This window comes from Carcharhinus amblyrhynchos, chromosome 6 (genome assembly GCF_965287045.1).
Source record: "Carcharhinus amblyrhynchos chromosome 6, sCarAmb.v2.hapA, whole genome shotgun sequence".
Lineage (NCBI taxonomy): Eukaryota > Metazoa > Chordata > Chondrichthyes > Carcharhiniformes > Carcharhinidae > Carcharhinus > Carcharhinus amblyrhynchos.
Window position 1 is genome coordinate 67,099,211 of NC_137329.1, and position 72,089 is coordinate 67,171,299.

General features: G+C 46.0%; 1 protein-coding gene across 1 annotated transcript; it reads right to left on the bottom strand.

Moving 5' to 3' along the window:
- Positions 1-24,911: 24,911 nt before the first annotated feature.
- On the bottom strand, positions 24,912-49,917 carry LOC145343980 (G protein-activated inward rectifier potassium channel 3-like). The gene is made up of 2 exons (XM_080190574.1): positions 48,969-49,917; positions 24,912-25,252 (listed from the first exon to the last, which is right to left on the bottom strand). Exons 1-2 carry the CDS (start codon positions 49,837-49,839, stop codon positions 24,912-24,914), a joined length of 1,212 nt encoding a protein of 403 aa, XP_080046700.1. The 5' UTR covers positions 49,840-49,917.
- Positions 49,918-72,089: the final 22,172 nt, after the last annotated feature.

Below are 72,089 nucleotides of genomic sequence, written 5' to 3' on the forward strand. Positions count from 1 at the left end.
TGGTTGGAGTGGGTGAAAGTTTGGAAACATTGCGGACTTCGTAAACATGCTTAGAGCGTCCGGATGAGGGCTTCGCCACAATGTGAAGAAAACGCTTGATGCCATTGAGAGAATGAATTGCTGATCTTGTCGAAGTAAGCACTTTGCCGCAATATCAGTTCAGTGGCAAAAAAAGCATGATTACTAAGAGAGAAAGAGTGGAAACTAATCTGGATTGACTCTAAATGCTGAATTTAACGGGATAGGCACTTGGTTGCAAGGTTACGTTGCTTGGAGAAAGGAGCATAGTTGGTATGGGTGACAATATGGAATCAGAATGGATTTAGTGAAAATGCTTCACACATCAAGATCAGGTCTCCGCTACAATGTGAATAACTTAGCAGAAAACTCTCTATGACCTTGAGAGAAGCATTGCAGACCTTGCTTTGGCGAATAATGTTTGGTTGGCATGGTTGAAAGTGAGGAAACATTGCAGATTTACGAGACGTTCTTTGAACATCGGGATGAGGTCTTCGCCACAATGTGAATAAGTTGGCAGAAACTCCTCTATGGCATTGAGAGAACGAATTTCCCAACGCATCGAGATATGCACTTGGGCGCAATATCAGTTCAGTGGCAAAAAAAGGTTAATTGCTGTGAGAGAAAAATTGGAAACTAATCTTGTTTGGCTACAAATGCTTAACTCAACGTGATAAGCACTTGGCAGGAATGTCGCTTGCTTTGGCGAATAATGGTTGGTTAGTACGGGTGAAATTTAGGAAACGTTGCGGTTTTCAAAAACTTGCTTCGATCATCGGGATGAGGTCTTCGCCTCAATATGAATAACTTGGCAGAAAACTCTCGATGCCACTGAGAGAATGAATTGCTCAACTCTTCGAGATCAGCACTTTGTCACAATATGGCTTCATTGGCAAAAAAAAGTAGAATTACTATGAGAGAACGGTTGGAAACTAATCTAGATTGACTCTAAATTCTTAACTCAATGGGATAGGCACTTGGCGGCAAGATCACATTGCATGGCGAACAAAGCTTCATTGGTCTGGATGAAAGTTTGGAAACATTTTGGATTCAGTGAAAGTGCACATCGATATGAGGTCTTTGGATAACTTGGCAGAACACTCTCTATTGAAAGAATCATTGTAAACTAATTGAGATATGCGGAAACGTCTCAGCTCCTCGAGAAAAGCTGTTTGCCACAAAACCAGTTGAGTGGCGAAAAATGTTCTATTCGTATGAGAGAAAGACTGGAATCTAATCTGGATTGACTCCAAATGCTAAACTCTAAAAGCCTCTGGCTCTGATCTTCAGGTCGTCATTGGTCTCTGGTGTAGTCCCGGAGGATTGGAGGATAGCGAATGTTGTCCCATTGTTTAAGAAGGGGAACAGAGACTTTGCCGGGAATTATAGACCGGTGAGTCTTACTTCTGTTGTGGGCAAGGTTTTAGAAAAAATTGTTAGGGATAGGATTTACAGTTATCTGGAGTGTAATGAATTGATTAGAAATAGTCAGCATGGTTTTGTAGCGGGTAGGTCGTGCCTTACTAACCTTATTGAGTTTTTTGAGAAGGTGACCAAAGAGGTGGATGGGGGCAAGGCAGTTGACGTGTTATATATGGATTTTAGTAAGGCGTTCGATAAGGTTCACCATGGTAGGCTTCTGCAGAAAATGCAGATGTATGGGATTGTGGGTAATCTAAGAAGTTGGATCAGGAATTGGCTATCAGATAGGAGACAGAGGGTGGTGGTTGATGGTAAATATTCATCATGGAGTTCGGTTACGAGTGGTGTGCCTCAGGGATCTGTTCTGGGGCCACTGTTGTTTGTAATCTTTATTAATGATCTGGATGAGGGTATAGTTGGGTGGATTAGTAAATTTGCTGATGACACCAAAGTCGGAGGTGTGGTAGATTGTGAGGAAGGGTGTCATAGTCTGCAGGGAGACTTAGATAGGTTGCAGAGCTGGGCCGAGAGGTGGCGGATGGAATTTAATGCGGAGAAGTGTGAGGTAATTCACTTTGGTAGGAGCAACAGATGTGTCGAGTATAGGGCTAACGGGAGGACTTTGAATAGTGTGGATGAACAGAGGGATCTAGGTGTATGTGTACATAGATCCCTGAAAGTTGGGAATCAAGTAGATAAGGTTGTTAAGAAGGCGTACGGTGTCTTGGCGTTTATTGGTAGGGGGATTGAATTTAGGAGTTGCAGTGTCATGTTGCAACTGTACACTACTCTGGTGCGGCCGCACTTGGAGTACTGTGTGCAGTTCTGGTCCCCACATTACAAGAAGGATGTGGAGGCTTTGGAGAGGGTGCAGAGGAGGTTTACTAGGATGTTGCCTGGTATGGTGGGGAGGTCCTATGAGGAGAGACTGAGGGATTTAGGGTTGTTTTCGTTGGAAAGAAGGCGGCTAAGAGGGGATCTTATTGAAACATATAAGATGATTAGAGGTTTAGATAGGGTGGACAGCGATAGCCTTTTTCCTCGGATGGAGAAAGCTAGCACGAGGGGGCATGGCTTTAAATTAAGGGGGGGTAGCTACAGGACGGATGTCAGGGGTAGGTTCTTTACCCAGCGGGTGGTGAGGGATTGGAATGCCCTGCCTGCTGCAGTTGTAAATGCACCTAGTTTGGGGGCGTTTAAGAGATCTGTGGATAGGTTTATGGACGAAAAGGGATTGGTATAGGCTAGTGGGTCATTGTTTTTGTAACTGGTCGGCGCAACATCGTGGACCGAAGGGCCTGTTCTGCGCTGTAATGTTCTATGTTCTATGTTCTATGTTCAACGGGATAAGCTCTTGGCGGCAATGTCAGCTTGCTTTGGCCAATAAAATGTGGTTGGAGTGGGTGAAAGTTTGGAAACATTGCGGATTTCATAAACTTGCTTAGAGCGTCCGGAGGAGGTCTTCGCCACAATGTGAAGAACGTAGCAGAAAACGCTCGATGCCATTGAGAGAATGAATTGCTCATCCCGTCGAAATAAGCACTTTTCTGCAATATCAGTTCAGTGGCAAATAAAGTATAATTACTATGAGAGAAAGAGTGGAAACTAATCTGGATTGACTCTAAATGCTGAATATAATGGGATAGACACTTGGTGGCAAGATTACGTTGCTTGGAGAAACGAGCTTGGTTGGTATGGGTGAAAATATGGATCAGAGTGGATTTAGTGAAAATGCTCAACACATCAAGATCAGGTCTCCGCTACAATGTGAATAACTTGGCAGAAAACTCTCTATGGCCTTGAGAGAAGCATGGCAGACCTTGCTTTGGCGAATAATGCTTGGTTGGCACGGGTGAAATTTAGGAAACTTTGCGGATTTAGTAAACTTGCTTCGAGCATCGGAATGAGGTCTTCGCCACAATATGAATAACTTAGCATAAAACCCTCGATGCCACTGAGAGAATGAATTGCTCAACTCGTCGAGATTAGTACTTGGCCTCAATCTCAGTTCTGTTGCAAAAAAAGGATAATTAAAATGAGAGAAAGATTGGAAGCTAATCTGGTTTGACTCCAAATGCTTAACTCAACGGGATTAGCTCTTGGCGGCAATTTCAGCTTGCTTCGGCGAATAAAGTTTGGTTGGAATAGGTGAAAGTTTGGAAACATTGCGGATTTCGTAAACTTGCTTAGAGCGTCCGGATGAGGTCTTCGCCACAATGTGAAGAACGTAGCAGAAAACGCTCGATGCCATTGAGAGAATGAATTGCTCATCTCGTCGAGATAAGCACTTTGTCGCAATATCAGTTCAGTGGCAAAAAAAGTATAATTACTAAGAGAGAAAGAGTGGAAACTAACCTGGATTGACTCTAAATGCTAAATTTAACGGGATAGGCACTTGGTTGCAAGGTTACGTTGCTTGGAGAAAGGAGCATGGTTGGTATGGGTGAAAATATGGAATCAGAATGGATTTAGTGAAAATGCTCAACACATCAAGATCAGGTCTCCGCTACAATGTCAATAACTTAGCAGAAAACTCTCTATGACGTTGAGGGAAGCATGGCACACCTTGCTTTGGTGAATAATGTTTGGTTGGTATGGGTGAAAGTGAGGAAACATTGCAGATTTCCGAGTCGTGCTGAGAATATCGGGATGAGGACTTCGCCACAATGTGAATAAGTTGGCAGAAACTCCTCTATGGCATTGAGAGAACGAATTTCCCAACTCATCGAGATATGCACTTGGGCGCAATATCAGTTCAGTGGCAAAAAAAGGTTAATTACTGTGAGAGAAAAATTGGAAACTAATCTGGTTTGGCTACAAATGCTTAAGTCAACGGGATAAGCACTTGGCGGGAATGTCGCTTGCTTTGGTTGGTACGGGTGAAATTTAAGAAATATTGCGAATTTAGTAAACTTACTTTGAGCATCGGGATGAGGTCTTCTCCTCCATATGGATAACTTGGCAGAAAACTCTCGATGCCACTGAGAGAATGAATTGCTCAACTCTTCGAGATCAGCATTTTGTCACAATATGGCTTCATTGGCAAAAAAAGTAGAATTACTATGAGAGAACGATTGAAAACTAATCTAGATTGACTCTAAATTCTTAACTCAACGGGATAGGCACTTGGCGGCAAAATCACATTGCATGGCGAACAAAGCTTCATTGGTATGGATGAAAGTTTGGAAACATTTTGGATTGAGTGAAAGTGCACATCGATATGAGGTCTTTGAATAACTTGGTAGAACACTATTGAAAGAATCATTGTAAACTAACTGAGATATGCGCAAATGTCTCAGCTGCTCAAGATCAGCAGTTTGCCACAAAACCAGTTGAGTGGCGAAAAATGTTCAATTCGTATGAGAGAAAGATTGGAAGCTAACCTGGATTTACTCCAAATGCTTAACTCAACCGGATAAGCTCTTGGCGGCAATGTCAGCTTGCTTTGGTGAATAAAGATTGGTTGGTATGGGTGAAAGTTAAGAACCATTGCGGACTTAGTAAACTTGCTTAGCCCATCGGGATGAGGTCTTCGCCACAATATGAATAAATTGGCAGAAAACCCTCGATGCCATTGAGAGAATGAATTGCTCATCTCGTCGAGATAAGCACTTTGCCGCAATATCAGTTCAGTGGCAAAAAAGTATAATTACTATGAGAGAAAGAGTGGAAACTAATCTGGATTGACTCTAAATGCTGAATTTAACGTGATAGGCACTTGGTTGCAAGGTTACGTTGCTTGGAGAAAGGAGCATGGTTGGTATGGGTGAAAATATGGATTCAGAATGGATTTAGTGAAAATGCTTTACACATCAAGATCAGGTCTCCGCTACAATGTGAATAACTTAGCAGAAAACTCACTAAGACCGTGAGAGAAGCATTGCAGACCTTGCTTTGGCGAATAATGTTCGGTTGGTATGGTTGAAAGTGAGGAAACATTGCAGATTTACGAGACGTGCTTTGAACATCGGGATGAGGTCTTCGCCACAACGTGAATAAGTTGGCAGAAACTCCTCTGTAGCATTGAGAGAACGAATTTCCCAACTCATCGAGATATGCACTTGGGCGCAATATCAGTTCAGGGACAAAAAAGGTTAATTGCTGTGAGGGAAAAATTGGAAACTAATCTGGTTTGGCTACAAATGCTTAACTCAACAGGATAAGCACTTGGCAGGAATGTCGCTTGCTTTGGCGAATAATGGTTGGTTGGTACAGGTGAAATTTAGGGAACGTTGCGGATTTCGAAAACTTGCTTCGATCATCGGGATGAGGTCTTCGCCTCAATATGAATAACTTGGCAGAAAACTCTCGATGCCACTGAGAGAATGAATTGCTCAACTCGTCGAGATCAGCACTTTGTCACAATATGGCTTCATTGGCAAAAAAAGTAGAATTACTATGAGAGAATGATTGGAAACTAATCTAGATTGACTCTAAATTCTTAACTGAACGGGATAGGCACTTGGCGGCAAGATCACATTGCATGGCGATCAAAGCTTCATTGGTATGGATGAAAGTTTGGAAACATTTTGGATTGAGTGAAAGTGCACATCGATATGAGGTCTTTGAATAACTTGGCAGAACACTCTCTATTGAAAGAATCATTGTAAACTAACTGAGATATGCGCAAATGTCTCAGCTGCTCAAGATCAGCAGTTTGCCACAAAACCAGTTGAGTGGCGAAAAATGTTCAATTCGTATGGGAGAAAGATTGGAAGCTAACCTGGATTTACTCCAAATGCTTAACTCAACCGGATAAGCCCTTGGCGGCAATGTCAGCTTGCTTTGGTGAATAATGGTTGGTTGGTATGGGTGAAAGTTAGGAACAATTGCGGATTTAGTAAACTTGCTTAGCCCATCGGGATGAGGTCTTCGCCACAATATGAATAAATTGGCAGAAAACCTCGATGCCATTGAGAGAATGAATTGCTCATCTCGTCGAGATAAGCACTTTGCCGCAATATCAGTTCAGTGGCAAAAAAAGTATAATTACTAAGAGAGAAAGAGTGGAAACTAATCTGGATTGACTCTAAATGCTAAATTTAAAGGGATAGGCACTTTGTTGCAAGATTACGTTGCTTGGAGAAAGGAGCATGGTTGGTATGGGTGAAAATATGGATTCAGAATGGATTTAGTGGAAATGCTTAACACATCAAGATCAGGTCTCCGCTACAATGTGAATAACTTGGCAGAAAACTCTCTATGACCTTGAGAGAACCATTGCAGACCTTGCTTTGGCGAATAATGTTTGGTTGGTATGGTTGAAAGTGAGGAAACATTGCAGATTTACGAGACGTGCTTAGAACATCGGAATGAGGTCTTCACCACAATGTGAATAAGTTGGCAGAAACTCCTCTATGGCATTGAGAGAACGAATTTCCCAACTCATCGAGTTAAACACTTGACCCCAATATCAGTTCAGTGGCAAAAAAAGGTTAATTGCTGTGAGAGAAAGATTGGAAACTAATCTGGTTTGACTCCAAATGCTTAACTCAACGGGATAAGCTCTTGGCGGCAATGTCAGCTTTCTTTGGTGAATGTTGTTTGGTTGGAATGGGTGAAAGTTTGGAAACAATGCGGATTTCGTAAACTTGCTAAGAGCGTCCGGATGAAGTCTTCGCCACAATATGAAGAACTTAGCAGAAAACGCTCGATGCCATTGAGAGAATGAATCGCTCAACTCGTCGAGATGATCACTTTGCCGCAATATCAGTTCAGTGGCCAAACAAAACATAATTACGATGAGACAAAGATTGGAATCTATTCAGGATGGACCCTAAATGTTTAATTCAATGGGATAGGCACTTAGTGGCAAGATCACGTTGCCTGGTGAACAAAGCTTCATTGGTATGGATGAAAGTTTGAAAACATTTTGGATTCGGTGAAGATGCTCGGTACATCGATGCTTTGGCCTTTGAATAAGTTGGCACAACACTCTCTATTGACAGAATCATTGCAAACTAATTGAGAATTATGCAACTGTCTCAACTCCTCGAGATAAGCACTTCGCCACAATATCAGTTGAGTGGCGAAAAATGTTTAATTAATATGAGAGAAGGACTGGAAGCTACTCTGGATTGACTCCAAATCCAAAACTCGACGGGATAAGCACTTGACGGCAATGTCACCTTGCTTTGGCGAACTAAGGTTGGCCGGAATGGGTGAAAGTTAGGAAACATTGCGGATTTAGTAACCGTCGGCATGTGGGATGTGGTCTTCGCCTCAATATGAGTAACTCGGCAGAAAACCCTTGATGCCATTGAGAGAATGAATTGCTGAAACCGTCGAGATAAGCACTTTGTCACAATATCACTTCAGTGGCATGAAAAGTCTGATTACTATGAGAGAAAGATTGGAAACTAATCTGGATTGACTCTAAATGCTTAATTCAACGGGATAGGCAGTTGGTGGCAAGATTACGTTGCTTGGAGAACAGAGCTTGATTGGTATGGGTGAAAGTTTGGAATCAGAATGGATTTAGTGAAAATGCTCAACACATCAAGATGAGACCTCCGCTACAATGTGAAAACTCTCTATGACATTGAGAGAATCATTGCAAACCTTGCTTTGGTGAATAATGTTTGGTTTGTATAGGTGAAAGTTAGGAAACGTTGCAGGTTTAGTACACAGGCTGAGTGCATCGGGATGAGGTCTTCACCACAATGGGATAAGTCGGCGGAAACTCCTCTATGGCATTGAGAGAACAAATTTCCCAACTCATCGAGATATGCTCTTGGCCGCAATATCAGTTCAGTGGCAAAAAAAGGTTAATTACTGTGAGAGAAAGATTGGAAACTAATCTGGTTTGGCTACAAATGCTTAACTCAACGGGATAAGCACTTGGCGGGAATGTTGCTTGCTTTGGCGAATAATGGTTGGTTGGTACGGGTGAAATTTAGGAAACATTGCGGATTTAGTAAACTTGCTTTGAGCATCGGGATGACATCGTCGCCACAATATGAATAACTTGACTACTTGGCAGAAAACCATCGATGCCATTGAGAGAATGAATTGCTCATCACATCGAGATAAGCACTTTGCTGCAATATCAGTTCAGTGGCAAAAAAAGTATAATTACTATGAGAGAAAGAGTGGAAACTAATCTGGATTGACTCTAAATGCTGAATTTAATATGATAGGCACTTGGTTGCAAGATTACGTTGCTTGGAGAAAGGAGCTTGGTTGGTATGGGTGAAAATGTGGAATCAGAATGGATTTAGTGAAAATGCTTAACACATCAAGATCAGGTCTCCGCTACAATGTGAATAACTTGGCAGAAAACTCTCTATGACCTTGAGAGAACCATTGCAGGCCTTGCTTTGGCGAATAACGTTTGGTTGGTATGGGTGAAAGTGAGGAAACATTGCAGATTTACGAGACGTGCTTAGAACATCGGGATGAGGTCTTCGTCACAATGCGAATAAGTTGATGGAAACTCCTCTATGGCATTGAGAGAACAAATTTCCCAACTCATCGACATATGCACTAGGCCGCAATGTCAGTTCAGTGGCAAAAAAAGGTTACTTACTGTGAGAGAAAGATTGGTAACTAATCTGGTTTGGCTACAAATGCTTAACTCAACGGGATTAGCACTTGACGGGAATGTCGCTTGCTTTGGCGAATAATGGTTGGTTGGTACGGGTGAAATTTAGGAAACATTGCGGATTTAGTAAACTTGCTTCGAGCATCGGGATGAGGTCTTCGCCACAATATGAATAACTTGCCAGAAACCTGGATGCCGCTAAGAGAATGAATTGCTCAACTTGTCGAGATAAGCACTTTGCCACAATATTGCTTCAGTGGCAAAAAAAGTATAATTACTATGAGAGAAAGATTGGAAACTAATCTAGATTGACTCTAAATTCTTAACTCAATGGGATAGGCATTTGGCGGCAAGATCACATTGCTTGGCAAACAAAGCTTCTTTGGTATGGATGAAAGTTTGGTACGTTTGAAATGTTTAGTTAATATGAGAGAAGGACTGGAAGCTACTCTGGATTGACTCCAAATCCAAAACTCAACGGGATAAGCACTTGACGGCAATGTCACCTTGCTTTGGCGAACAAAGGTTGGTTGGAATGGGTGAAAGTTAGGAAACATTGCGGATTTAGTAACCTTCGGGATGTGGGATGTGGTCTTTGCCTCAATATGAATGACTTGGCAGAAAACCCTCGATGCCATTGAGAGAATGAATTGCTGAAATCGTCGAGATAAGCACTTTGCCGCAATATTTCTTCAGTGGCAAGAAAAGTCTGATTACTATGAGAGAAAGATTGGAAACTAACCTGGATTGACTCTAAATGCTTAATTCAACGGGATAGGTAGTTGGTGGCAAGATTACGTTGCTTGGAGAACAGGGCTTGATTGGAATGGGTGAAAGTTTGGAATCGGACTGTATTTAGTGAAAATGTTCAACACATCAAGATGAGACCTCCGCTACAATGTGAAAACTCTCTATGACATTGAAAGAATCATTGCAAACCTTGCTTTGGCGAATAATGTTTGGTTGGTATGGGTGAAAGTTAGGAAACATTGCAGGTTTAGTAGACAGGCTGAGTGCATCGGGACGAGGTCTTCACCACAATGGGATAAGTTGGCGGAAACTCCTCTATGGTATTGAGAGAACGAATGTTCCAACTCATCGAGATATGCAATTGGCCGCAATATCAGTTCAGTGGCAAAAAAAGGTTAATTACTGTGAGAGAAAGATTGGAAACTAGTCTGGTTTGGCTCCAAATGTTTAACTCATCGGGATAAGCACTTGGCGGGAATGTCGCTTGCTTTGACGAATAATGGTTGGTTGGTACGGGTGAAATTTAGGAAACATTGCGGATTTAGTAAACTTGCTTCGCCCATCGGGATGAGGTCTTCGCCACAATATGAATAACTTGGCAGAAAACCCTCGATGCCATTGAGAGAATGAATTGCTCATCACATCGAGATAAGCATTTTGCCGCAATATCAGTTCAGTGGCAAAAAAAGCATAATTACTATGAGAGAAAGAGTGGAAACTAATCTGGATTGACTCTGAATGCTGAATTTAACGGGATGGGCACTTGGTGGCAAGATTACGTTGCTTGGAGAAAGGAGCTTGGTTGGTATGGGTGAAAATATGGAATCAGAATGGATTTAGTGAAAATGCTTAACACATCAAGATCAGGTCTCTGCTACAATGTGAATAACTTGGCAGAAAACTCCCTATGACCTTGACAGAACCATTGCAAACCCTTCTTTGGCGAATAATATTTGGTTGGCATGGGTGAAGGTGAGGAAACATTGCAGATTTACGAGATGTGCTTCGAACATCGGGATGTTCACCACAATGTGAATAAGTTGGCAGAAACTCCTCTATGGCATTGAGAGAACGAATTTCCCAACTCATCGAGATATGCACTTGGGCGCAATATCAGTTCAGCGCCAAAAAAATGTCAATTACTGTGAGAGAAAAGTTGGAAACTGGTTTGGCTACAAATGCTTAACTCAACGGGATAAGCACTTGGCGGGAATGTCGCTTGCTTTGGCGAATAATGGTTGGTTAGTACGGGTGAAATTTAGGAAACATTGCGGCTTTAGTAAACTTGCTTCGATCATCGGGATGAGGTCTTCGCCTCAATATGAATAACTTGGCAGAAAACTCTCGATGCCACTGAGAGAATGAATTGCTCAACTTGTCGAGATCAGCTCTTTGCCACAATATGGCTTCAGTGGCAAAAAAAGTATAATTACTATGAGAGAACAATTGGAAACTAATCTAGATTTACTCTAAGTTCTTAACGGGATAGGCACTTGGCGGCAAGATCACATTGCTTGGCGAACAAAGCTTCATTCGTATGGATGAAAGTTTGGAAACATTTTGGATTGAGTGAAAGTGCACATCGATATGAGGTCTTTGAATAACTTGGCAGAACACTCTCTATTGAGAGAGTCATTGCAAACTAATTGAGATTTACGCAAATGTCTCAACTCCTCAAGATAAGCACTTTGCCGCAATAACAGTTGAGTGGCGAAAAATATTTAATTAATATGTGAGAAGGACTGGAAGCTACTCTGGATTGACTCCGAATCCAAAACTCAACGGGATAGGCACTTCATGACAACGTCACCTTCCTTTGGCGAACAAAGGTTGGTTGGAATGGGTGAAAGTTAGGAAACATTGCGGATTTAGTAACCTTCAGGATGTGGGATGTGGTCTTCGCCTCAATATGAGTAACTTGGCAGAAAACCCTCGATGCCATTGAGAGAATGAATTGCTGAACTCGTCGAGATAAGCGCTTTGCCGCAATATTACTTCATTGGCAAGAAAAGTCTGATTACTATGAGAGAAAGATTGGAAACTAATCTGGATTGGCTGCAAATGCTTAATTCCACGGGATAGGCAGTTGGTGGCAAGATTACGTTGCTTGGAGAACAGACCTTGATTGGTATGGGTGAAAGTTTGGAATCAGAATGGATTTAGTGAAAATGCGCAACACATCAAGATGAGACCTCTGCTACAATGTAAATAACTTGGCAGAAAACTCTCAATGACATTGAGAGAATCATTGCAATCTTTGCTTTTGCAAATGAAGTTTGGTTGGTATGGGTGAAAGTTAGGAAACGTTGCAGATTTAGTAGACAGGCTGAGTGCATCGGGATGAGGTCTTTGCCACAATGCGAATAACTTGTCAGAAACTCCTCTATGGCATTGAGAGAACGAATTGATCAAGTCATCGAGATAAACACTTGACTCCAATATCAGTTCAGTGGCAGAAAAAGGATAATTACTATGAGAGAAAGTTTGGAAACTAATCTGGTTTGACTCCAAATGCTTAACTCAACTCGACGGGATAAGCTCTTGGCGGCAATGTCAGCTTGCTTTGGCGAATAAAGTTTGGTTGGAATGGGTGAAAGTTTGGAAACATTGCGGATTTCGTAAACTTGCTTAGAGCGTCCGGATGAGATCTTCACCACAATATGAAGAACTTAGCAGAAAACGCTCGATTACACTGAGAGAATGAATTGCTCAACTCGTTGAGATAAGCACTTTGCCGCAATATCAGTTCAGTGGCCACAAAAAGCATAATTACGATGAGAGAAAATTGGAAACTAACCTGGATTGACCCTAAAAGTGTAATTCAACGGGCAAGGCACTTAGTGGCAAGATCACGTTGCCTGGAGAACAAAGCTTCATTGGTATGGATGAAAGTTTGGAAACATTTTCGGTTTAGCGAAAATGCTTGGCACATGAAGCCTTTGAATAACTTGGCAGAACACTCCCTATTGAGAGAAACATTGAAAACTAATTGAGATTTACGCAAATGTCTCAACTCCTCGAGATAAGCACTTTGCCGCAATATCATTTGAGTGGCGAAAAATGTTTAATTAATATGGGAGAAGGACTGGAAGCTACTCTGGATTGACTCCAAAGCTAAAACTCAACAGGATAAGCACTTGACGGCAATGTCACCTTGCTTTGGCGAACAATGGTTGGTTGGAATGCGTGAAAGTTAGGGAACATTGCGGATTTAGTAACCTTGCTTAGAGCAACGGGATGTGGTCTTTGCCTCAATATGAATAACTTGGCTGAAAACCCTCGATGCTATTGAGAGAATGAATTGCTCAACACTTCGAGATAAGCACTTTGCCGCAATATCAGTTCAGTGGCAAAGAAAAAGCATAATTACTATGAGAGACTGGTTGTGAACTAATCTGGATTGACTCCAAATGCTTAACTCAACGGGATAGGCAGTTGGTGGCAAGATTATTACGTTGCTTGGAGAACAGAGCTTGATTGGTATGGGTGAAAGTTTGGAATCAGAATGGAGTTAGCGAAAATGCTCAACACATCAAGATGAGACCTCCGATACAATGTGAATAACTTGGCAGAAGATTCTCCATGACATTGAGAGAATCATGGCAAACCTTGCTTTGGCGAATAAAGGTTCGTTGGCATCGGTGAAAGTTTGGAAACTTTGCAGATTTAGAGCATCGTGCATCGGGATGAGGTCTTCGCCACAATGCGAATAACTTGGCAGAAACTCCTCTGTGGCATTGAGAGAACCAATTGCTCAACTCATCGAGATAAGCACTTGGCCGCATTATCAGTTCAGTGGCAAAAAAAGGATAATTAAAATGAGAGAAAAATTGGAAACTAATCTGGATTGACTCTAAATGCTTAACTCAACGGGATAGGCACTTGTTGGCGAGATCACGTTGCTTGGTGAACAACGCTTCATTGGTATGGATGAAAGTTTCATTATAGATTATTATACATTATAGATTTCGTGAAAATGCTTGGCACATCGAGATGAGATCTTTGCCCCAGTATGAATAACTTGGCAGAACATTCTCTATTGAGAGAATCATTGTTATCTAATTGAGATATGCGCAAATGTCTCAACTCATCGAGATAAGCAGTTTGCCACAAAACCAGTTGAGTGGCGAAAAATGTTCAATTAGTATGAGAGAAAGATTGGAAGCTAATCTGGATTGACTCCAAATGCTTAACTGAACTCAATGGGATAAGCTCTTGGCGGCAATGTCACCTTGCTTTGGTGAATAAAGGTTAGTTGGAATGGGTGAAAGTTAGGAACCATTGCGGATTTAGTAAACTTGCATAGAGCATCGGGATGAGATTGTCGCCACAATATGAATAACTTGGCAGAAAACCCATGATGCCATTGAGAGAATGAATTGCTCAACTCGTCGAGATAAGTGCTTTGCCGCAATATCAATACAGTGGCAAGAAAAGTATAATTACTATGGGAGATAGAAGGAGCGATTGGTGGGGGAGGCTAAAGGGAGTGTTTGATGGGAGAGGGTAGAGGGAGTGTTTGATGGGAGAGGGTAGAGGGAGTGTTTGATGGGAGAGGGTAGCGCGAGTATTTGATGGGAGCATAGAGTGACTGGTTTGACAGAAGAAAGTAGAGGGAATGATTGATGGGAGAGGGGAGAGGGCGTGTTTGATTGGAGAGGGTGGATAACATTTAATGGGGGAGGGAAGAGGGAGTGGTTGACAGAAGAGGGTGGTGGGAGTGTGTGATGAGAGAGGGTAGAGGGAGGGCTTGTTGTGAGAGGGCAGAGGGAATGTTTGATGGAAAAGGGTTTGATGGAAAAGGCACATGTGCTCCATGCGCCTATCCAATAACCGCTTGAAAATTCCTAAAGTGTCTGACTCCACTATCACAGCAGGCAGTGTATTCCACACCCCAACCACTCTCTGAGTAAAGAATCTACCTCGGACATCCCTCCTATAACTAACTCCCTTATGACTTATGTAACTATGTGGAGTTTTCATGTTCTCCCTGTGTCTGCTTGTGTCTCTGGGTACTTTTAAGAACTTAAGAACTAGGAGCAGGAGTATGGAATTCAGCCCCTTGAGCTTGCTCCGCCATTCAATACAATCATGGCTGATGTCATCTCAGCTTTAACTCCACTTTCTTGCCCATTCTCAATAACCTTTCAACCATTACTAATGAAAAGTCTGACTACCTCTTTTAACTTACTCAATGACTCAGCATCCACCACACTCTAAGGTAGTGAAATCCATAGATTCACGACCTTTTGAGAAAAGTAGGCCCCGATCTTACCAATCGGAGGCTAAGGGCCGGATCCGGGCGTAATATGGATCCGAGCCTGGAATCCTCGTTTCTTGCCAGCTCCGATCTGATCTGACCCACACTGTGGGCGAGGCTTAGCACTGCTGGACCATTCAGATCTCTGGACTGCGCATGAGCAGTCCAAAAAAATTGGAGGCAGTGCGCCCGGGCGCTGGGCTGGAGCACGTGGCTCTAGCAGTTTGTGCCTTCTGAAAGATTCCTTCCTGCTGTGTATCCTGTGTCAGCGTACCCAGCTGGAACAATTCCAATAGAACATCAATAGTTCCCTTTGGAAGGCAGGTCTATGCCAGGCTGTATCCTGTTTTGGTGGTTTGACCTGATGGATCCACTATCAATATCTGATACAAGAAGCCTAAAAAAATTAATATGATGCTAGTTGATGTTTCCCTTCTGCCAGAAGCTGAAAGGAAAGCAAAACTGGGCAAACGTGTTCCCAAAGGAGCTAGAATGAAAGAGGAGTAATTTGAAGATGAATTTAAAGTTGACAATTATAGCAAATTCTGGAAGAAGAAGTAGTCTTCAAAATTTTGGATTTTAGAAACAACCATCACTGGAGTGCTTGACTGGTGTTGACATCAGTGGAACTTTGACAAATGCACATATTATTGTGATGTCATTAATAAGTTGTGTTTTTTATTTATGATCGACTCCATTTATTTTATTAAAATGTGTTTCTACAGGAAGGATACAGGGAATGAAAAAACAGATTCCTGTTTTTATTTCTATTATTACATGGCTTAAATGCAAGGAGAAAATGCTTTGGATGTTAATTAGATAATACCCATTGACATTAATTCTGTGCCCTCTGTTCCTGATTACATTTGTGTGGATTTGACTTGTGTATGTTTAGTTGTTTGTGTGATGTATCATTAAAACCAGTTGCAGGGGAAGAAGCAGAAAGCGGAGAGAGTGGCTCTCTGACACAGATCATCCTCGGGGGGCTGGGGGGCGGGGAGCTCAGATGGATCTCTGGTTGGGAGGACAGGGGGGTCTGCTGCCACTCTGCAGGCGATCCCTCCTCCCGGAGTGGATGTGCAGCCATGCCATCCCACCAAACCTTCAGGATCAAGCAGTTTCTCACTAAGAAGGTGAAGCAGAACTGGCTGATTCCACAGTGGATCTGCATGAAAACTGGCAACAAGATCAGGGACATCTCCAAGAGGAGACACTGGAGAAGGACCAAACTGGGCCTGCAAAGGGATACACCATCACTGGTATACTACCAGACACAGTCATCTCTCCCGCTGTCTTGCCCCTACAGGGAAGAGTAGTCTGTGAAGGATGGTCAAAGAACAAAGAAGAACAAAAACAGCCTGGGAAACAGCCCAACGAGCCCGCGCTGCCATTTTAACATTACCAGTCCCCCCCTCCACCCATGACCCTTATCTATGCTTATGGCATTCCACATTGAGGGAAAACTAATTTGGGGACAATTTATTACCTCCAAACAGCCTAATAGCACATCTTTGGGGTGTGGGAGGAAACCGGAGCACCCGGAGAAAACCCACGCAAGCGCGGGGAGAATGCGCAAACTCCCACAGACAGTGTCTGCACAGCAAACAGTGATAGTCACTGAGCTGTCATGTTGCGCAGCATCTGGTCCAGTTTAAGCGTACACTAATGACATGAAGTACTAGGCTACTCTCGAGACATCCAAGATCAGCCCTCGTACGACCCATCACGTGTATGCCCCTCGTTGGACAACAAGGCGGACTGACTTAAAACCTGTGAATTAAAACAGAAAAACATTAGTATCATTCCACATTCTTATACATTACCAGGGACGTCCCAATGCTAAAGAACCTTATTTAAAACAATTTCCGATATCCTTCCATCTCCAACCCACTGATGTGCCTGTCTAAGTTACTCTTAAACAACTCCAGCGTGCCTGCCTCCACCACCTTGCTTGGCAGAGCATTCCATACCCCCACTACCCTCTGTGTGAAAAACCTCCCTCTAATATCCGTGTTATACCTCTCGCCCCTCACCCTAAGCCTGTGGCCCCTCGTACTGTGCGTTTCTAACATAGGAAATAGCTTACCACTGTTTACTCTATCTATACCCTTCATAATCTTATACACCTCTATTAGATCTCCCCTCAGTCGCCGTCTTTCAAGGGAAAACAGCCACAATTTGCTCAATCTTTCCTCATAACCCAGTCCTTCCATACCAGGCAACATCCTGGTAAACCTCCTCTGCACTCTCTCCAGCATCTCCACGTCCTTCCGGTAGTAAGGCAACCAGAACTGGATGCAGTACTCCAAATGCAGCCTAACCAACGTTCTATACAACTGCAACATTAGACTCAGCTCTTATATTCTGTACCCCTTCCTATAAAGGCTAACATACCATAAGCTTTCTTCACAACCTTCTCCACTTGTACTGCCACCTTCAAAGACTTGTGCACTTGCACCCCCAGGTCTCGTTGCGATTCTATACTCTTTATAGGCTTACCCTTTATCATATAACTCCCCCTTACATTATTCCGGCCAAAATGCATCATCTCACATTTATCAGGATTAAACACCATTTGCCATATATCTGCCCAATATACCAGCCTATCAATATCCCGTTGTATTGCCAGACACTGCTCCTCACTGCCCGCCAATCCAGCCATCTTAGTGTCATCTGCAAATTTGCTGATCACACCACCTACTCCCTCTTCCAAGTCATTTATATATACTACAAAGAGAAGAGGAGGATGGGCTTCGGAGGTTCCCCTGCAAAATAGGAAACAGCTTCAGATTTTTATTCTGAAGGTCGCTTACAGCATGGATCTGGAACGGATCCGAAGACAATAAAGTGGGATTTGGCGGTAGATTTGGGCGCACGGTTCATTAAATCAATTTAAATACACGCTAATGCATTTAAATCATTGGGCCACCTGATTCGGGCATGGACCGGATTCGCGCCCAAATCGGGTGTCGGTAAAGTCATGATCTGCTCCAACTTGGGTGCAGATCGCGTTAAAGGCTTGACGCCCGAATTTATCGCGATTTCGCGCTCGAGAAAGGGCGTGAATTTTTGCTAAAATCGGGTCCGTAGTGTTTCCCCATTGCTGTTTTAAATCTGCTATGCTTTATCCTAAAACTAAGTCCCTTTGTTCTTGAAGTCTGGAGGTGTCCCCTCAGTCTGGACATTTCTCTTCTCCACTACCCGTCTAACCTCCTTCTCATACTGTCCACAGTCCTTCCCTACCCGGGGAGCTAAACCTCCTCGGTCTCATTCTCCTCATCTCTGTTCCCTCCCCCCCAACCTTTCTATTTTAAAGTCCCCCCAGTAGCCCTAGCCGGTCTTCCCGCCAAGACATTGGTCCCCCTGGGATTCAAGTGGCTTAGATTCAAGTGGTATAGATGTGATCGGCGCAACTTGTGGGCCGAAGGGCCTGTTTGTGCTGTAGTGTTCTATGTTCTATGTTCTATTGCCTCAGAAGAGAAAGCATCCACTCTATGTCTACTTTGTCAATACCTTTCATCATCTCATATTCCTCAATTAAATCTCCTCTCATTCTTGTAAGCTATAGAAAGTATAGGCATGAGCTGTTCAATCTCTCTACATAAGACAAGCCCCTCATTTCAGGAATCAATCTGATGAACCTCCTCTGAACTTCCTGTAATGCTACTGTATCCTTCCTCAAGTAAGGGGACCAAAACTGTACTTCAGGTGTGGTCCCACCACTGCCCTGTATTGTTGCAGGAACACTTCCTTACTTTCACACTCTATCCCTTCAGGTATAAATGCCAAAATTCCAAGAGGATTTCAGTTCAGGAGTATTTAAGTCTTGCTTCAATTACACAGGAGCTGCACCTGGAGCATTGCAAGCAGTTTTAGTTCCTCTACCTCAAAGGATATTATTGCTATAGCAGCTGTGCTTGTTCTGGGGATGGTGAGACTGTCTTATGAAGAAGGATTGCTCAAACTGGGCCCTCATTCTCTGGAGTTTCAAAAAGTGAGAAGTAATCTCATTGATACCTACAAAATACTTTAAGGGATAGCCAAAATAGATTCAGGTAAGATTTTTCCCTTGGGGAGTCTAGACCGGGGGCACAATTTTAAAATAATGGTGATACCACTAAGGATGGGGGATCTGTTTAGAGGAATATGGTGGGAAGGGGGGATGAGTCTGGGTAAGATGCTCTTTTGGAGAGTTGGTGCAGATGCAATGGGTCAAATAGCCTCTTCCTGCACTGTAGGGGTTCTATTGTTCTTGACCTATGAAGTCTATAAGATCCTTCATGATTTTGATACAGTTGATGTTTCCTCTTGTGGGTAAATCCGGAACTATGGGCACTATTTCAAATTTTGGATGTCGCCCCTGTAGGACAGAGATGAAGAGAATGTTTTTCTCTGAGGTGGTGTAACTTTGAAACTCAGAAGATGGTGAAGGTCACTGAATAAGCAAGCTGGTGGTGATGGAGACAAAGCTGTAATCTCATTTGGAAGAGTCATTCATAGAATCATAGAACCCTACAGTGCAGAAAGAGGCCCTTCAGCCCATCAAGTCTGCACCGAACACAATCCCACCCATATCACTACATATTTTACCCACTGATCCTCTAACCTACCCATCTCAGGACACCAAGGGACAATTTTTTTCAGGTATGGCCAATCAACCTAACCCGTACATCTTTGGATTGTGGGAGGAAACCGGAATACCTGGAGAAAACCCATGCAGACACAAGGAGAATGTGAAATCTCCACACTGACAGTGACCTGAGCTGGGAATTGAACCCAGGTCCCTGGAGCTGTGAAGCAGCAGCGCTAACCACTGTGTTACCGTGCCACCCCAGTCATTGGCTAACTGTGGGATATTGTCAAAGACAACGGGATCAGAGGTGTGTGATCTCTGCCAGGTGGTGGGGGTCTCTATTGCTGTTTGACCTTTGACCCACACTGATAGAGTCATTGAGGTTTACAGCATGGAAACAGGCCCTTCGGCCCAACTTGACCATGCCGCCTCTTTTTTACCACTAAGCTTGTCCCATTGCCCATGTTTGGCCCAATTGTACTTGCCTCTACTACTACCGCTGGCAGCTTGTTCCAGACACTTTGTGTGAAAAAGTTGTTCGAGACTCTTTTGTATCTCTCCCCTCTTACCTTAAACCAATGCCCTCTAGTTTTAGACTCCTCTAACTTTGGGAAAAGATATTGCCTATCTAATTGATAAATGCCCCTCATTATTTTATAGACCTCTATAATATCACCCTCAGCCTTTTACGCTCCAGAGAAAAAAAATCCCAAGCTATCCAGACTCTCCTTATAACTCAAACAATCAAGTCCTGGTAGCATCCAACTAAATCTTTTCTGCACTGTTTCTAGTTTAATAATATTCTTTCTATGACCAGAATGTACACAGTATTCCAAATGTGGCCTTACAATGTCTTGTATAACCTCAACAAGACATCCCAATTTCTGTATTCAATGTTCTGACCAATGAAACCGAGCAGGCCAAAAGCCTTCGTCACCACTCTGTCCATCTTTGACTCCACTCTCAAGGAGCTATGAACCTGCACTCCTAGATCTCTTTGTTCTGTAACTCTCCCAATGCCGTACCATTAATTGAGTAAGTCCTGCCCTGGTTCAATTTACCAAAATTGCATTTATCTAAAGTAAACTCCATCTGCATTTTATCAGCCCACTGGCCCAATTGATCAAGATTCTATTTCAATCCTGGATAATCCCCTTCACTTTCCCCTATGCCACCAATCTTGGTATCATATGCAAACTTACTAACTATGCCTCCTAAATTCTTATCCAAATCATTAATATAAATGACGAATAACAGTGGGCCCAGCACCAATCCCTGAGGCACACTGCTGGTCACAAGCCTCCAGTTTGAAAAACAACCCTCTACAACCATCCTCTGGCTTTTGTCATCAATAAGAAGTCTCACCAGGTTAAAGTCCAACAGGTTTATTTGGTAGCACAAGCCACTAGCTTTCAGGGTACTGCCCCTTCATCAGGTGAGTGGGATTTCAGTTCACAAACAGGGCATATAAAGACAGAAACTAAATTCACAGAATAATGATTGGAATGCGAGTCTTTACAGGTAATCAAGTCTTAAAGGTACAGACAATGTGAGAGGGTTAAGCACAGGTTAAAAAGATGTGTATTGTTTCCAGACAGGATAGTTAGTGAGATTTTGCAAACCCAGGCAAGTCGTGGGGGTTACAAATAGTGTGATGTGAACCCAAGATCCCGGTTGAGGCCATCCTCATGCATGCAGAACTTGGCCATCAGCCGCTGCTCAGCGACTCTGCATTGTCGTGTGTCGTGAAGGCCACCTTGGAGAACGCTTACCCGAAGATCAGAGGCCGAATGCTCTTGACCGCTGAAGTTCTTGCCAACAGGAAGAGAACACTCTTGCCTGGTGATTGTCGAGCGGTGTTCATTTATCCGTTGTCATAGAGTCTGCATGGTCTCCCCAGTGTATCATGCCTCGGGACATCCTTTCCTGCAGCGTAGACAATGTTGGCCGAGTTGCAAGTATGTGTACCGTGTACCTGGTGTGTTCTGTCATCAAGCCAATTTTGTATACACTTGGCTACCTCATCCTGGATCCTGTGAGATTTAACCTTATGCAACAACCTACCATGCAGTACCTTGTCAAAAGCCTTGCTAAAGTCCATATGACAACATCAACTGCAATGTCCTCATCTATCTTCTTGGTTACCCCTCTAAAAACTCAATCAAATTTGTGAGACATAATTTTCCACTCACAAAGCCATGCTGACTGTCCTTAATCAGTCCTTGCCTCTAAATGCCTGTAGATCCTATCTCTCAGAATACCTTCTAACAACTTACTCACTGTAGATGTTAGGCTCCCCAGCTTGTAGTTTCCAGGCTTTTTCCTGCAGCCCTTTTTAAAAAAAGGCAGTGCATTTTCTACCCTCCAATCTTCAGGCACCTCAATTGTGGCCATCGACAATTCAAATACCTCTACTCGGGGATCTGCAATTTCCTTCATGGCTTCTCGCAATGTCCTGGGATACACTTCATCAATGTTTAATATTATTAAACTTTCTAATTTAATAATATCCTTTCTATAATCGAGTGACCAGAACTGCACTCAGTATTCCAAAGGTGGTCTTACTAATATCTTGTACAACTTCAACAAGATGTCCCAACTCCTGTATTCAATGTTCTGGCCAATGAAACCAAACCAATGATGAAAAAGGTTTTATCCTGAATACACAATGATCCACCTGGAGGAGTCCCTATGGTCAGGATGGGAATGAGGACAATCTCAGTGCCTTCTCATGCGTTATCCTGTGGAGAATTGGGACTCATGTGACTGGCAGGCAAAGGGACATCGTGTCCATTATTCCCCACAGGATAAAACATTGATTGTGTCAAACACCCTTGTTAGTTTTCATCTCAGTATCACCCTGTCCTCACTTCAGTAATTGTTAGGTTTATTTATTTATTACATACAAACATAGAATCTAGAAGTAGGAATAGGTCATTCAGCTCTTCGAGCCTGCTTCATCATTCATTTCGATCATGGCGGATCATCAAATTAAATATCCTGATTTCCCCTTCCCCCAATATCCCTTGATCCCTTTAGCCCCAAGAGGTATGAAGTAGGGAAAGGGTTAATGGATTTTGTACCTAGAATATGTCTCAAACATAACCCGTCATCATGGCTGATCTGCTTTAGCTTATACTGCTCCTGGCATTAATATAAGTTATTTGTTTGTATATTACATGCTTTAACTCTCATTTTTATAAAGACATAGTTTAATGTGGCTGTTATTTTGTAGACTTTGCAAACCTTACCTACTTGTGTTAGCTGGACATCGTTACACAGATGGTAGTTTACGATACCGGCTTTTGACAGCTGCTGATAGCAGATCGCGATACCGGCTTTTAACAGGAAGAGTCCTGCTGAGACAGCCGCGATCACACAAGTAACTTCAAAGACAGGGATGCCGGTACTGCTGTAGAAAGGTTTTGAATCGTGACCGGATTAAGCCTGTGTCATGACTGCAGCTGCCAGCTGTAAATTGTGATTAAATCTGGGGCTGTATCACAACCAAGGAAGGAAGACCCGGAGTTCTGGCCAGAATGGGGAACTTGTGTCGTGATTGACGCTAAGATTCGTGATTTATAAATGCCCACTTGTGTTTGTGTTTTATGAGGAGTCTGGTAGTCCTTGCTTCTGCCAAAGCTCTTGAATAAATGCCAAAGCTTTGAAATAAAAATTTATTTTTTGACTCACTATATTTTGACTCACTAACAGTCTCAGAGGTATTATTTCACCTGCAACAAGCTGCATCTAATTTCTTCTTGAAATCCGACAATGTTTTGGCCTTAACCACATTCTGTTATGGTGAATTCCACACATTCACTACCCTCTATTGTGAACTTGTACGAATGAAGTAATGGCATGATGGGAAAATTGGTCAACTAGTTGGTACAAAGTAAGGAAAACTAACCAAGCTATTCCAAAATGCCTGACCCCTGTAAGACCTGATAAGGCTGACTCCACATAACCTAGGGCTGATAAGTTCGACAAAATAAGGTCAGGGATGAAAGAGTCACCGACCTTCTTCTGTTCTATCAAAGGACAAGATAAAAGTATGAATGATGAGACAAAGAGTTCTAGGAGGTCAGCAGGTTGTACCATGATTTATGACATTGCTTATGATGCTACTACTGATTGAATTCCTGAATAAGCTCTGGTCACGCAAACCGATAACGATTATGTATAAATACTGAACTGGTTCTTTATATGAGCGCGGACTTGAGAAGGAATTAGCAAGTCGTAACGACGGCTCTCTGAACTCAAGTTACTGCCATAACTGCATGCAGTCTTTCTTAAATAAAGACTAGTTATTTGGTCAGAACAAATTTTGTTGAGTCTCTCTATCACAGTCAAGAAGCAGACACCCACCACTCTCTTTTAAAACTTGCCCTTCGCACCGTAAACCTATGCCCCATAGTAATTGATTCTCCACCCTGGGAAAAAGCTTCTGGCTATCCTCTCTGTCCATGCCTCTTATAATCTTGTAGATTTCTATCAGGTTTCCCTCAAACCTTCATCGCTCCAGTGAGAACAAACTAAGTTTCTCCAACCTCTACTCATAGCTAATGCCCTCCATACCAGGCAACATCCTGGTAAATCATTTTTGTACCTTCTCCAAAGCCTCCACATCCTTCAGGTAGTGTGGTGACCAGAATTGAACACTATATTCCAAGTGCGGTCTAACTAAGGTTCTATAAAGCATCAACATGACTTGCCAATTTTTAAACACAATACCCTGGCCGATGAAGGCAAGCATGCTGTATGCCTTCTTGACTACCTTTTCCACCTGCATTGCCACTTACAGTGACATGTGTACCTATACACCCAGATCCCTTTGCTTATCAATACTCCCAAGAGTCATCACACTTTGGTGCCTGTTCAGGTACACTTAGAGAGAATTTAGCATGGCCAATGTACCTAATCAGCACATCTTTTGGATTGTGGCAGGAAACTGGAAAATCAAGAGGAAGCTCACGCAGACATGGGGAGAACATAAAAACTCCACAGAGACAGTAACCCAAGCCTGGAATTGAACCCTGGCTTTCAGTGTTGCGTGCAAGATTGGGCAGGAGCCTAGTGAGTTTCACCAAGATCCTGGCAAAGTTCACGAGTTCCTGATGAGTTTCCCATCCCTCTCTCACACCCTGACCCATATCTGTAACCCTCCCCAACTCCATGCCCCACAACCTGACCCCACACCTGCACCTTCCCTTTACCTGTCCTCCACACCATTAGTCCTCCCCCATACCTGCACCCCTCCCTCACACTCACGCCTCTCCCCCTCTCCCACATATCACTCCTTTTCCCAACCCCACATCCTCCCCTCCCTCACGCTCCTCTCTAGTTCAGAGTTTGGATTCACTCTTGGTGCCGGTGAGGTTTCCGTTGGGTTGCTGTTGCTCATTTCCGTTGTCACCCACAGGCTGAGAGTTCTCCTCAGTCTCCTTGTCTCCACTCTGCTGGTCCAAACGACTGGACACTGACCAGTAGAGATGAGCTTCAGCAGCTGCAGCCTCCTCAGCCAGCTGTCGCGCACTGCTAACCGGGGTGGCAACCTCAAAGGTTTGGTGAAAGGTGCCATAATCCACCTCGTAACGGCCATTCTCCAGTGACAGCACTGACATGAAACGATGGCCCCACTGAACCTCCTCGCCCAGATACGAGCTCCGAGCTTGGCATGTCATCCCTGGCACAGACAGAGACAAGAAGCAGAATGAATCCTGTAATGCACATAAATTAATAGATATACATTGACATTCACTTTTACACACACATTCACACACGATCACTCACACTGACACACAACACGCTGACACATATCTCACATTCACTGACACACTGATTTTTGCTTAGTCACCAGTGGGCTTACATTAACGCTGTGTCACAATTTGTTTTGTTGGGAATCAGCGTCATTCGATCAGTGTGAGGTTAAGAGTGACACACTGGTTAGCACTGCTGCCCTACAGCACCAGGGACTTGGGTTCATCTCCAGCCTTAAGGCTGCCTCGGTGGGGTTTGCATATTCTACCCGTGCTGGCGTGGGTTTCCTCTGGGTACTCTGGTTTCTTCCCACACTCCAAAGATGTGCAAGTTAGGTTGATCGGCCATGCTAAATTGCACCTTAGTGTCAGGGAGATTAGCAAGTTGGGGGGGGGGGTCATGATTTAGGGTAAGTGGCAGGAGCTTCAGAGGGATAGGAAAAAATACATTTTTCACAGAGTGGTGGGAATCTGGAATGCACTGTCTGGAGAGGGAGTGGAGACCAGAAATCTTACAACCTTTAAAAAATATTTGGATAAGCATATGAAATGTCATAACGTTCAAAGAAATGGGAAAAGTGCAGGAAAATGCTATTAGTGCGACTTTAGTGGTGGTAATTGTTGGTGCAGACACGATGGCTGAAGGGCCTTTTCTGCACTGTCTGTCTTGATGACACTGTGATTCTATGAGAGAGACAGGGACACAGATGAATAGAGACGGACATGCAGGTGTGTAGAAGACAATAGTGCAATTGATGTAATCTATATGGATTTCAGCAAAACCTTTGACAAGATCCCACATGGGACACTTGTAAAGAAGGCAAATGTACATGGGATACAGAGTAATTTGATAAAGTGGATTCAAAATTGGCTCAGATGTGTGAGACAGAGGGTGATGACAGAATGCTGCTTTAGTGACTGGAAGCCAGTGTCCAGAGGCATACCTCAGGCCCATTAGGCCCATTTTACTCATCATTTGTATAAACAACATAGATGACTATGTGGGGAAGAGGGGTAGGATTCGGAAATTTGTGGATGACACAAACATTGGCTAGATGGTTAACCGTGTGGTTGAGTGTTTTGGGCAGCAGGAAGATATAGATGGAATGGTCAAATGGACAGATAAGTAGCAAATGGATTTTAATCCTGAAAAGTGTGAGGATCGAGGGTGAGGCTGGGAGCGAGAGAGAGAGCAAGAGAGAGATAGGAAGGAGTAATTTTACAAGAAAGTATTCAGTGAACAGCATGACACTCGGAGGTTCTGTGAGGCAAAGGGATCTTGATGTGTTTGTCCATAGATCTATGACGACAGAAAGGCATATTAGTGGATGATGAGAAAGCTGTGCAGGGTTGTTGCCTCCATCAATCCCTCAATTAGATTACATCATAGATTACAAAAGCAGGGAAGTCATGTTGGAGTTGAATAGAACTTTGGTGAGATCACAGCTAGAGTACGGTGTGCAGTTCTAGTCACCGCATATAGGAAGGATAGAGATTGTGGAAGAGATTCACCAGAATGCTGCATGGGATGGAACATTTAAGTTATAAAAAGGGGTCGATAGGCTTGGGATGTTTTTGTTGGAGCAGGTAAGATTGAGGAACGACCTGATGAAGGTCTATAAGATTATGAGAGACATGGCAGAGTTGATAAGGAGCAACTGTTCCCCTCAGTTGAAAGGTCAGTCACGAGAGGACATAGATTCAAGCTGAGAAATGAAAGCGAGAGCGAGGGTGAAGCTGAGGGCAAGACAGGGGGCGAGACAGGGGGCAAGAGAGAGGGCGAGAGAGAGAGAGAGAGAGGCAGGAAGAGACAGAGAGGAGGTAGACTATGACAGAGACAGTGGCAGAGAGAGAGAGAGAGAGAGAGGGAGAGAGGGACAGAGGGGGTGGGAGAGAGAGAGAAAGAGAAAGAGAGATAGAGGGCGTAAGAGAGAGAGAGACACACAGAGGGGGAAAGCGGGTTAGAACATAGAACATAGAACATTACAGCGCAGAACAGGCCCTTCGGCCCACGATGTTGCGCCGACCAGTTAAAAAACAATGACCCTCTAACCTAAACCAATCCCTTTCCATCCATAAACCTATCCACGGATCTCTTAAACGCCCCCAAACTAGGCGCATTTACAACTGCAGCAGGCAGGGCATTCCAATCCCTCACCACCCTCTGGGTAAAGAACCTACCCCTGACATCCGTCCTATAACTACCCCCCCTTAATTTAAAGTCGTGCCCCCTCGTGCTAGCTTTCTCCATCCTAGGAAAAAGGAGAGAGAGGGGGTAGAGAGGGGAGAGAGTGGGAGAGAGAGAGGAGGAGACAGCGCAAGGGTGAGAGCGAGTGTGAGAGCCAGAGTGAGAGGGCAGGCGAGAGGGCAGGCGGGAGGGAGGGCAGGAGCGAGGGAGGGTGGGAGCAAGGGCTGGAGCAAGGGTAAGAGGGCAGAAGGGAAGGCGGGAGGGTGAAACCAAGGGTGAGACAGAGGATGAAAGAGCGAACGAGAGAGAGCAAAAGAGAGACAAACAGGGAGGAAGAGACAGTGGCAGAGAGAGAGGGAGAGAGGGACAGAGGGCATAAAAGAAAGAGAGAGAGAGAAAGAGAGAGAGAGACAGAGGGCGAACGAGAGAGAGACAGAAGTGGAGAGATGGGGAGGGGGGGGGAGAGAGAGAGGGCAAGAAGGCGGGCGAGAGGGCAGGCAAGAGGGTGGGTGGGCGAGAGGGCAGGACGGCAGATGGGAGGGAGAGCAGGAGGGAAGGTCAGAGGACGGGCGGGTGGGAGGGAGGGCGAGAGGGAGGGCATGTGAGAGGGAGGGCAGGGGCAAGGGCCCGGGCGAAAGCAAAGGCGAGAGGGAGGGCACGAGAGAGGCTGAGAGCGAAACCAAGACCGAGAGCGAGACAGAGCGAGGACAAGACCAAGAGCGAAAGTAAGAGCGAGGGTGAGACCCGAAGGCAAGATTGAGACGAAGGGCGAGACCTAGTGTGAGACAGAGAGAGACAAACAGGGAGGAAGAGTCAGATGTGAGGTAGAATCTAAGAGAGACAGCGGCAGAGAGAGTGAGAGAGTGAGAGAGAGAGAAAGAGGGACGGGGGGGAGAAAGCAAGACAGAAGGCGTAAGAGAGAGAGAGAAAGACAGAGGGTGATCAAAAGAGAGGCAGGGAGACAGAGGGGGGAGAGGGGGAAGAGAGAGAGGGGAGAGAGGCGAGAGATAGAGCGAGGGCGAGAGCCAGAACGAGAATGCAGGTGAGAGGGTGGGTGGAGGGAGGACGGGCGGGAGCGAGGGCTGTAATGAGGACTGGAGTGAGGGCGGGAGCGAGGGTGGGGAGGGAGGGTGAATGAGCGGGCGAGAGGGCAGGAGCGAGGGTGGGCGAGAGAGCAGGAGGGAAGGCAAGAGAGAGCAGGAGGGCGAGAGGGAGGGCAGGAGGGAGGGTGAGAGTGGAGGAAAGAGAAATGGAGGTTGAGAGAGAGAGACAGAGGGTGAGGGCAAAAGAGAGATAGACATATAGAGCGAGAAAAAGAGCTTGAGACAGAGGGTGAGAGAAAGAGAGAGTGAGACAGACAGAGGGTGAAAGAGAGAGAAAGCCGGCGAGAGACAGAGAGACAGAGCACGAGAGAGAGAGAAAAAGAGAGACAGTGGTCTAGAGAGAGAGAGAGATAGTGGGCGAGAGAGAGAGAGACTGTGGGAAAGACAGAGGCACAGACAGAAGGAGAGTGAGAGCCAATGGGAGAGGGAGAGACAAAGGGACAGAGACAGGCAGAGGGAGGGGAAAACAGGAGAGAGACAGAGAGACAGAGGACGACAGGGAGGCAGAGGGTTGAAGAGATAGAGGGCGAGAGAGAGAGATCAAGAGACAGAGAGGGCAAAAGAGTGTTGAAGACACAGATGGCGAGAAAAAGAGACTGAGACAGAGGGTGGGGAGAAAGAGAGAATGAGACAGAGGGCAGAAGAGAGAGAAAGCTGGCGAGAGAGAGAGAGAGAGACAGTGGGCGAGAGAGTGAGACAGAGAGTGAGAGAGAGAGAGAAGGCAAGACAGATAGAGAGAGGGCGAGAGAGAGAGAAAGAGGGTCAGAGGATGAGAGAAGGAGACAGTGTGTGAGGGAGAGAGAAGCAGAGGGCCAGACAAAAAGAGGAAGACAGAGGAAGAGACTGAGAGCGAGAGAGAAAGAGACAGAGGGTGAGAGAGAGAGAGACAGAGGGTGAGAGAGAAAGAGACAGAGGGTGAGAGAGAGAGAGACAGAGGGTGAGAGAGAGAGAGAGACAGAGGGTGAGAGAGAAAGAGACAGAAGGTGAGAGAGAGAGAGACAGAGGGCGAGAGGGAGAGAAGGAGAGAGGAAAGAGAGAGAGTGGGAGAGATGGCGAGAGAGAGAAAGAGGGCAAGAGAGAGACAGAGGGTGAGATAGGGAGAGAGAGAGAGTGAGAGAGAGAGAGACAGGGGGAGAGACAGAAGCACAGACAGAGGGATAGTGAGAGACAGTGGGAGAGGGAGAGACAGAGGGAGAAGGGGACAGGAGAGAGAGAGAGACAGACAGACAAAGAGACAGAGGGTGACAGAGAGACAGAAGGCGAGAGAGAGAGAGAGAGACAGAGGGTGACAGAGAGAGAAAGCCAGTGAGAGAGAGAGACAGAAGGCAAGAGGGTGAGACAGAAAACGAGAGAGAGAGAGAGAGAGACCGAGAGAGAGAGAGAGAGAGACAGAGGCACAGACAGAGAGAGAGCGAGAGAGACAGTGGGAGAGGGAGAGACAAAGGGACAGGGAGAGAAGAGGGGGAGGAAAACAGGAGAGAAAGAGAGAGAGAGAGGGACAGAGGGCAGCAGGGAGACGGAAGGCGAGACAGTGGGCGAGAGAGATGGACAGCAAAACAGACGGAGGGCGAGAGAGATAGAACATAGAACGTTACAGCGCAGAACCAACCAGTTAAAAAGCAATGACCCTCTAACCTAAACCAATCCCTTTCCATCCATAAACCTATCCACGGATCTCTTAAACGCCCCCAAACTAGGCGCATTTACAACTGCAGCAGGCAGGGCATTCCAATCCGTCACCACCCTCTGGGTAAAGAACTACCTCTGACATCCGTCCTATAACTACCACCCCTTAATTTAAAGCTATGCCCCCTCGTGCTAGCTTTCTCCATCCGAGGAAAAAGGCTATCACTGTCCACCCTATCTAAACCTCTAATCATCTTATATGTTTCAATAAGATCCCCTCTTAGCCGCCTTCTTTCTAACGAAAACAACCTCAAATCCCTCAGTCTCTCCTCATAGGACCTCCCCTCCATACCAGGCAACATCCTGGTAAACCTCCTCTGCACCCTCTCCAAAGCCTTCACATCCTTCCTATAATGTATATAGAGAGCGAGAGAGCAATAGAGAGACAGAGGGCAAGACAGAGATAGAGACAAGGGGGCGAGAAAAAGAGAGTGAGACAGAGGGCAAGAGAAAGAGAGAGTGAAACCAACAGAGGGCGGAAAAGGGAGAAAGCCGGCTTTGAGAAAGAGAGAGAGAGAGAGACAGAGAAAGTGAGACTGTGGGTGAGAGAGAGAGAGACAGTGAGTGATAGAGATAGTGAACGAGAGAGAGACAGAGGGTGATAGAGAGACAGAGAGTGAGAGAGACAGAGGATGAGAGAGATAGAGGGCGAGAGAGAGGTAGAGACACAGGTGGGAAAAAGAGAGTGAGACAGAGGGCAAGAGAAAGAGAGAGTAAGACAGACAGAGGGCGAGAAAGAGACAAAGAGAGGTACAGTGGGTGAGAGAACATGACAGTGGGTGAGAGAGAGAGAGACAGAGGGCCAGACAGAAAGAGAAAAGGAGAGGTGGAGACAGAGGGTGACAGGGAAACAGAGGATGACACAGAAAAGAGGGTGAGAGAGGAGCAAGGTATAGAGCGAGAGAGAGAGGGACAATGGGCGAGAGAGAGGGGGACAGAGAGCGAGCAGGACAGAGGGCGAGAGGGGACAGAGGGACAGAGGGGCAGAAGGCGAGAGGGACAGTGGGCGAGAGGGCGAGTGGGAGAGGGGACGAGAGGGACAGAGGGCAAGAGGGACAGAGGGCGAGAGGGACAGAGGGCGAGAGGGGACAATGGGCGTGAGGGCGAGAGGGACAGAAGGTGAGAAGGACAGAGGACGACAGGGACAATGGGCGAGAGGGACAGTGGGCGAGAGGGATAGTGGGCAAGAGGGACAGGGGATGAGAGGGTGAGAGGGTGAGAGGGTGAGGGACAGAGGGCGAGAGGGACAGAGGGCGACAGAGAAATAAAGTACGAGTGAAAGAGAGAGGCAGAGACAGAGAGAGAGAAAGACAGTGGATGGGAAAGTGAGATAGTGGCTGAGAGAGAGAGGAAGAAACAGAGGGCGAGAGAGAGAGAAAGTGACAGAGAGAGAAAGAGACAGAGGCACAGAGAGAGGGAGAGTGAGAGCAAGTGGGTGAGAGAAAGACAAAGAGGCAGGGAGAGACAGAGGGAGAGAGATAGAGAGACAGAGGGCGAGAGAGATGGAGGGTGAGAGAGATGGAGGGTTAGAGAGACAGAGGGCAAGAGAAAGATAGAGAGAGACAGAGGGCGAGAACAATAGCAAGAGAGCAAGAGGGAGGATGAGAGGGAGGGCAAGAGGGTGGGCAAGAGGCAGTGCAAGCAGGAGGGAGAGAGACCAGGCGAGAGGCCAGGGCAAGAGGGAGGGTGAGGGGGGGCAAGAGTGGAGGAAAGAGAGACGAAGGGCGAGAGGGACGAAGGCGAGAGAGATAAAGGATGAGAGAGATAGACACAGAGTGAGAAAGAGAGAGTAAGACAGACAGACGGTGAAAGAGAGAAAAAGCCAGTGAGAAAGAGAGAGACAGTGAGTGAGAGGAAGAGAAAGAGACAGAGGGCGAGAGAGAGAGAGAGAGAGAGAGACAGTGGGCTCGAGAGAGAGAGACAGTGGGTGAAAGAGGAAGAGAGGGTGAGGGAGAGGCAGAGGGGAAGAGAGGGAGAGAGAGGGTGAAAGTGAGAGAGGCAGAGGGCCAGGCAGAAAGAGAAAGGGAGGGGAAGAGACAGAGGGTGACAGGGACACAAAGGGCGACATGGAGACAGAGGGCGACACAGAGAAGAGGATGAGAGAGGAGAGAGGCACAGGGCAAGAGAGAGAGAGGGACAAAGGGTTAAAGGGAGAGGGACAGAGGGCTAGCATGACAGAGGGCAAAAGGGACAGTGGACAAGAGGGTGAGAGGGACAGAGGATGAGAGGGACAGAGAGGGTGAGGGACAGATGGCGAGAGGGACAGAGGGCAGGAGGAACAGAGAGGGTGAGAGTTAGAGGGCGAGAGGGACAGAGGGTGAGGGGGCGAGAAGATGGGAGGGTGAGAGGGACAGAGGACTAGAAGGACAGAGAATGAGAGGGATAGAGAGGTTGAGGGGCAGATGCAAGAGGGACAGAGGGCGGGAGGGGCCGAGGGCAGGAGGGACAGAGGGCAAAAAGAGGCAGAGAGACAAAGTGCGAGGGAAAGAGAGATTGAGAGAGACAGGGAGAGAGAGAGAGGCAGTGGATGAGAGAGATAGTGGGCGAGAGAGAGAGAAAGAGACAGAGGGCGAGAGAGAGAGAAAGAGACAGAGGGCGAGAGAGAGAGAGAGACAGAGAGGGCAAGAGAGAGAGAAAGAGACAGAGGACGAGAGAGAGAGAGAGACAGAGAGGGCGAGAGAGAGAGAAAGAGACAGAGGGCGAGAGAGAGAGAGACAGAGAGGGCGAGAGAGAGAGAAAGAGACAGAGGACGAGAGAGAGAGAGAGACAGAGAGGGCGAGAGAGAGAGAAAGAGACAGAGGACGAGAGAGAGAGAGAGACAGAGAGGGCGAGAGAGAGAGAAAGAGACAGAGGACGAGAGAGAGAGAGAGAGAGCCAGAGAGTGAAAGTGAGACACAGGGTGAGAGAGAGAGAGAGAGAGAGACAAATGGCGAGAGAGAGAGAGAGAGACAGAGGCACAGACGGAGGGAGAACAAGAGACAGTGGGAGAGGGGGAGACAAAGAGACAGGGAGAGACAGAGGGAGAGGAAAACAGGAGAGAGAGACAGAGACAGAGGGTGAGAGAAAGAGAAAGAGAAAGAGAGACAGAGAGCGAAAGAGACGGTGGGCGAGAGAAATGGAAGGCGAGAGAGATGGAGAGCGAGAGAGAGATAGAGACACAGAGGGCAAGAGAGAGATAGAGACACAGAGGGTGAGAAAAAGGGAGTGAGACAGAAGGCAAGAGAAAGAGAGAGTGAGACAGACAGAGGGCGGAAGAGAGAGAAAGCTGGCGAAAGAAAGAGAGAGAGAGAGACAGAGGGCGAGAGAGAGACACAAAGGGCGAGAGAGATAGAGAGCGACAGAGAGGTAGAGAAACAGAGTGCGAGAGAAAGCGAGAGTGTGAAAGACAGAGGGCGAGAGACAGAGAGAGAGAGAGAGACAGTGAGCGAGAGAAAGAGAAAGAAACAAAGGGCAAGAGAGAGAGAGACAGTGGGTGATAGAGACAGTGAGTGAGAGAAAGAGATAGAGGTGACAGAGAGACGGAGGGCAAGAGAGACGGAGGGTGAGAGAGATAAAGGGCGAGAGAGAGGTAGAGACACAGGTGGGAAAAAGAGAGTGAGACAGAGGGCAAGAGAAAGAGAGAGTAAGACAGACAGAGGGTGAGAAAGAGAGAAAGAGAGACAGAGGGTGAGAGAGAGAGAAAGAGAGATACAGTGGGTGAGAGAGCGAGACAGTGGGCAAGAGAGAGAGAGGCAGAGGGCCAGATGGAAAGAGAAAGGGACAGGTAGAGTCAGAGGTGACAGGGAGACAGAGGATGACACAGAAAACAGGGTGAGAGAGGAGCAGGGTATAGAGCGAGAGAGAGAGGGACAATGGGTGAGAGAGAGGGGGACAGAGGGCAAGAGGGACAGAGGGCGAGAGAGAGAGATAGAGAGGCAAAGTGCGAGTGAAAGAAAGAGAGAGACAGAGACAGAGAGAGAAAGACAGTGGACGCGAGAGTGAGATAGTGGCTGAGAGAGAGAGAAAGAAACAGAGGGCGAGAGAGAGAGAAAGTGACAGAGAGAGAAAGAGACAGAGGCACAGAGAGAGGCAGAGTGGGAGATAGTGGGAGAGGGAAAGACAAAGGGACAGGGAGAGACAGAAGGAGAGAGATAGAGAGACAGAGGGTGACAGAGAGACAGAGGACGAGAGAGGTGGAGGGCGAGAGAGACAGAGGATGAGAGAGACAGAGGGCGAGAGAGACAGAGGGCGAGAGAGACAGAGGGCGAGAGAAATGGAGGATGAGAGAGACAGAGGGTGAGAGAGACGGAGGATGAGAGAGACGGAGGGCGAGAGAGACGGAGGGAGAGAGAGACGGAGGGTGAGAGAGACGGAGGGCGAGAGAGACGGAGGGCGAGAGAGACGGAGGGCGAGAGAGAGAGGGAGAGACAGAGGGCGAGAGACAGACAGAGGGTGAGAGAGAGACAGAAGGTGAGAGAGAGAGACTGAGAGAGAGAGAGGGAGAGAGAAAGAGAGAGGGACAGACAGAGGGAGAGTGAGAGATAGTGGGAGAGGGAAAGACAAAGGGACAGGGAGAGACAGAGGAAAAAAGGAGAGAGAGAGATAGAGAGATAGAGGACGAGAGAAAGAGAGAGAGAAATGGAAAGCAACAGAGAGATGGAGAGCGAGAGAGACGATGGGCAAGAGAGACGGAGGGCGAGAGAGATGGAGGGCGAGAGAGAGATAGAGAGACAGAGGGAGAGAAAAAGAGAGTGAGGCAGAGGGCAAGAGAAAGTGAGAGTGAGACAGACAGAGGGCGGAAGAGAGAGAAACAGGGCGAGAGAGAGAGAGGGTGAGAGAGACAGAGGGCGGCAGAGAGGTTGAGAAAGAGGGCAAGAGAAAGCGAAAGTGAGAAAGACAGAGGGTGAGAGAGGGAGAGAGACAGTGAGTGAAAGAGAAAGAGACAGAGGGTGAGAGAGAGAGAGACAGTGGGCGAGAGAGAGACACACAGTGGGTGATAGAGACAGTGAGTGAGAGAAAGAGAGATAGAGGGCAACAGAGAGACAGAGGGCGAGAGAGATGGAGGGTGAGAGAGATAGAGGGCGAGCGAGAGGTAGAGACACAGGTGGGAAAAAGAGAGTGAGACAGAAGGCAAAAGAAAGAGTGAGTGAGACAGACAGGGGGTGAGAAAGAGAGAGAGGGAGACAGTATGCGAGAGAACGAGACAGTTGGCGAGAAAGGGAAATACTGGGCAAGAAAGAGAGAGTCAGTGAGCAAGAGAAAGAGAGACAGAAAGCAACAGAGAGACAGCAGGTGAGAGAGAGACATAGGGCGAGAGCAACAGAACGTGAGAGCGACAGAGGGCGAGAGAGAGAGAGAGACATAGTGAGGTAATTCACTTTGGTAGGAATAACAGATGTGTCGAGTATAGGGCTAACGGGAGGACTTTGAATAGTGTGGATGAACAGAGGGATCTAGGTGTGTGTGTACATAGATCCCTGAAAGTTGGGAATCAATTAGATAAGGTTGTTAAGAAGGCGTACGGTGTCTTGGCGTTTATTGGTAGGGGGATTGAATTTAGGAGTCGCAGCGTTATGTTGCAACTGTACACAACTCTGGTGCGGCCGCACTTGGAGTACTGTGTGCAGTTCTGGTCCCCACATTACAGGAAGGATGTGGAGGCTTTGGAGAGGGTGCAGAGGAGGTTTACCAGGATGTTGCCTGGTATGGAGGGGAGGTCCTATGAGGAGAGGCTGAGGGATTTGGGGTTGTTTTCGCTGGAAAGAAGGCGGCTAAGAGGGGATCTTATTGAAACATATAAGATGATTAGAGGTTTAGATAGGGTGGATAGTGATAGCCTTTTTCCTCTGATGGAGAAATCTAGCACGAGGGGGCATGGCTTTAAATTAAAGGGGGGGTTCTAATGTTCTATGTTCTATAGAACGAGAAAGAAAGTGAGACACAGGGTGAGAGAGAGAGAGAGACAGTGGGAGAGAGAAAGAGACAGTGAGCAAGAGAGAAAGAGGGTGAGAGAGAGAAAGAGAAAGAGAGGGATAGACAGTGGGCTCGAGAGAGAGAGAGAAAGAGACAGACAGTGGATGAAAGAGGGAGAGAGAGTGAGGGACAGGCAGAGGGGGAGAGAGAGAGAAAGGCAGAGAGGGAAAGAAGGAGGTAGTGGGCGAGAGAGAGAGAGAGAGAGAGGCAGAAGGCCAGACAGAAAGAGAAAGGTAGAGGAAGAGACAGAGAGTGACAGGGAGACAGAAGGTGACAGGGAGACAGAGGGCAACACATAAAAGAGGGTGAGAGAGGAGAGACGCACAGGGTGAGAGAGAGGGACAGAGGGCAAGAGGGACAGAGGGCGAGAGGGACAGAGGGCGAGAGGGACAGAGGGCGAGAGGGACAGAGGATGAGAGGGACAGAGGACGAGAAGGACAGAGGGCAAGAGGGACAGAGGGCGAGAGGGACAGAGGGCGAGAGGGACAGAGAGGGTGAGGGACAGAGGGCAAGAGAGACAGAGGGCGAGAGGGACAGAGAGCGAGAGAGAGGTAGAGAGACAAAGTGCGAGTGAAAGAGAGAGTGAGAGAAACAGAGAGAGAGAGAGAGACAGTGGGTGAGAGAGAGAGAAAGAGACAGAGGGCGAGAGAGAGAGAGAAAGTGGCAGAAAGCGAGAGAGATACAGAGGCACAGACAGGGGGAGAGTGAGAGACAGTGGGAGTGGGAGGGAGAAAGGGACAGGGGAGACAGAGGGAGAAGAAAACAGGAGAGAGTGAGAGAAACAGAGGGCAACGGAGAGATGCAGGGCGAGAGATGCAGAAGGCAAGAGAGACAGAGGTTGAGAGAGAAATAGAACATAAGAACATAAGAAATAGGAGCAGGAGTAGGCCATCTAGCCCCTCGAGCCTGCCCCGCCATTCAATAAGATCATGGCTGATCTGTCGTGTCTCTGTTCCACATTCCCGCCCTCACTCCATAACCCTTAACCCCCTTGCCTATCAAAAACCTATCAACCCGCGTCTTAAAAATATTTAGTGAGGCAGCCTCCACCACTTCAACGGGCAGAGAATTCCAGAGATTCACCACCTTTTGAGTGAAGAAGTTCCTCCTCAACTCCGTTCTAAACCACCCCCCCTTTATCTTGAGGCTGTGCCCTCTAGTCCTACTGTCCTTTCTGAGCGGGAAGAGCCTCTCCACCTCTATCCTATCCATCCCATTCATCATCTTATATGTCTCAATGAGATCTCCCCTCATTCTTCTAAACTCTAATGAGTACAAGCCTAGTTTATTCAGCCTCTCCTCATAGTTCAACCCCCTCAACTCCGGTATCGGCCTAGTAAACCTCCTCTGCACTCCTTCCAAGGCCAAAATATCCTTGCGTAAGTGCGGCGACCAAAACTGCACACAGTACTCCAGCTGCAGCCTCACCAGTGCCCTTTACAGTTGCAGCAAGACCTCCCTACTTTTATATTCAATCCCCCTCGCTATGAAGGCCAGCATCCCATTCGCCTTCCTGACCACCTGCTGCACCTGCAGGCTGGGTTTTTGCGACTCATGCACAAGGACCCCAGGTCCCTCTGCACCGTCACATGCTGCAGTTTTTCACCATGTAAGTAATAGTCCTTCCTACCATTATTCCTACCAAAGTGGACAACTTCACACTTGGCAACATTAAATTCCATTTGCCAGTTCCTGGCCCATTCGCCCAGCCTATCTAGATCCTTCTGCAGACTCTCCACACCCTCCGCACAATTTGCCGTTCCACCAATCTTGGTGTCATCAGCAAATTTTGACACCATACACTCGGTTCCCTCCTCCAGATCATCTATATAAATGGTAAATAGCTGAGGCCCCAGCACCGACTCCTGGGGCACTCCACTAGTCACCAACTGCCAATCCGAATAGTACCCATTGACCCCCACTCTCTGCCTCCTATTTGACAGCTAATCCCCTATCCATGCTAACACCCTACCCCCAACTCCATGCCCCCTGACCTTCTGTAATAACTTCTTGTGAGGCACCTTATCAAACGCCTTCTGAAAATCAAGAAACACCACATCCACCGGCTCTCCTCTATCCACCGCCTTAGACATATCCTCATAGAACTCCAATAAATTTGTCAGACACGACTTCCCCTTAACGAAACTGTGCTGCGTCTGCTCTATCAAACAATTCCCCTCAAGATGCCTCACTATTTTCTCCTTGATCACGGATTCTAACATTTTACCTACAACAGACGTTAAACTAACCGGCCTATAATTCCCTGCCTTTTGCCTGGCACCCTTCTTAAACAACGGCGTAACATTAGCCGTTTTCCAATCTTCCGGCACTTCCCCGGAATCCAGCGATGTTTGGAAAATAATCCCCAAGGGATCCACTATCACCTCCGCCATTTCTTTCAGAACCCTTGGATGCATTCCATCCGGTCCTGGTGACTTGTCCACAATCAGTCCCTCCAGTCTGTCAAGCACTGCCTCTCTAGTAACAATAATGTCATTCAGGCCCTCCACTCCTACCATCTTTCCATCGCTAACACCTGGCAAATTATTCACGTCCTCCTCCGTGAAGACCGAAACAAAAAAGTTATTCAAGGCCTCAGCCATTTCCCCATCCCCTACCACTAAGTCCCCCCTCTCATCCTTTAAGGGTCCAATGTTCACCCTAGTCAGCCTCTTCCTTTTTATATATTTATAAAAACTCTTGCTATCCTTTTTTATATTAAGCGCTAGCCCAGCTTCATAGTTTATCCTACCCTTCTTTATCAACTTCTTTGTCATTCTTTGTTGACGTTGAAACCTCTCCCAATCCTCTTCTTGCCCACTACTCTTAGCTATTCTAAATGCATCCGCTTTTAATTTAATACTCTCCTTTACCTCCTTTGTTATCCACAGCTGATTATCTCTCCACCTACGATCCTTTTTAACCATCGGAATAAATTTCTGCTGAGCACCAAGAAAGGTCTCCTTAAAGATTCTCCACTGTTCCTCAGCAGACCTACCTTCCAACGCGCTCCCCCAATCAACATTCGCCAATTCCTCTCTCATCCTATCGTACTCCCCTCTGTTCAAACAAAGGACACATGTCCGGGAACCCACTTTCTCCTCCTCCATCTGCATCAGAAACTCCACCATACAATGATTGCTCTCCCCAAGAGGATCCTTCACCGCAAGGTCCCTAATTCTACCTGCCTCATTACATAACACCAGATCCAAGATAGCTCGCTCCGTCGTTGGCTCCAACACACACAGTTCGAGGAAACTATCCCAGCAGCATTCCAAGAACTCCTCCTCGAGCCCACCGCGTCCAACATGGGTCAACCAATCAATACGTAGATTGAAATGCCCCATAATTATCGCCGTTCCATTACTGCACGCTGCATTTATTTGCGCGTTAATAGCCCGCCCCACCTCCAGATCATTATTCAGGGGCCTATAGATGACCTATAGGGGCCTATAGGGGCCTATAGGGGCCTATAGAGAGATAGAGGGCTCTAAGAGGGAGAGAGAGAGAGAGACAGACAGACAGAGGATGAGAGAGGGAGAGAGTGTGCAAGAGAGAGGCGGAGGACCAGACAGAAAGAAGAAGAGAGAGGAAGAGACCGAGAGCTAGAAAGGGAGAGAGAGAAAAAGAGACAATGAGAGAGAGACAGAAGACGAGAGGAAGAGACAGAAGACGAGAGGAAGAGACAGAAGACGAGAGAGAGACTGAGAGAGCAGACAGAGAGAGAGACAGAGGCACAGACAGAGGGAGAGCGAGAGAAGGTGGGAGAGGGAGAGATAAAGGGACAGGGAGAAACGGGGGAGAGACATAGAGAGACAGAGGGTGACAGAGAGACAGAGGGCGAGAGAGTTGGAGGGTGAGAGAGATGGAAGGTGAAAGAGAGATAGAGACAGAGGGCAAGAAAGAGACAGAGACAAAGTGAGTGAGAAAAAGTGAGACAGAGACCGAGAGGAGGAGTGAGACAGACAGAGGGTGAAAGAGAGAGAAAGCTGGCGAGAGAGAGAGGGACAGAGGGTGAGAGAGTGAGAGAGAGAGAGGGAGAGAGAGAGAGACAGAGGGCGAGAAGGTGAAGGGTGAGATGGACAGAGGGCGAGAAGAACAGAGGGCGAAAGAGAGGTAGAGAGACAAAGTGAGAGAGACAGAGAGAGAGAGACAATGGACGAGAGAGAGAAATAATGGGCGAGACAGAGAGAAAGAGATAGAGGGTGAGAGAGGGAGAGAGAGAGACTGAGGGCGAGAGAGACAGAGGCGAGAGCAACAGTGGGTGAGAGCGGCAGCGGGCGAGAGAGAGAGAAACATAGAAACATAGAGTGAGAGAGAACGAGACAGACGGTGAAGGTGAAACACAGGGTGACAGAGATAGATAAAGAGCAAGAGAGAGAGATAGTGGGCGAGAGAGAGTGAGACAGTGGGCAAGCGATAGAGAGAGAGAGATGGAGACAGAGGGTGAGAGAGAGAGAGAAAGAGAGGGACAGAGAGTGGACTCGAGAGAGAGAGACAATGGGCGAGAGAGGGAGAGAGGGTGAGGCAGAGTGGGAAAGAGAGAGAGGCGGGGGGGGAGAGCGAGAGAGACAGAGGTTGAGAGAGGGAGGGAGTGGGCGAGAGAGAAAGAGGCAGAGGGCCAGACACAAAGAGAAAGGGAGAGGAAGAGACAGAAGACAACAGGGAGACAGAGGGTGAGAGAGAGAGAGAAAGAGAGGCAGAGGGTGTGAGGGAGAGAGAGAGAGAGAGACAGAGGGTGAGAGAGAGAGAGAGAGACAGATGGCGAGAGAGACAGGGCGAGAGAGAGGTAGAGTGCGCGAAAAAGCAAGAGTGTAAGAGATAGAGAGCGAGAGATAGAGAGCAAGAGACAGAGAGAGAGACGGTAGGCGAGAGAGAGAGAGAGACAATGAGCGAGAGAAAGAGAAAGAGACAGAGAGTCAGTGGGCGAGAGAGACACAGTGGGTGACACAGACAGTCAGCGAGAGAAAGAAAGACAGAGGGTGACAGAAAGATGGAGGGCAAGAGAGATGGAGGTGAGAGAGATAGGGCGCAAGAGAGAGGTACAGACACAGAGAGTGACAAAAAAGACTGAGGAAAGAGAGGCAGAGGGCAAGGGGAATGGAGAGCGAGAGAGATAAAAGATGAGAGAGAGATAAAGACAGAGCGAGAAAAAGAGAGTGAGACAGACAGAGGGCGAGAGTCAGAGGGGGAGAGAGAGGGAGAGAGATTGGGCGAGAGAGAGAGACAGAAAACGAGGGGGCAGCACGGTAGCACAGTGGTTAGCACTGCTGCTTCAGAGCTCCAGGGACCTGGGTTTGATTCCCGGCTCAGGTCACTCTCTGTGTGGAGCTTGCATGTTCTCCTTGTGTCTGCATGGTTTCCTCCCACAGTCCAAAGATGTGTGGGTTAGGTTGATTGGCCTTGCTGAAATTACTCCTTAGTGTCCTAAGATGCTTAGGTTAGAGGGATTAGTGGGTAATAATATGTAGGAATATGGGGGGTAGGGCCTTGGTGGGATTGTGGTTGGTGCAGACTCAATAAACAGGGAGAGACAAAGGGACAACAGAAACACAGGAAAACAGGAGAGAGAGATAGAGAGAGAGTGAGAGCGACAGTAAGTGAGAGACAGAGGGGGGGGAGAGACAGAGTGGGTGATAGAGACAGTGAGTGAGAGAAAGAGAGATAGAGGGCGACAGAGAGACAGAGGGTGAGAGAGAGAGAGAGAGAGATATAGAACGAGACAGAGGGTGAAAGTGAGACACAGGGAGAGGAAGAGAAAGAGAAGGACAGACAGTAGACAAAAGAGGCAGAGGGGGAGACAGGGAGATAGTGGGCGAGAGAGAGAGGCAGAAGGCCAGACAGAAAGAGAAAGGTAGAGGAAGAGACAGAGGGCGACACAGAGAAAAGGGTGAGAGAGGAGAGAGAGGAAGTGACAGAGAGCTACAGAGGCACAGACAGGGGGAGAGCAAGAGACAGTGGGAGTGGGAGAGGGAAAGGGACAGGGGAGACAGAGGGAGCAGAAAACAGGAGATAGAGAGACAGAGGGCAACAGAGAGTTGCAGGGTGAGAGAGACGGGAGGGTGAGAAAGAAATAGAGAGACAGGGGGCTCTGAGAGAGGGAGAGAGTGTGCGAGAGAGGGAGAGGCAGAGGGCCAGACAGAAAGAGAGGGAGAGCAAGAGAAGGTGGGAGAGGGAGAGACTGAGAGAGATAGAGACACAGTGAGTGAGAAAAAGAGAGAGTGAGACGGACAGAAGGCAGGAGAGAGAGAAAGCTGGCGAGAGAGAAAGAGGGCAAGAGAGAGAGAGGGCGAGAGAGACAGAGGGAGGAAGAGATAGAGACGCAGAGTGAGAAAGACAGAGGTTGCGAGAGAGAGGTAGAGAAACAGAGTGTGAGAGAAAGTGAGAGAGACAGAGGGTGTGAGAGAGGGGTAGAAAGACAGAGGGTGAGAGAGAGAGAGAGAGAGACAGTATGTGAGAGAAAGAGAAAAAGACAGAGGGTGAGAGAGAGAGGTAGAGAGAGAGTATGTGAGAGAAAGAGAAATACAGAGGGTGAGAGAGAGAGACAGTGGGTGAGAGAGAGACACAATGGGTGAAAAAGACAGCGAGTGAGAGAAAGAGAGATAGAGGGTGACAGAGAGAAGGAGAGTGACAGACGGCAAGAGAGTGACAGAGGAAGAGTGAGTGACAGAGGGAGAGGGAGTGACAGAGGGAGGGGGAGTGACAGAGGGAGAGGGAGTGATGGAGAGAGAGAGTTTGACAGAAGGAAAGAGTGTGACAGAAGGAGACAGTGTGACAGAGAGAGAGGGAGGGATAGTGAGCGAGAGAGAAAGACAAGAAGGCAAGAGAGAGACAAAGGCAGAGTGACAGGTGGAGAGACAGAGCGAGAGAGAGAGAGACAGACAGACAGAGGGAGAGAGAAAGGGACAGCAGGAGAGGGAGTGACAACAGGAGAAATAGTGACAGAGGGAGAGAGAATCGCGGAGGGAGAGAGAGTCGCGGAGGGAGAGAGAGTCGCGGAGGGAGAGATAGTGACAAACGAACAGAGAGCGGCAGAAGGAGAGAGAGTGGCAGAGGGAGAGAGAGTGACAGAGGAAGAGAGAGTTGCGGAGGGAGAGAGAGTGGCAGAGGGAGAGAGAGTGGCAGAGGGAGAGAGAGTGATAGACGGACAGAGAGTGATAGAGGGACAGAGAGTGATAGATGGAGAGAGAGTGATAGACGGACAGAGAGTGATAGAGGGACAGAGAGTGATAGACGGACAGAGAGTGATAGAGGGACAGAGAGTGATAGAGGGACAGAGAGTGATAGAGGGACAGGGAGAGAGAGTGACAGAGGGAGAGAGTGACAGAGGGAGAGAGTGACAGAGGGAGAGAGTGACAGATGGGGAGAGAGTGGCAGAGGGGGAATGTCAGAGGGAGAGAGAATGACAGGGAAAAAAGAGAGTGACAGAGACAGGGGGAGATAGAGACAGGGAGACAGAGGGTGAGAGAGAGGGAGAGAGACAGAGGGTGAGAGACAGAGAGGGCAATAGAGAGAGAGAGTGCAGTAGCAAGAGAGAGAGAGACATAGAACATAGAACAGTACAGCACAGTACTTACCCTTCATAAATCCATGTTGACTATCCTGGATTAAACTGCATCTTTCCAAATGCAGTAAGAAGTCTTAGAGAAGGGCATATAAAGGCCCTTATATTACATTATATGCCCTTGCCTGATCAGAACCTTCCACACACATGATGAAGGAACACCGTTTCCAAAAGCTTTAGGGATTACAATCAAATAAACTGGTTAGACTCTAACCTAGTGTTGTGAGACTTCTTACTGTGTGTACCCCAGTCCAATGCCAGCATCTCTACATCATGTCTTTCCAAATGGTCATAAATCCTATCTCTCAGGATCTTTTCCATTAGCTTAACGACCACCAAAGTAAGTCTGACTGGCCTATAATTACTAGGGTCATTCCTATTTCCTTTCTTGAACAGAGGAACAACATTCGCCACTCTCCAGGCCTCTGGCACTATCCCCGTGGACAGTGAGGACCCAACGATCAAAGCCAAAGGCTCTGCAATCTCCTTTGCCTCTCAAATAATCCTAGGATATATCCCATCTGGCCCAGTGGACTTATCGACCCTCAGGGTTTTCAAAATTGCTAATACATCTTCCCTCAGAACATCTACCTCCTCCATCCTATCAGCCTGTACCATACTCTGTTCTTCAAAAACATGGCCCCTCTCCTTGGTGAACACTGAAGAAAAGTATTCATTCATCGCCTCTCCTATCTCTTCTGACTCTATGTATAAGTTTCCATTACTATCCTTGACTGGCCCTAACCTCACCCTGGTCATTCTTTTATTTCTCACATAAGAGTAAATAGCCTTGGGATTTTCCTTGATCCGACCCACTAAGGACATCTCATGCCCCCTCCTAGCTCTCCTAAGCCCTTTTTTTTAGCTCATTCCCTGCTATCTTGTAACCCTCAAGCGACCCAACTGAACCTTGTTTTCTCATCCTTACATCTGCTTCCTTTTTCCCCTTGACAAGACATTCAGCCTTTTTTGTGAACCATGGTTCCCTCACTTGGCCATTTCCTCCCTGCCTGACAGGGACATACTTATCAAGGACACGCAGTATTTGTTCCTTGAACAAGCTCCACTTTTCATATGTGCCTTTCCCTGACAGTTTCTGTTCCCATCTTATGCTCCCTAATTCTTGCCTAATCGCATCATAATTACCCCTCCCCCAGTAAAAACTTTGCCTTGCTGTATGGCCCTATCCCTTTCCATTGCAATAATGATAGACACTGAATTATGGTCATTATCTCCAAAGTGCTCTCCCATAAACAAATCTAACACTTGGCCCAGTTCCATACCCAGTATCAAGTCCAATGTGGCCCCACCTCTTGTTGGCTTATCCACATTTTGTGTCAGGAAACCCTCCTGCACACACTGTACAAAAATTGCCCTTATTCGACCTATAAAGGTTCTAATCAATATTTGGAAAGTTAAAGTCGCCCCCCGATAACTACCCTGTGACCTCTACACTTATCCATAATCTGCTTTGCCATTTCCTCCTCCGCATCTCTATTACTATTTGGGGGCCTATAGAAAACTTCTAACACCGTGACCAATCCTTTCCTATTTCTAACTTCAGCCCATATTACCTCAGTAGACAGATTGCCCTCGAAATGCCTTTCAGCAGCTGTTAAACTATCCTTGATTAACAATGCTACTCCTCCACCTCTTTTACCACCTTTCTCTACTCTTACTGAAACATCTATACCCCGGAACTGCCAACAACCATTCCTATCCCTGTTCTAACCATGTCTCCGTAATGGCCACATCATCATAGGCCCAAGTACCAATCCGCGTTCCAAGTTCACCTACTTTATTCCAGATGCTGCTTGCATTGAAGTAGATACACTTCAACCCACCATCCTGTCTGCCTGTTCACTCCTGCGATCTTCATACCCTCCTCAGTACCTCACTAGCCTCAACACTGGCTTCTGAACTACAGCTCGTTTTCCCACCACCCCCCCGACAAATTTGTACAGGTCCCACCTTCCCCAGAGTGTGCTCCAACTGTCCATGTAAATGAAACCCTCTCTCCTACACCATCCCTGCAGCCACATGTTAATCTGCACTCTCTCTCTGTTCCTCAACTCACTAGCATGTGGCACTGGCAACAAACCAGAGATGACAACATGCTTTGTCCTGGCTCTCAGCTTCCATCCTACCTCCCTACATTCCTGTTTTAAATCCCCTTCCCTTCTCTTACCCATGTCCATGACTTGTGACTGTTCTTCCTCCCCTTTCAGGATCCTGAAAACACTGTCTGAGACGTCATGGACCCTGGCACCTGGGAGGCAACATACCATCTGTGAGTGTCTCTCGTTGCCGCAGAATCTCCTATCTGTCCCTCTAACTAACAAGTCCTCAATAACTATTGTTCTCCTGCTCTCCTCCCTTCCCTTCTGAGCCATAGTCACCATGGCTTACCACTGGCAGGTTGTTCCCCCCTCACACCCCCAAAGTATCCAAAGCAGTATACTTGTTGCTGAGGGGAACAACCTGCCCTGATTGCTTCCTCCTAGCCCCTCTCACCATCATCCATCTATCATAATTCTTCGGAGTAACTCCATCCCTGAAGCTTCGATCTATGACCAACTCTGCCTCCCGAATGATCCGAATTCATCCACCTCCAGCTCCAGTTCCCTAACGTGGTTTTTGAGGAGCTGGAGATGGCTGCACTTCCCACAGGTGAAATCAGCAGGGACACTGGCAACATCCCTCACCTCAAACATTCTGCAGGAGGAACATTGCACTGCCTTCCCTTCCATCCCCTCTAGATAAACTTGTGGTATAAAACAAGCAAAAGAAAGAAAGAGCTTACCTAATATTCACTCGCCCCCCTTCAGGTTAGAGGAGGTGGAAGAGTGGGGGAGACTTCAAGTGTAGTGTCTTAGGTTTAAGAACTGCCCAACTTATATATAGGTAAAAAAAACACTTAACCAGCAACCACTGCGACCCACACTATAAAATCAAACTACAAACCTTCCCAGGCCTCTCCAAGGCCTAATTCCAGTTTTCCATTTCCTACCGCACTGGAACAAAAAACTCCGAGAGAAAGTAAGTTAAAAATCAGATAAAGAGCAAGAGAGATAGAGAGGGAGAGAGACAGAGGGCGAGATGGACAGACAGAGGACGAGAGAGAGAGAAAGAGAGAGAGACAGACAAATAGAGCAAGACAATGGGAAAGAGATGGGGGGGGTGGAGAGAGAGAGAGGGTGTGAGAAAGTGAGAGAGAGACAAAGGGAGAGAGACAGTTGGACAGTGAGTGACAGAGGGAGAGAGAAAGTTACAGCCAGAAAGAGAGTGACCGAGGGAGAGAGAGTGACTGCAGCTGAGAGAGTGACAGAGGGAGAGAGAGTGACAGAGGGAGAGAGAGTGACAGAGGGAGAGAGAGTGACAGAGGGTGAGAGAATGACAGAGGGTGAGAGAAAGAACAGCCAGAGAGAGAGTGACTGAGGGAGAGAGAGAGAGAGACAGAGGGTGAGAGAGTGACCGAGAGTGAGAGAGAATAACAGAGGATGAGAGTGTGACAGAGGAAGACAGTGACAGAGGAAGAGAGTGTGACAGAGGGAGAGAGTGTGACAGAATAAGAAAGTGTGACAGAAGGAGAGATTGTGACAGAGAAAGAGAGAAAAGAGGGCAAGAGAGGGAGAGAGAGACAAAGGGAGAGTGACAGTTGGAGAGAGAGAGAGAGACAGAGGGAGAGAGAAAGGGACAGCCGGAGAGGGAGTGACAACCGGAGAAAGAGTGACAGAGGGAGAAAGAGTGACAGAGGGAGAGAGAGCGACAAAAGGAGAGAGCGACAAAAGGAGAGAGAGTGACAGAGGGAGAGAGAATGACAGAGGGAGAGAGAGTGACAGAGGGAGAGAGAGTGACAGAGGGAGAGCAGCAGAGGGAGAGAGAGTGACAGAGGGAGAGAGGGTGACTGAGGGAGAGAGAATGACAGAGGGAGAGACAGTGACAGAAGGAGAGAGAGTGACGGAGAGAGTGAATGACAGAGGGAGAGACAAAGGGAGAGAGTGCGACAGAAGGAGAGAGAGACAGAGAGTGAGAGAGACAAGAGGGCAAGAGAGGGAGAGAGAGCGGCAGAGGGAGAGAAAGTGACAGAGACAGAGGGAGATAGAGAGGGAGAGACAGAGGATGAGAGAGAGAGAGAGAGAGGGAGACAGACAGGGAGACAAGAGAGCAACAGAGAGACAGAAGACTCGAGAGAGAGGGAGACAGAAGGCAAGAGAGGCAGAAACAGAAGGCGAGAGAGAGAGACAGACAGACAGACAGAAGGTGAGAGAGAGAAGGCGAAGGAGAGAGAGAGAGAGATTCAGAGGGCGAGAGAGATAGAGATCAATAGAGCGAGAGACAGAGAGAGAGAGACAGAGGGTGAGAGAGAGAGAGAGAGGTCAGTAGAGCAAGAGAGAGGCTGATAGAGAGAGACAGAAGGCAAGAGAGAGAGAGAGAGACAGGGGCCGAGAGAGAGAGAGAGACAGAGAGACAGAGGGAGAGAGAAAGGGACAGCCAGAGAGAGAGTGACAGAGGGAGAGAGCGTGACAGATGGAGAGAGAGAGAGAGAGAGAGAGAGACAAGAGGGCAAGAAACAGAGAGAGATAAAGAGAGAGTTACAGAGGGAGAGAGAGAGTGAGAGAGAAAGGGACAGCTGGAGAGAGAGCAACAGAGGGAGAGCGAGTGGCAGAGGGAGAGGGAGTGGCAGAGGGAGAGAGAGTGACAGAGCAAGAGTGAGAGCGATTGGGTGAGAGAGTGTGACAGAGGTTGAGAGCGAGAGACAGAGGGCGAGAAAGAGAGAGAGCCAGGGGGTGAGAGAGAGACAAGAGGGCGAGAGACTGAGAGCCGGAGATAGAATGACAGAGGGAGAGAGAGAGAGAGAGACAGACAGACAGACAGACAGACTGCGAGAGAGAGAGACAGAGGGCCCCAAGACCATAAAATCCCACCCATTGACAATGTAGCTTTGCATGGTCCATGTCCCACCCATTACAATTCCTGTGGCAGGTGAGATGGGAAAATGGCACTCTTGGAATTCTTTTGGGAAAGCTCAGCACAGAGCCAGAGAGAGAGAGAGGGAGAAAGACAAAGATAGACAGAGACACCGAGAGTGAGAGACACCAAGAGACAGAGAGAAGGAAAGGAAGAAACAGATAGATCTAGTGCTGCACCTGTCGCCTCGACCATTCCCTCGAGGATAACCACAATCTCCAGGTCCTCCTTTTCCAACTGTTGTTTGGAGAGTTCCCAGAAAGGGCTGCGTTGATCAATCTCATGGCAGATGATAAGTGGTGAGACGAGAAAGAGGCGATCATCTCCTGTCTCAAAGCCCACGCTGATGTCAGTCTGATCCAGAGGGATGAACTCTCCCTCCACTGTTTGTTTAGAACGGATGAGCTTGGCTCGAATGGAGGCCTCAACAATGTGGGAGCTCCTCAGGTCTCCCACTCTGAACATCAGACAGAGGTGGTCGTCCCGGAGGGAGATAACAGCCCGCTCAGAGAAGACTAGAGTCTCGGCTCGCTTGTTAGGCTGAGAGATCTTGACAAACATACAGCCCACCATGAAGGCATTAACCATGGAGCCTAGGATAGCCTGGAGGAGGAGCAGAGCGATGCCCTCAGGACAGCTGTCAGTGATCACCCGGTAACCGTATCCAATAGTGGTTTCTGTCTCAATGGAGAAGAGAAAGGCAGAAACAAATCCATTCAGGTTGTTGACGCAGGGGGTCCAGTTCTTGTCCTCCAGGTGTTCCAGGTCACCACGGTAATAAGCGATAGACCACCAAACCATGCCAAAGGACAACCAGGTCAGGGTGTAAGCTAGGACAAAGACCAGGAGACTGAAACGCCAGCGCAGGTCCACCAGGGTGGTGAAGATATCAGTCAGGTAGCGGTATGTCTCCATCACGTTGCCATGCTCCACATTACACTTTCCATCCTTCTCCACGTATCGCTGCTTCCGCCTCCGAACTCGACCCCATCCTCCAACTGCCCGCTCCTCCCCACCCTCCTTCCTCACAGCTGCTCTCTGCAGAGGCATCTGTGTGTCTGGATAGGCAGGGGCCTTATCCCCAACCACAGTACACTTTGCGGTGTGGGGCTGTGGGCTGTGTGTGTTTATGGGTGGGTGTGCACGTGTGTGTGTGTATGTGAGATTTGGGATGTGTCTGAGGTTGAGGGTGTGTGTGGGTATGTGTGAGAGCGCGTGTGTGAGTTTGACTGTGTGTGTGAGTGACAGTGTGTGTGAGTGTGTGTGTGGGAGGGTTTGGGTGTATGTGGGTTGGTTTCGGGGTGTGTGCGGTTGGGAGTTTTGTCGTGTTGGTGTATATATGTGCTTGTGGGCGTGGGGGGGTGTGCACGTGTGTGCATGTGCACATATGGGGGTGTCCGTGTGTGTGTGTGTGTGGTGGGATGGGGTGGGTGTGTTCTGGCAGTTTAAGGGTTATGCTTTCTCAGTCTCTGGCTGATTTTCCATCTCTAGGACCTGGAAAAGCAAAAGACCAATTTAAACAAGACCCAGCTCCCCCATTCATCTCCCTCCTACCAAATGCCCCTCCCCCATTCCCTTACCTCAATCCCCACTCCCATTCCCCTCCCTCAATTCCCATCCCAGTTCCCACACCTTTCCCACCTTTTCCTCCCCTTTTCATCTCTCTCAATCTCCTCTCCACTCCACCTTTCTCTACTCTACTCTATGAGCAACATTGCTGGAATGATATCTCTTGCTGCTCAGGACCACTGACAAGGAGTGGGGATCAATGGAGGTGGAGTATGAGATAGAGTTTACATCCTTCCCCCACTCTCTGCACTCTCCCCATCTCACCAGGAATCCTCTATTTCCTGCATCAGTTACCATGGTGACTTCCACAAATTTCAATCATAGATCATCACATGGCAATTTAATTAAAGGTGTGTGGTCTCTTCACAATATGCACATGCACAGTCAGATATACTCTGAAAGAGAGAGAGAGACAGAGAGACAGAAACACAGTCAAATATATTCATACAGAGAGACAGTCAGATATACTCTCTCAGAGAGAGACAGAGAGGGTTAGATATACTCGTACAGAGAGAGAGAGAGACAGTCGGATATACTCTCACAGAAAGAGACAAAGAGACAGTCAGATGAACTCTCAGGGAGGGAGAAACAGACAGAGATATACTCTCACAGAGAAAGAGAGTTAGATATAATCTCAGAGAGAGAGAGAGAGAGAGTCAAATCTACACTCAGAGAGAGAGAGACAGACAGACAGAGAGACAGTCAGAAACACTCACAGAGAGAGACAGAGATTCAGTCAGATATACTCTCACAGAGAGAGGGAGAGAGAGAGAGAGACAGCCCAGTATACCCTCACAGAGGGAGAAAGAGAACGAGAAACAGTCAGATATACTTTCAAAAAGGGACAGAGACAGAGAGAGTCGGATATGCTATTACAGAGAGAGAGAGAGATAGTCAGATATACTCTCACAGAGAGAGAGACAGATATAGTCTGACAGAGAGAGAGAGAATGTGTCAAATATACTCTCACAGAGAGAAAGACAGTGATTCAGTCAGGTATAAACTCACAGAGAGAGAAAAACAGTCAGATATACTCTCACAGAGAGAGAAAAACAGTCAGATATACTCTCACAGACAGACAATCAGATAGACTCTCACATTGTCAAATATGCTGTCACAGAGAGATAGATATACTCTCAGACACAGAGAGAGAGATAGAGACAGAGAGATAGAGAAACAGTCAGATATACTGTCACAGAGAGAGAGACAGAGAGACAGTCAGGTATACTCTCACAGAGAGAGAGAGAAAAACAGTCACATATATTCTCACAGAGAGACAATCAGATGTACTCTCACAGACAGACAGTCAGGTCGACTCTCACAGAGAAACAATCAGATATGTTCTCAAGGAAAGATACACATACTTTCAGAGAGAGGGAGAGGGAGAGAGACAGAGAGTCAGATATACTCACACAGAGAGAGGGGGATAGAGAAACAGCCAGATATACTCTCATAGAGAGTGAGTGAGACAGAGGGATAGCCAGATATAATATCTTGAGAGAGTGACAGTTAGATAGACTCTTACAGAAAGAGAGATACAGAGAGACAATCAGATATAGTCTCGCAGAGAGAGAAAGAGATAGATATATTATATGAGAGAGAGACAGATACACTCTCAGAGAGAGAGAGAGAGACAGACAATCAGATAAACTCTCATAGAGAGAGACAGAGAGAATCAGGTATACTCTCACAGAGAGAGAGAGAGAATCAGATACACTCTCACAGGCAGAGACAGAGAGAGAGTCAAATATATTGTCAGAAAGAGAGACAGAGAGAGTCAGATACACTCTCAGAGCCAGAGAGAGAGAGAGACAGCGACACAGTCAGAAACACGCTCACAAAGGGAGAGACAGAGATTTAGTGAGATATACTCTTACTGACAGAGAGAGAGGCATTCAGATATATTCTCATGAGAGAGAGGCAGTCAGACATAGAGAGAAAAAGAGACAGAGAGAGTCAGATATAATCTCACAGAGAGAGAGTCAGATACATACTCTATCATACAGACAGATATATTCTCAAAGAAAGTGAGAGACAGAGAGACAGATATACTGTCACGAGCAAGAGAAACAGTCAGATGTACTCTCACAAGGGACAGAGAGAGAGAGACATAGAGACAGTCAGATATACTCTCATGAGAGAGGGGCAGTCAGACATACTCTCATAGAGAGACAGAGAGGCACTCAGATATACTCTGGCAGGGCGACAGAGAGACAGTCAGATATACTCTCACAGAAAGGGAGAGACAAAGAGACAGTCAGATAAACCCTCACAGAAAGAGACAATCAGATGTACTCTCACAGGCAGAGAGAGAGAGAGATATTCATATATACTCTCACAGAGGAAGACAGAGAAACAGTCAGATATACTCTCACAGAGAGAGAGGCTGACACACATACTCTCAGAGAGAGAGAGCGAGAGAGAGAGAGAGAGGGACAGTCAGATATACTCTCAGAGAATGAGAGAGAGAGAGATAGTTAGATATGGTCTCACAAGAGAGAGAGACAAAGAGAGACAGTCTGATATACTCTCATGAGGGAAAGAGGCAGAGAGGCAGTCAGATAGACTCTCACAAGAGAGACAGTCATATATACTATCACAGACAGAGAAAGACAGAGGGACAGTCGGATATACTCACACAGGGAGAGAAAAACAGGGAGACAGTCAGATATACTCTCACAGAGAGAGAAGAGAAAGACACACAGATATATTATCACGGATAGAGAGAGACAGAGAGACAGTAAGATATACTCTCACAGAGGGAGAGAGACAGTCAGATATATTCTTACAGAGAAAGAAACAGAGAGACAGCCTGATATACTCTTACAGAGAGAGTGAGACAGATAGACAGTCTCATGAGGGAAAGAGGCAGAGAGGCAGTCTGATGTACTTTCACAATAGAGACAGTCTGATATACTCTCACGAGAGAGAGAAAGTCAGATATACTCTGAGAGAGAGAGACAGTCCGATATACTCTCACAGAGAGAGTCAGATATACCCTCACACAGAGAGAGAGAGAGTCAGATATACTCTCACAGAGAGAGAGAGAGAGTCAGATATACTCTGAGAGAGAGAGAGAGTCAGATATACGCTCACAAAAGAGTCAGATATACTCTCACAGAGAGAGAGAGAGACAATCAGATATACTCTCAGAGAGAGAGAGTCAGATATACTCTCAGAAAAAGAGACAGAGAGAGTCAGATATACTGTCACAGAGAGAGAGAGTAAAAAGTCTGACAACACCAGGTTTTAGTCCAAATGATTTATTTGATAATAGACTCACAAGCTTTCGAGGTTTCCCTCTTCGTCAGGTGAATGGAGAGTTCTGGCCTCAGACAGAGCATACAAAGCACAGACAGTTTAGAGATTACTGATTAGAATGCGAATCCTTACACCTAACCTGCTGTTCAAGACCTGAAGTGGCTGACAATGTGAGTGGAAGGAGCACTGATCACAGGTTAAAGAGATGTGTATTGTCTCCAGACAGTACAGTAAGTGAGGTTTTGCAAACCCAGGCAAGTCACGGGGGTTACAGATAGTGCGACATGAACCCAAGATCCCTGTTGAGACCGTCCTCATGTGTGCGGAACTTGGCTATCAGTCTCTGTTCAGCGACTCTGTGCTGTCGTGTGTCGTGAAGGCCGCCTTGGAGAATGCTTACCCGAAGGTCAGAGGCTGAATGCCCATGACCACTGAAGTGTTCGCCAACGGGAAGGGAACACCTTCGGGTAAGCATTCTCCAAGGCGGCCTTCACGACACACGACAGCGCAGAGTAGCTGAACAGAGACTGATAGCCAAGTTCCGCACACATGAGGACGGTCTCAACAGGGATCTTGGGTTCATGTCGCACTATCTGTAACCCCCGTGACTTGCCTGGGTTTGCAAAACCTCACTTACTGTACTGTCTGGAGACAATACACATCTCTGTAACCTGTGATCAGTGCTCCTTCCACTCACATTGTCAGCCACTTCAGGTCTTGAACAGCAGGTTAGGTGTAAGGATTCGCATTCTAATCAGTAATCTCTAAACTGTCTGTGCTTTATATGCTCTGTCTGAGGCCAGAACTCTCCATTCACCTGACGAAGAGGGAAACCTCGAAAGCTTGTGAGTCTATTATCAAATAAATCATTTGGACTAAAACCTGGTGTTGTCAGACTTTTTACTGTGTTTACGCCAGTCCAACGCTGGCATACCCACATCATGACAGAGAGAGAGAGCCAGATATACTCTCACAGAGAGAGAAACAGTCAGATATACTCTCACAGAGAGAGACAGACAGTCAGATATACTCTCAGAGAGAGAGATATACTGTCATAGAAAGAGAGACAGTCAGATATATTCTCGTAGAGAGAGAGAGAGAGACAGTGAGGTATACTCTCACAAGAAAAAGAGAGACAGAGAGAAAGACAGATATACTCTCAGAAAAAGAGAGAGAGAGAGAGACAAATATTCAGCCAGATATATTCTTACAGAGAGAGAGACAGAGAGACAGCCAGATATACTATCACAGACAGACAGTGAGAGGCAGACAGTCAGATACACTCTCATAGAGAGAGAGAGAGAGAAAGAGACAGACAGATATACTCTCACGAGAGAGAGACAGATACCCTCTCTCTTTCTCTTTGTGTGGGAGAGTACCTATCTCTCTCATGAGAGTATATCTGACTGGCTCTGTCTCTGTCTCTCTCTGTCTTTCTTTCCCTATGGGACAGAGAGAGACAGAGAGCCAGTCAGACATTCTCTCAGAGAGAGATGTAGAGACAATCAGATATACTCTCATGAGAGAATGTCACATATACTCTCACAATTTTTGGCATGTTATTTGTATCTTCCATTGTGAAGACTGACACAAAATACCTGTTCAATGCCTCAGTCATTTTCTCATTTCCAGTTATTACATCCCCCTTCTCGTCCTCTGAAGGGCCAATGTTTACTCTCGCCAATCTTTTTCATTTTATATATTTGTAGAAACTTTTGCTATCTGTTTTTATATTCTGAGCTAGTTTACTTTCATAATCCATCTTACGTTTCTTCATAGCTTTTTTTGTGGCATTCTGCCGACCTTTAAAGATTTCCCAATCCTTTAGGTTCCCACTAATCTTTGCCATTTTTTATGCATTTTCTTTCAGTTTGATACCCCCCTTTATTTCCTTAGATATCCATGGCTGATTATCTCTTTTTCTACAGTTCTTCTTTATCACTGGTATATACTTTTGCTGAGCACTGTGAAAGATTGCTTTGAAAGTCTTCCACTGTTCCTCAATTTTCCCACCATAAAGTTTTTGTTCCCAGTCTACCTTAGCCAACTTCTCCCTCATCTCTTTATAGTCTCTTTGTTTAAGCACAAGACACTGGTATTGGATTTTACTTTCAAAGCTCCATCTGTAATTTAAATTCAACCATACTGTTTTTGCTTCTTCCAAGAGGATCCCTAACTGCAAGATCATTAATTATTTCCATCTCTGCACAGGACCAGCTCTAGGATACCTTGCTCTCTTGTTGGTTCCATTACATACAAGGAAGCTATCGTGGATACATTCTATGAATTCCTCCTCAAGGCTGCCTTGACTGACCTGGCTTGACCCATTGATATGTAGATTAAAATCCCTCATGATAATTGCTGTACCATTTTTACACGCATCAGTTATTTCTTTGTTTCTTTCTCGCCCCACTGTGATGTCATTATTTGGTGGCCGATAGACTATGCCTATCAGTGACCTTTTCTCCTTACTATTTCTAATTTCCACCCAAAAAGATTCAACCTTTTTTTCCATAGAACCTATATCATCTCTCACTACCGCCCTGGTATCATCCTTAAATACAATAAGAAGTTTCACAACATCAGGTTGATCATCCTTAAATATCAGAGCTTACCTCCCTGTAGGTCCCTCCGAACAGTCTGATATTCCTGGATATTCAACTCCCAGTTGTGACCATCCTGCAACCAGGCCTCCAAATCATACTCGTTCACTATGATTTGTGGTGTCAGCTCATTTACCTTGTTTCAAATGCTACAAGCATTCAGATAAAGTGTCCTTATGCTAGTTGTTGTACCTTCTTTTTGAATTCTAACATTTCCATTAATAACATCTCCTGAGTCCTCCTTCCTTTTAACTCTTTTCCTGATTTTTGATGTAGTTGGAACCTTCTCCACACTCTCACAGAGAGAATCCCTTTTTTATAGAATCCCTACAGTACAAAAGGAGGCCCTTCCGTCCGTCAAGTCTGTACTGCCCACAATCTCACTCAAGCCATATTCCCGTAATCCCACACATTTACTCTGCTAATCCCCCTGACAAGAGGGTCAATTTAACATTGCCAATCAACCTAACCCGCACATCTTTGGAGGCTGGGAGGAAACTGGAGCACCCGGGGGAAACCAATGCAGACATGTGGGAAGAATGTGGAAACTCCACTCAGACAGTGACCAAGACATAGAACATTACAGCACAGTATAGGCCCTTCGGCCCTCGATGTTGCGCCAACCAGTGGAACCAATCTAATGACCCTCTAACCTAAACTATTCCAATATTATCCATAAGCCTATCCACTGACCATTTGAGCGCCCTTAAAGTTGGCGAGTCCACAACTGCTGCAGGCAGGGCGTTCCATGCCCTTACTACCCTCTGAGTAAAGAACCTACCTGTGACATCCATCCTATAATTATCACCCCTTAATTTAAAGCTATGTCCCCTCGTATTAGCCATCACCATTTGAGGTAAAAGGCTCTCACTGTCCACCCTATCCAATCCTTTGATCATCTTGTATGCCTCAATCAGGTCACCTCGTAACCTTCTTCTCTCCAACGAAAATAACCTCAAGTCCCTCAGCCTTTCCTCAGACTGAATTGAACCTGGGACCCTGGCACTGTGAAGCAGCAGTACTCACCATTGTGCCACCGTGCCATCTATGCATTAAAAATACTCTTACAGAGAGAGAGAGAGACACACACAGAGACAGTCAGATATACTCTCACAGAGAGAGAGACAGAGAGAGAGAGAGAAAAACAGAGAGACAGGTATACTCTCACAGAGAGAGAGAGAGAAAGAGACAGTAGAGGCTGATACAATTTTGTCTTTCAGAAAACCTTTAGACAGTTATGGGTATAGAGGGATATGGGGCCAAACGTGTGCAATTGGGATTAGCTTAGTGGTTTAAAAAAAGGGGCAGCGTGGACAAGTTGGGCCGAAGGGCCTGTTTCCATGCTGTAAACCTCTATGACTCTATGATATACTCTCACAGAGAGAGACAGTCGGACATATCCTCACAGAGAGCGAGAGAGACAGTCAGAGAGACAGATATAATCTCACAGAGAGAGAGACAAGGAGACAGTCTGATATACTCTCATAGAGAGAGAGAGACAGAGAGACAGTCACATATACTCTCACAGAGAGAGAGAGAGACAGTCAGATACACTTTCACAGAGAGAGAGAGAGAGACAGAGAGGGAGACAGAGAGAGTTAGATATGCTCTCTGAGACAGATATACCCTCAGACAGACAGAGAGACAGTCAGATATGTTATCACAGAGCGAGAGAGAGAGACAGTCAGAGGGACAGATATAATCTCACAGAGAGAGACAGGGAGACAGTCAGTTATACTCTCACAGAGAGAGAGAGAGAGACAGAGAGATAGTCAGATATTGGCAACATAAATATTAAAATGTTGCAATGCCAGCACCAAACTCTAGGGGATATCTTACCAAAAAAATTCTAAGTCCAAAATGGGGTGGAAATCCATTTTTTCGACAAGGCCACAAGTGGAATCCTATGCACTCTGAGCAAAAAAAGTCTCTAAATCTGTTTTCCACCTTTCTGGGAAGAGGGTGGGTCCTAAATCGCCAAATAGCAGTAGAGGGCTGCTATTGCACTTGTGCAGGCCTCCGATCTGAGAGCAGCAGAGACCTGTCACTGCCTCTGCTGCTATCGCCAGCAGGCCTTTGTGACCTAAACCTGGCAAATTATCGGGGGATCCCACAGCCATTCGTGACCCATCCAGACCCTCGCCAGGAATGATTGCCATCCATTGATAGGGGCCCATACATGATCCTCGCTGAAGAGAGCCTCCCCCTGCAAGGCCACACTGGCACATGAGCCTGGATGATTTTGTCCCTGGCTTGCGAATTGTATTCAAATCAGCATTAAAATAAATCTAAATAATTTAATCAGCCTCATGCCAGAAATGACTGCAAGGCTGATTGCACTGGATATCCAGTGCCAGTAAGATCACAGGAGGCAAAATCAGGCGCAAACCTGATTTGGCTCTCTTGTGTTCTTACTGGCTTCCCCTGCCCCTTAGCAATGGTAAGATCGCCCCTCACCCCCACTCCAGGTCACCTTCTCAATGATTGAATATGTCTTCTAATGACAAATCAGCTTTTTGGAAAAATACCCAATAGGCTGTTCTATTTACTAGTCATCTTCTTGTTATAGTCCAGCATTGGCACCCACATCACCCGCATTAATGGCCACCTTGAATGGGTCGGTGTGGCCAACACACGGGCAATTGTTAACACAGCTTTCAAGCTGTCAAATGCCTCGTGATACTCTACCATCCAATTAAATTTGCTCCACTTCTTCAGCAGGTTCCCTGAGTGAAGCAACCACACTGCTAAAATTCAGCACATATTTCCTGTAGGAACTACTCAGGCCCAGAAATGTCAGTATTTCCTTTCTCATCGGCGGTACAGGGTATCTCCCCAATAACTTTTGTTTTAATATACTGTTGCGCCATCCATCCATGTCCAATTGAATGGCCGAGGAACATGACTTGGGCTATTCCAAATTCACTCTAAGCCAAGTTTACCACCAAGCCCACCTCCTGAAATTGATTGCACCTGCTAGATGCACCAAATGTTCTTTCCATATCTGACTAAAAACCACCAGATCATCTATGTACACAGCACAATTAGTCGAGAAATGACCTTATTGGTTAATCTTTTAAATGTAGTGGGGGCACTTTTCATTCCAAGTGGCATGACTTTTAACTCGTACAAACAATTTGGTGTAACAAAAGTTGAAATCTCCTTTGCTCTTGCGGATAAAGGTGCCTGCCAATATCCTTGGAGTAAGTCAAGTTTGCAGATAAAAGTTGCTTGTTCCACTTTCTCAATGCAGTCTTCCAACCGAGGAATTGGATACAAGTCTGATTTTGTAACTGCATTAACTTCCCTACAGTCCATACACAATCTTTAGGCACCATCTGGTTTTGATATTCTCATTATGGGTGAGCTCCACTTCCCACAACTCACTTCAATTATTTCATTTTTAAGCATGCTTTCAATCTTTTATTTGAGATGACCCATGACTGTTGATTGATCTACATTTTTCTTTGCGTAGATGATGAGCTGTTCTTGACAATCCTGCAATTTATGTTCAGATAATTTCAATAACTCAGGAACATGTTCGAAACAGTACTGTTCCTGCATCTGTCTCTGCACTTGCTCACTTTCTTTATCCACATTATTGTCCAATAACTGGTTCTCCTTCTCCACCTTCAGCAGTTTTACATGATTGATCTGGACTCTTGGTTGTAGAACATAGAACATAGAACATAGAACATTACAGCGCAGAACAGGCCCTTCGGCCCACGATGTTGCGCCGACCAGTTACAAAAACAATGACCCACTAGCCTATACCAATCCCTTTTCGTCCATAAACCTATCCAGAGATCTCTTAAACGCCCCCAAACTAGACGCATCTACAACTGCAGCAGGCAGGGCATTCCAATCCCTCACCACCCGCTGGGTAAAGAACCTACCCCTGACATCCGTCCTGTAGCTACCCCCCCTTAATTTAAAGTCATGCCCCCTCGTGCTAGCTTTCTCCATCCGAGGAAAAAGGCTATCACTATCCACCCTATCTAAACCCCTAATCATCTTATATGTTTCAATAAGATCCCCTCTTAGCCGCCTTCTTCCCAACGAAAACAACCCTAGATCCCTCAGTCTCTCCTCATAGGACCTCCCCACCATACCAGGCAACATCCTAGTAAACCTCCTCTGCACCCTCTCCAACGCCTCCACATCCTTCTTGTAATGCGGGGACCAGAACTGCACACAGTACTCCAAGTGCGGCCGCACTAGAGTAGTGTACAGTTGCAACATTACACTGCGACTCCTAAATTCAATCCCCCTACCAATAAACGCCAAGACACCGTACGCCTTCTTGACAACCTTATCTACTTGATTCCCAACTTTCAGGGATCTATGTACACACACACCTAGATCCCTCTGTTCATCCACACTATTCAAAGTCCTCCCGTTAGCCCTATACTCGACACATCTGTTGCTCCTACCAAAGTGAATTACCTCACACTTCTCCGCATTAAATTCCATCCGCCACCTCTCGGCCCAGCTCTGCAACCTATCTAAGTCTCCCTGCAGACTATGACACCCTTCCTCACAATCTACCACACCTCCAACTTTGGTGTCATCAGCAAATTTACTAATCCACCCAACTATACCCTCATCCAGATCATTAATAAAAATTACAAACAACAGTGGCCCCAAAACAGATCCCTGAGGCACACCACTCGTAACTGCACTCCATGATGAATATTTACCATCCACCACCACCCTCTGTCTCCTATCTGATAGCCAATTCCTGATCCAACTTCCTAGATTACCCACAATCCCATACATCTGCATTTTCTGCAGAAGCCTACCATGGTGAACCTTATCGAACGCCTTACTAAAATCCATGTATACCACATCAACTGCCTTACCCCCATCCACCTCTTTGGTCACCTTCTCAAAAAACTCAATAAGGTTAGTAAGGCACGACCTACCTGCTACAAAACCATGCTGACTATTTCTAATCAATTCATTACACTCCAAATAACTATAAATCCTATCCCTAATAATTTTTTCTAAAACCTTGCCCACAACAGAAGTAAGACTCACCGGTCTATAATTCCCGGCAAAGTCTCTGTTCCCCTTCTTAAACAATGGGACAACATTCGCTATCCTCCAATCCTCCGGGACTACACCAGAGACCAATGACGACCTGAAGATTTGAGCCAGAGGCTCTGCAATCACCTCTCTAGCCTCCCAGAGAATCCTAGGGTAGATCCCATCCGGACCAGGGGACTTATCTATTTTCAGCCCCTCAAGAATTTCCAGCACATCCTCTTTATCAACCGTAATACTTTCTATTTTACACCCCTGCGACCCAATGTCCTCCTCAGCTATATTCATGTCCCCCTGCGTGAACACCGAAGAGAAATATTGGTTCAATACTTCTCCAATCTCCTCCGGTTCCACACACAACTTCCCCCTGCTGTCTGTAACTGGCCCTAATCTTGCCCTGACCAACCTTCTGTTCTTGACATACTTATAGAACGCCTTAGGATTCTCCTTAATCCTATCAGCCAAAGTCTTCTCATGTCCTCTTTTAGCCCTTCTCAACTCACTCTTCAACTCCCTCCTAGCCAATCTAAAGCTTTCTAGTGCACTATCTGAGCCCTCCAATCTCATCCGAACATAAGCCTCCTTTTTCTTTTTAACCATCGACTCAACTCTTTTAGTGCACCACGGTTCCCTAGATCTACCAAATCCACCATGCCTGACAGGGACATACCTATCAAGGACTCGCAGTAGCTGCTCCTTGAAAAAATTCCACATTTCAGATGTTCCCAGTCCCTGCAATCCCCTAATCCAATCCATGCTTCCTAATTCACTCCTGATAGCCTCATAATCGCCCTTACCCCAGCTAAAATTGCTGACCCGAGGTTCACGCCTATCTCTTCCCATCACTAAGGTGAACGTAACCGAATTGTGGTCACTATCACCAAAATGCACACCAACTTCCAAGTCTAGCACCTGGTCTGGCTCATTTCCCAGCACCAAATCCAATATAGCCTCACCTCTAGTTGGCCTGTCTACATACTGAGACAAAAAACCTTCCTGCACGCTTTGTACAAACACTGACCCCTCTAGCGAGCTAGAACTATAGCAACTCCAATCAATATTCGTAAAGTTAAAGTCCCCCATAACAATTACCCTATTACTTTCACTCCTAACCAGGATTGTCTCCGCAATCCTTTCCTCAACCTCTCTAGAACTTTTAGGAGGTCTATAAAAGACTCCCAACAGGGTGACCTCTCCTCTCCTATTTCTAATCTCCGCCCATACTACCTCAACTGACAAGTCCTCATCAAACTTTCTCTCCGACACTGTGATACAGTCCTTGACTAGCAATGCTACCCCACCCCCCCTTCTACCTTCTTCTCTACTCCGACTAAAGCATTTGTACCCCGGAACCTGCAACATCCATTCCTGACCCTGCTCTATCCAAGTCTCAGAAATGGCCACAACATCAAAGTCCCAGGTACTGATCCACGCTGCAAGTTCATCCACTTTATTGCGAATACTCCTCGCATTAAAGTACACGCATTTCAAACCCTGCTCCGCCCCACCCCCACTATGCCGTGCCTTGCATTCCCCAACTATGCCCCCCTCACTTTCACCCCCTTTCCTCACTATCCCTCCCCCCCTCCGAATCAGTTTAAACCTTCCTGCATCGCTTTTGCAAATTTACCCCCCAGGATATTGATTCCCCTCTGGTTCAGGTGTAGACCATCCCTCTTATAGAGGTCCCACCTTCCCCAGAATGAGCCCCAATTGCTCAAGTACCTGAACCCCTCCCTCCTGCACCATCCCCTCAGCCACGAGTTCAAACTTTCCCTCTCCCTATTCCTCTCTAATCTATCCCGTGGCACAGGCAAGAGTCCAGATATAACTACCCTTTCTGACTTCGCCTTGAGTTTCCATCCCAACTCCATAAATCTTTGCTTAATATCCCCTTCCCTTAATCTCCCTATGTCATGTGTCCCCACATGAACTATAACTTGGGGTTGATCTCCCTCTCCCCTAAGAGTCCTGAATACTCTGTCCGATACATCCTGGACCCCAGCCCCTGGTAGGCAACACACCAGCCCAGAGTCCCTACCCTTACCTCCAACTCTCCTATCCGTCCCCATAACCGTGGAGTCCCCAATCACGAGGCCCAATCTCTTACCCCTAACCACCTGAGGCTTGCCAATAGGCTCACCCCCAGAGACCTGCTCCCTTTGGCTATCCCCAGTTGATTTCTCCTCAACTGTAGCCTCCAGGACCGAGAACCTATTTTGGAGGAGAACAGCCCCAGGGGATTGACCCCCCAACTGCTTTTTGCCCCTCTTCCTGGCATCTCAGACTGAGTAAACATCAGCTTCTCCTTCTGAGCCTCTGCCAACTTTAGAGGATTAAAACTAAAAGCTTATTAGAACATATCTCTCCATGTGATCTTACCAAGTCTTTCAGGTGAATTTGATTTTCCTCTGGAAACTTAATAATTTATTCCAATTTCTGATAACTTTCTCATTATCCAATTTAATTTAAGGAATGTCGAATTCAGAATCATCTGGATTTGGTTCTTCACTCTGAGTTGTTCATGCACCTTCCTTCTGCTTTCATTCCATATCAAAATACTGTTTGAGCATATTCATGTGACAAATTGAGTTTTTCTTCTTGCTGGCGTTTTCATTGAATAATTCACCTCACTCAATTATGTTTTGATTTGATAAGGCCCACTAAACCTTGCTTTTAAGGGTTCACCTACTACCACTGGAAGTAATACAAAAACGTTATCCCCACTAGCAACAAACAATTTCATTGATTTCTTATCTGCTTCCTGATTCATTGCATGCTTTTAAATGTTGACTAGTCAATTCACCTGGTCCATTCAACCTTTTCCTAAAATTTGACAAATAGTCCAACAATGTAATCTCAGAATAATGACTCACCAATCTCTGCTCAATCAATTTAAGTGGTCTTCTTACCTCTTGACAAAAAAACAATTCAAACAGACTGAATTTAATTGATTATTTAGATGCATCCCAAATTGCAAAAAGTATAAATGGAATTCTTTTATCCCAATCCTCTGAATAATTTTGACAATAAACCCTCAACATTGTTGTTGAAATTTGATGCCACCGTTCTAATGTTCCCTGCGATTCTGAATAGTATGCCTTTGATCTAAGTTGTTTAATTTCTAAACTGTCTATAATCTCCTTAAATACCTTTGATGCCAAACTTGATCCTCGTGGCTGGTCCGTATCTAGTAAAAAAATTCAGTGATCTTTTAACTGTAATATTGCATAATGGAATGGCCTCTGGAAATCCGGTAGACACATCATTGTGGTTAATAAATATTGATTCCGACTTTTCATTTTCAGGAGTGGTCCTACACAATCACTGAAGACCCTTGTAGAGGTTTCCTTCAATGCTGAAATGGATATTAAGGCTGCTGATTTATCACCGCTTGAGGTTTCCCTACTACTTGATATGTGTGACATGTCCAACAAAATTCAACCACATCTTTATGCAGTCCAGACCAATAAAAATGTTTTTGAATTTTAGCTCAAGTTTTATTCACTCCCAAATCACCCCCTACTGATACTTCATGGGCTACCCACAACACTTCCTTTCTATAACCCACTGATAATACCAATTGATGAACTTCTGCCCATTTTTCACCTGCCTGAATATGTAAAGGTCTTCATTTCCTCCTTAAGACATTATCTTTAAGGTATTAACGTTCCGGTATACACTCAGATTATTCTTTCGTGTAGACTTTCTGATGCAACGATTTTACCTCAATGGAGGCAATTTTCTCAAAAAAAATGTGGCCAACTGACACGAAGATGGGAGATTTCCCCATCCATTTTTTGGACACGCCTAGTCAGTTGAATTTCTAGCACTCTGCACAGTGCAGATTCACGCCAGTAAGGGAGGAGCAGGGCCTAATCCCGCCCGAGAGGCTGGCATTAGCATGCTGAACAGGCCACTGTGCAAATGCCAAACTCCCATTGCTGGCCTCCCAGTGATTTTCCTAACCCACCCTCCGCTCCCCAATCGCTGCCCCTGAACTCCACCCCCCGCACACTTCCCGCTGGTCACCAGCTTCCTCAACAGCCCCTCTACCTCCCCATGGTTTGCCTGAACCTCTCATGATTGGCCAGCCCGACCCCATCCCCCTGATGGGCCAAACTGACCTCCACTGATATTGGCCAGCCCCAATCACTCTCCCTTTCCTCCCCCACCAATCACTGTGGCAGAGTGTGCAGCAGTTTCCCCCCATCACTGATTTTGCCTACCCTGAGTCTGGCCCAGCCTCCACTAAAGGCCATGCTGCTGTTAGGCCCGGCCTCATTGGCACTGTCCCTACCAAATGGACAGTGTCAGGCTGCCTGGTGGCAGTGCCAGGGTGCTAGGCTAGCACTGCCCAAGAGGAACCCCCAATACTCCAGCCCTCCTGGGGCGGTGGGGGGGGGGGCGGGGGCCTCAATGGTCACACCTGGTCCCTGCTGGTGGGAACCTGCCACGTTGGGATGGGAAACATTAGCGAGCCTGGATGATACTGTCCCAGGCTCACTGATGACATGGAAATGAAGATTTCAATATTCTAATCAGCCTCATGCTGAAAAAACTGATTATATCATAAAAAATGGCCTGGGAATTTCAGGTCCTGCTTACATTTCCTGGCCCAACACATTTCTGCTGTAATTCTGCCAACTTTCCTGAACTAAAAATATCTGCCTCATCCTCCACTTGTTCTTGTTCTTTTTCAACTGATCAAAAATGGTTTCTGATCATTTATCTTCAACTCTTTTATTTCTCCTCTTGTCTTAATCTGTAGGTATGTGGTCTTGTTACCACACAATCAGAAAAATTGCCAGGATATGCGTCTTTTAACAACTCAGTTGTTTGATTTTCCACTGGCTTTTCAATAACACCAATACTTCCACTTGTGATCCAGCTACACATCATTACCCAAGATAAACTATATTCCTGGACAAGATAAATTCTCTATCACTCCTACTATCACTTCATCAGTTTTCACTAGACTCTCCAACCTCCCCTTATATAATGGAACACTGCCCTTCTGAACCTGAATTGCACATATTCTGACAGTACCCTTCCAAACTACATAACTCCTCATCCCTTACCATCAAAGATTGATTTGCACCCCCCCCACTTAAAATTTTAACTACTTTACCTACTCCTCCTGGTACACGTGAGTAAACTTTACCCACACAAGTAAATTCTGTAAGAAGATCTGGCACTTTCCTATGAATCACTGACCAGGCTGTACATTTTTTGCACCTCTTTAGTTTCAACTGAGGTTTCCTTTACCACTTTAACAAACCATTGGCTTATCCTATTTTACCACGTCAGTCTTCTCAGTATTTTTCTTAAACCACCAACACTATGACTTTGTGTGTTCTACTTTATTACAGTGAAAACATCCGAGGCTTTTTATTTTTCTTCCACCCTCATGTGTTTCCTTTTTAACCTAAAATACATTATCTTTCTTATCTCCCACAAGATCTCCTTTATATTCACCATCGAAGGATTTCTCATTTTCCCAGCTTCAATTCCTCACAAACTGAAATGGATGTCAGAAACAAACTTTGATTTGTTAATTAATTCATAATCATCACATTTCTGCTGCTATCCTTTCAATTTTAACCCACTACTTTTCTACATAAGTTCTCACTACTTTAGGAAGTGAATTTTTAAACTCCTTTGAAATAACCATTTCTCAAAGAGCTTCATACATCTGGTATATTTTCAAGGCCTTTATCCATCTATCAAAATTATGCTGTTTGATCTTTTCAAATTCTATATAGGTTTGACGAGGTTCTTCCCTCAGATTTCTAAACTGTTGCCTGTAGGCTTCTGGCACAGTTTCATATGCACTTGAGATGGCTCTTTTCACCTCACCATAATACCTCCTTTGATAGTGAAGCAAACACCTCACTAGTTCCACCTACCAACTTTGTTTGAATCAATACCCACATGGTCTGTGGTCTTTTCATTTGTTTGGCCACTTTCTCAAATGAAATGAAAAAATCTTCTGCATCTTTCTTGTCAAACATTGATAGCACTTCGACATATTTGAACAAATCCCCACCAGGTCTTGGATTACGATAGATTCGCTGTTCCTCACTGTCTTCATCACTACTCTCAACTTTTCCCTTTAAGTTGACATTCATAAATTATTTCCTGTTTCTGAACTTCAATTTCCTTCTCTTTTTCCCTTTCCCGTCTCTCTTTTTCGTTTTGTTCCACCACGGATTTTCTTTTTTTTTGTTTTTAATTGCAGTTCAAACTCTTTCATTTCCTTTCTATGTTCAAGCTGTTTTAATCCTTTTGTTCTTTGTTCCACTGCAAAGCCTCTCTTTCTCTTTCTTTTGCTAGTCTCTCTCTTTCTTTTACTTCAAATTCAAGCTGCTTTAATTCTTTTTCATGTTTAAGATGTTTCATTCGTAATTCAATTCTAGCCATTTATAATGATTCTGACTGTGTTTCTGGCAAATTTAAATACTGAGCAATTACTGCAATTATCTCTGCCTTCCTTGCTTTCTTCAGGGCCCCTGCAGTGTTTCTGCCAATTCCAAAAGTTTATTCACCTTTTGTAAACCATCCTGAGTAATTTCTTCCATAACCAGGAACCTTTTAGACTCTGAAAGAGCTATTATTCCACAAGGCACTCTTTATTTAAACCAATGCAACCTCTGAAAAATATTCTCAGCCAGCACAACGGCACAGTGGTTAGCACTGCAGTCTCACAACGCTAGGGACCCAGCTTCAATTCCAGCCTCGCCACTGACTATGTGGACCTTGTACATTCTCCCTGTGTTTGCGTGGGTTTCCTCTGGGTGTTTCTTTTTCCTCCCAAAGATGTGTAGGTTATGGATTGGCTCTGCAGGCCTCACCCTTGCCCCTCCCCCAGAGGCCATACCCCCTTCAGGCAAGTGCCCCCATAGGTCCTGGCCTCCTTCAGGCCCCACACCAGTGAGCAATATCAAAGTGACAGTGCCAAGGTGCCATTCACACAAAAACACACACACAGAGTTAGAGATACATTCAGACAAAGATGGACACAAACACCGTGGGAGAGACATTCATGCAGAGAGACACACACATATACTAGCATTTATTGTCACACTGACATACACACACTGGTACATATATACATATACACATTCTCTTTCACGCAATCACATTCAGTTACACCAGCAGACTGTCTGACATTCTGATACAGCGGGAGAGACAAACACGCATTCACTGACACATTTATACAGATAGACACACAGGATGGAATTTTACATGGATGGAATTTTACAGTTAGCATGAAATGCAAGAGTTGCAGATCCCTTTTTTAGGTGAATTTTAACTCCTAACCTTATGCATATAGTGCATGAAAAATTGGGCTAGACTGTTTAGCTGCTACAGGCAATGGGTGAGACCAACCTCACCAGCCAGCCTGATCAGGGAGCTATAGCATGTGTGTGCACATACAACTTTTGTGGATGCATATGCGCAATTTCAATAGCAGACAGAGAGAGATGTCAGCCCTCTGCTGCTGCAGCCAGTGTCAACGCAGCCCCCACCCCCAAACTGTGGGCACTACCAAGGTGCCCAGTGAGCATTGCCAAATTGTCAGGCTGGCAGAGCCAAGGTGCTAGGCTAGCAATGCCCAAAGGGCAATCCCTTGTCCTCAACCTCCCCAGGGGGCCTCAATGGCCTCCTATTCTACCAGCGAGGGCAGCACGATTGCTTCCCATTCGTGGGGAGCAGTTGTTTCCCCTTACTGGAGAGAACCTCCCCTGGTGAGGCCGGAAAGGCAAGTGAGCCCAGACAACTGAGCATTGGGCTCGTTAAACAGATGGAAATGAACATTCAAATTTAAATAATTGATTCAGCCTCTTACTGGAAATGGGAAAGAGGCTGACTGTGCTGGAAATCCTGTGCTGGTAAGATTGCAAGGGCCAAGAAATTGGGCATAATCCTGATTTCTTGGCTCTTGTGTGATTTTACCACCTCACTTTGCCCACCAATGGGTAAGCCGGTAAAATTGTAGCCACACTCTCTCCTACACACTCTCTCACAAACCTTCAAACACGCAATTACACTGACAGCTACATGCACACACACAGTCACAAACACTCATGTACACATATACACGCACATGCACACACATACACATGCACACACACACACATGCACTCACAGGCACATGCACATGAACACACATATACACAGATACACTGATGCACAGGCACACAAACATGCACACACATGCACCCAAATACACCATTATATGCATACATGTACACACACGCGCATGCATGTGCACACAGATACCCTCAGACACATATACACAAGCACAGACATCCGCATATGCACAAACACACCAAAGTATGCAAACAAAGTTACATACAGGGATAAGCCAGGTAATTAGGCCAATCGATCTAATGTCAGTGATTGGGAAATTATTGGGAAAAAGTCTGAACGACAGGATTAATCAACACTAGGCAAGATTTATCAAGGATTGTCGGCATGGTTTTTTGTTGGAAAACCTTTCTGATTTAATTGAGTTTTTTGAAATAGTAACTAAATACATTACTGAGGGTTAATGTGGTTTACATGGACTTCAGTAAGGTCTTTGACAAGGTCCCACCTGGAATGTGGTTCCAAAAGGTTAGAATCCATGGAATCCAATGTAAGTTGGCAAATTGGATCCAAAATTGACTTAATAGAAGGCGAAGGGTGATGTTTGAGGGTTGTGTTAGTGACTGGAAGCCTGAGACCAGCAGTGCTCCACAGGGATAGGTGCTGAGACCCTTGCTGTTTGATATATTCATAAATAACTTGAATGTGAATACAAAAGGTATAATTAGTGAGTTTACAGATGACAAGAAAATTGGCAGTGTTGTTGATAGTGAGAAGGATAGTCTGTGATACAGACTTATATTGATCAGCTGTTAAGTTGGGCCGAGCAATGGCAGATAGATGGAGAAGAATTTCATTAGAATGTTGCCTGGAATGGAAAGTTTCAGCTGTGAGGAGAGACTGAATAGGCTGGGTTTGTTTTCCCTGGAGCAAAGAAGGCTGAGTGGGGATCTTAAAGAGATCTACAAAATTATGAGAGGCATAGATAGGGTCGATTTTAAGAATCTTCTCCCCATGGCAGATGTGCCTAAGCACAGTAAAAAGTCTGACAACACCAGGTTTTAGTCCAACCTATTTATTTGATAATATACTCACAAGCTTTCGGGGTTAGTCCCTTCGTCAGGTGAATGGAGAGTTCTGGCCTCAGACAGAGCATATAAAGCACAGACAGTTTAGAGATTACTGATTAGAAAAGCACAGACAGTTTAGAGATTACTGATTAGAATGCGATATTCTAATCAGTAATCTCTAAACTGTCTGTGCTTTATATGCTCTGTCTGAGGCCAGAACTCTCCATTCACCTGACGAAGGGACTAACCCCGAAAGCTTGTGAGTATATTATCAAATAAATAGGTTGGACTAAAACCTGGTGTTGTCAGACTTTTTACTGTGTTTACGCCAGTCCAACGCCGGCATACCCACATCGAGATGTGCCTAAGACCAGAGGGCATAGGTTTAAGGTGAGGAGTAAGTGGTTTAAAGGGGATCTGAAGAAAGTTTTTCAGTCAGAGGGTGGTGGAAATATGGAATTACTGCTTGAGAGGGTGGTGGAGGCGCATATTCTAGCAACATTGAAGAAGCATCTGGATGAGCATGTAAATCGCCAAGGCTATCGACCAAGGGGGTGCTGATAAGTGAGATTAGTATAGATTGATATTTGATGGTTGGCATTAACAGGGTGGGCCAAGGGGTCTGTTTTTGTGCTGCATTTTTCTATAACATACACACAGTGATACACACACACACACACACACACACACACACACACACACACACACACACACACACACACACACACACACACACACACACACAAATAAACACACACATACACACAACAGACACACAGACACAGATACACACACAGACACACACACACCCACACACACACACAGACATATGCAGACACACACACATAGACGTACACACATACAAACACACAGATACACACACAGACATTATCACACACATACACACACATACCGACATATACAATAGCACACAGAGACATATATTGAAACACAATGTTACAGACAGATACACATATGCACGCACACACGAACAGATACAATCGCATGTACATACACACAGAGATAAACACACACAGGCACTAAACAATAAACAGCAAACTCAGAGGCCAAAAATATCTTTGCTGTTCTCTGCTGCTTTCACATCAAATGGCACACTCAATAGTCTCAGAATCTCCTTGGGATTGTCTCCAATTCCTGCACAAGGCCAGAGAGCATCAAGCCGCAGTAAAAACAATGGAGTCTCCTCCTAAAGCTCTGACTGTGAAACAGCCGTCTGCTTCCTGACAAACTGACACAATATTCTAGCTCTCTTAACACTAACAATTCAGTTCAAACAGATACTCAAATTTAGAAGCTTGGAAAGATCATTATTGTAAATATCGAGAGATTATAATTCAACATTCACCTGCTCATGATGCTTTGCTGCTTCTCTCTCCCTGTGTTTCTTATCACTCTCTCTCTCTCTGCATCTATTTATCATACGTCCATCTCTCTCTTTCTCTCTCTCTGTACCCACATCCATGAACTCCACCCCCCCACCCCCGTTTTCTCCATCCATCACTCTCCCTGCAACCATTATCTCTCTTCCTCTCTGATTCTCTCACATCCCTTCTGACTGTCCAACTGGGGTCTCTAACTCCAACAGTAAAGTATGGATATATACCACAGTATTTGATGTGCAGGTTAGAGTCCATCT

Bases quoted from the DNA above. Each gene is read 5' to 3' on its own strand.
- LOC145343980 (XM_080190574.1), bottom strand. From the start codon at position 49,839: ATGCCTCTGCAGAGAGCAGCTGTGAGGAAGGAGGGTGGGGAGGAGCGG. The intron at 25,253-48,968 runs GTGCAGCACTAG...TGTCTGTGCCAG, and splicing joins GGGAATGGTCGAGGCGACAG to GGATGACATGCCAAGCTCGG.